The sequence below is a fragment of the Chiloscyllium punctatum genome, chromosome 52 (genome assembly GCF_047496795.1).
Source record: "Chiloscyllium punctatum isolate Juve2018m chromosome 52, sChiPun1.3, whole genome shotgun sequence".
NCBI classification, from domain to species: Eukaryota; Metazoa; Chordata; class Chondrichthyes; order Orectolobiformes; family Hemiscylliidae; genus Chiloscyllium; species Chiloscyllium punctatum.
Window position 1 is genome coordinate 18,818,200 of NC_092790.1, and position 55,528 is coordinate 18,873,727.

Sequence of the window (55,528 nt, forward strand, 5' to 3'; positions counted from 1 at the left end):
ACAGACGTCTCCCCGGCCGATAGTGAGTGTGTTACCTCCCAGGTGCCAGGATCAAGGATATTTTGGAGAGAGTGCAGGATATTCACAAAGGGGAGTACAGATTGGAACCAAGTACATGGGAAGGGAAAGGGATGAGATTCCGAAGGAAGAATAAGGAAGAGAGGCAAGAATTTAGAAAAGAGGTCCTCTCCGGTAATAATATCTAGATTACTCCCACTGCTACAAGCGAGTGAGGGAAGGAATAAAATGATACGGCAGAGGAATGCCCAACTCAGGAGCTGTTGCAGGGGAGAGGTGTTCCCATTTTTGGATCATTGGAATATCTTGTGGGGAAGAAATGACAGGTATAAAAAGGAAGCATTGCACCTGAATTGGAAGGGATCTAATACACTGGTTAGGACATTTCCTTGAGCTGCTGGGGAGGGGTTCAACTGGTAAGGTGTGGGGGTGGGGGGAGGTCAGTGGGAACCAGGGAGATAGTGAAAAAAAGAGATCAATCTGAGACTTGTAATCAGTAAGTCAAACACCCATGGCCGACAGGAACATAGCAGAGAATGTGATAGGATTGATTACTTAACTTGCATTTATTTCAATGCAAGAGGCCAAACAGGGAAGGACGATGAACTCAGGACATGGTGAGGAAAATGGGATTGGAATTGGGATAGCATAGCGATTACAGAGACATGGTTCGGGGATGACACAACTGGCAGCTTAATGTTCCAGGAATCAAATGTTACAGGAAGGATGGGGGGAGGGGTCAGCAAGAGAAAATGGGGAGTGACATGTTTGGTAAGAGATAAGGTCACACCTTTACTTAGGGATGATATTCCTGGGCTTATATCCATGGAAGTTATTTGGGTGGAACTGAGAAATAAGAAAGGGTTTGATCACCTTATTAGGATTGGACTGTAGATGCCCCAACAGTAAGCAGGAAATTGAGAGACAAATTTGTCAGGAGATCTTACATCTGCAGGAATAATGATGTGACTATGGTGAGGGATTGTAACATTCCAAACATTAGGGCTGCCATATTATTAATAGTTTAGACAGAGAGGAATTTCTTAAGTGTGTACAAGAACATTTTCTGATTCAGTATGTGAATGTACCTTCTAGACAAGGTGCAAAACTTGATCTACTCTTGAGATATAATGATGCTTCAGTGGGGAAGCACTTTGGGGCCAGCGACCATAATTTTAATAGTTTTAAAACTGTGATGGAAAAGCATAGTCGAGATCTAAAAGTTAAATTTCTAATTTGGAGGGAGGCCAATTTTGAGAGTATTATGCAAGAACTTTCAAAAGTTGACTGAGGGCAGATGTTCACAGGCAAAGGGATGGCTGGAAAATGGGAAGCCTTCAAAAATGAGAAAACAAGGATCCAGAGACAGTATGTTCCTGTTAGGGTGAAAGGCATGACTGGTAGGTGTAGGAAATGCTGGCTGAGAAAAGAAGTTGAGGTTTTGGTCCAAATAAGAAGGAAGCATATTTTAGTTAAGTACAGCAGAGGTTGAGCGAATCCTTCAAAGAGTATAAAGGCAGTAGGGATCTACTTAAGAAGGAAATCAAGAGGGCAAAAAATGGACATGACATAGCTTTGGCAAATAGTGTTAAGGAAAATTCAAATAGATTTTAGAAATACATGAAGGTCAAAAGGGTAACCAGGGAAAGAATAGGGCCCAGAAAAGATTAGCAAGGCAGCCTATATGTGGAACAACAGGAAATGTGGGAGATACCAAGCAAGTGCTTGCTGAGGAGAAGGAACTGGAAGAGAGAGAATGTGGGGAAACAGATGGTGACAGCTTGAAAAATGTCCATAATACAGAGGAGGTGCTGCTGGATGTTTTTAAACGGAAAAGGTGGATAAAGCACACCCGATCAGGTGTACCTAAGCTAGTGAAGTGATTGCTGAGGTATTTGTATCATCAATAGTCACAGGTGAAGTGCAAAAAGACTGGAGGTTGGCTAACATGGTGCCACTATTTAAGAAAGATGGTAAAGAAAAGCCAGGGAACTATTGAACAGTGAACGTCATAGAGATGTGCAGCATGGAAACAAACCTTTCGGTCCAACCCGTCTATGCTGACCAGATATCCCAACTAAATCTAGTCCCACTTGCCAGCGCCCGGCCCATATCCCTCCAAACCCTTCCTATTCATATACCTATCCAAATGCCTCTTAAATGTTGCAATTGTACCAGCCTCCACCACTTCCTCTGGTTGCTCATTCCATACATGTACCACCCTTGCGTGCAAAAGTTGCCCCGTAGGTCCCTAGGACCTTGCCATTAAGTGTATAAGTCCTGCTAAGATTTGCTTTCCCAAAACGCAGCACCTCGCATTTATCTGAATTAATTTGCCACTTCTCTGCCCATTGGCCCATCTGGTCAAGACCCAGTTGTAATCTGAGGTAACCCTCTTCGCTGTCCATTACACCTCCAATTTTGGTGTCATCTGCAAACTTACACTCACATCCGAATCATTTATGTAAATGACAAAAAGTAGAGGACCCAGCACCTTGTGGCACTCCACTGGTCACAGGCCTCCAGTCTGAAAAACAACCCTCCACTACCACCTTTGAGCCACATCGACAGTAGGCAAACAGTTGAAGAGATTCTGAGAGACTGGATTTACATATTTTTGAAAGGCCAGGATTGATTATGGGGAGTCAACGTAGCTTTCTACGTGGGAAGTCATGTATCTCTGACTCGACTGAGTTTTTTTGAATTGGTGAAGAAGAGGGAAAAGTGGTGGATGTGATCTATATGGCCTTCAAGTAAGGCATTTGACAGGGTTCCCCATTGGAAATTGGTTAGCAAGATTAGATCACATGGAGTACAGGGAGAACCAACCATTTGGATACAGAACTTGTTCGAAGGTAGGAGACAGAGAGTGGTGGTGGTGGGATGCTTTTCAGACTGGAGGCCTGTGACAAGTGATGTGCTGCAAGGATCAATGCTGGGTCCACTGCTTTTCATCATTTATATAAACCATTTTAGTTAAAAGATGACAGAACACCAGGTTATAGCCCAACAGGTTATTTGGACATACAAACGTTCGGAGTGCTGTCCCTCCGTCAGGTGTCTATGTTCTGAAAGCTTGTACTTCCAAAGAAACTGGTTGGACTATAACCCGGTGGTGTGTGATTTTTAACTTTGCACATCCCAGTCCAACACCCACACCTCCACATTATCATGAATCATTTGGTTGTGAAGCTGCACATATTGTTAGTAAGTTTGCACATTACACAAAAATTGGACGTGTAGTGTACAGCAAAGAAGGCTACTCAGAATACAGCAGGCTCTTGATCAGATGGGCCATTGGACCCAGGAGTGGCATATTGAGTTCAATTTAAATCAGTATGAGCTGCTGCAATTTGGAAAGGCAAATCAGGGCAGGACTTACACACTTAATAGTAAGGTCCTGTGGAGTGTTGCTGAACAAAGAGACCTTGGAATGCAGGTTCATTGTTCCTTGAAAGTGGAGTTATAGTTAGATAGGATAGCAAGGAAGGCATTTGATATTTTCTCTTTACTGTTCAGAGCTTTGAGTATGTGACTTCAGAGAATATGTTGTGGGTGTATAGAACATAATATTCCAAAAATGGCATAAACTATGTGCAATTCTGGTCTATCTCCTATAGAAAGGATGTTGTTAAACTTGAAACGGCTATTCAAGATAGTTTTTGGTCAAATGAAAAGGCCTACAACTTGGGAAGAAATTTAGCAAAAGACGTGAAGGCTGCAAACATCCAAATTCAGCAAATGACAGCAAAAAGGGATTTGATTAACAAAGAGCAAATGAAGAAAACCATAACTTTGTGGAAGCCATTAAAGAAAAAAATATGTTGAAGCACTAATAAATGTGTAAGGAGAGAAATGGGTTGGTAAAGAGGACCATGTGTTACTTACAACAGAAAAGAGGGGAGTTCAAAATGGGGAACAAAAACATTTTCAAAAATCACTAACATACTGTTGTTCTCTGTTCAGAGATGTTCACACAACTAACCACAGTAGTAATGTTGGAAGTTTAGTGAGAGGGAAAAACTGAACCAAATCAGTATTATCTGGGAAATGATGTTGGGAGAGTGGGTAGGATTGAAGGTTGTGAAACACCAGGTCTTATCATCTACCTCCCAGAGTATTTAATGTAGTGGACTGAGTAATAGTGGATGCAGTGGTGGTCATGTTCCAAGATTCCATAAACTCTGCAATAATTTACTCATATTGGGGGTTAGCTAGTGTAAGCAATCCAATGGAAAAGACATGTAGGCATAAAATTGGGAACTATAGACCAGTCAACCTGCAGGGAAATATCAAAATGAAAGCTTCAATTGTGAAGCATTTGACAAAACAATATTCAGGATTTGCTGGAGTCAGCATGAACATGAAGGGCTTGTTCCAGTGCACACTGTTCTGTCTTCTTAAGCTTGACAAACCGACTGGCTATCTTGAGGGTGTAAACAGTAGAGCTAATGAGAGTGTAACAGTTACTGAGGAGAAGAACTGCAACTAACTCCCTGGACACCGCAGCAAAGGCTGAAAGGAGGAGAAATTCTATCCTGCCACACTTTCTGGCTTGTGACTGTGTGTGAATGTGAATATTGTGTCAGTGAGACTGTAGGCAAACAGCGGACGGTAGGTCTGACGTAACTGTGTAACTGTGTTTTTGTCCGCTAACATTATGATATTTCCAAGTCTCTCTTATGTAACTCAAAAATATTCACAATTCAAATTATCTCCCTGCTCCCCTTCTAAACCCCAAAGGTAGATTTGAAGAAAATATATTTGTTAGTCTAAAAGTAGCGACAATGTCACCGTTCAGCTCAGAGAGCGCCATCAGTGCAGCAGCAAAATGCGTTAAACTCGACAACGGAGCCGTCAATTCGATTGAAAGCTTCTCAGCCGTAAAGCTTCCCCTGTCAGGGTGAGGAGCGATCGAGCCTGGGTCTCTGGTGATGCGGAATTTCAGAGGAATCGGAGAGTTTAGGCTGTTAGAGAAACACAGAGAGGCAGCAGGAGCAGGGAGCTGACGGCAGACTGTCCCTGCGCCGTCCGCTCGCTGCCTTGAGGTTGCTCAGTGCCGCCGCCAGCAGCTTCATTGCTGACCCAGTTCAGACTGACCCAGAGAGAGATTCAGCGCAGAGTTCTCAACATGAGCGACAGTGCAGCCGCCGAAACGGCTCCTCCAGCCTCCGCTCCCACCAAAGTCAAGACTCCCAAGAAGAAGGCGGCGGCTCCCAGGACAAAAACACCCGGTCCCGGATTGAGAGAAATGATTCTGAAGGTTGTCGGGGATATCAAGGATCGCAAAGGGGCGTCTCTGTCCGCTATAAAGAAGGGGCTGGAGAGAAGCGGGATCGATGTGGGAAAGCGAAAGACACAGATCAAGATGAGTATCAGGAGGTGCCTGGCGAACGGCTCCCTTGTTCTGGTCAAGGGTCAGGGCGTCTCCGGCTCCTTCAAACTCCCAAAGAATCCAGTCAAGGCAAAAGCGGGAAAGAAGGCGACCGCCAAGAAACCAGCCGTGAAGAAATCCCAGGCCAAGAAAGCGACAGTCAAGAAATCCCCAGCCAAGAAAGCGAGCGGCAAGAAGACGGCACCGCCAAAGAAAGCGGTGAGCAAAGCAGCGCCAAAGAAACGGACTCTCGTGAAGAAGCTGATAAAGACCAAGGCCCCCAAACCCCTCGGCAAACCGGCAAAAGGCAAGGCCAAGCCCAAAGCGAAAGTGACCAAGACAGCAGCAAAGAAATGAACAGTCGGTGTAACATATAACCATCTGAACCCAAAGGCTCTTGTCAGAGCCACCCACATCTCTCAGATAAAAGCTGAGCCCGGATCCAATGTTCCCCGTCCCGGCGCCGCGCGCAGACCTACCTCAGTCATTAATCGATCTGAATAAATCAAATAAACAGTCATGCCATGGTTTACGAGAGCGCAGACCTGTGAATGGGGAAGGCATCAAATAGGGAGGGGCGGGTTTATTGATCTCCATCTGGTTATTTCACTTCGCGACTTATAACCCTACGAATGTGACATATTGTAGTATTTGTATTTCACTGACCCGTTCAGGAATTTTGTTCAGTTTTGATTCTGGTTCAGTTTAGATTGATTCAAGTTCGGTTGGTGTGGGCTATTGTAAACCCCGCCTTTCCTCCTGCCTGTTACAGACAGATCAGGCAATGATCCCACCTCCTCTCTACGCTGACAGCTAACTAGGTTTTAAATAATTACTTAGGCTTCTTCAGGTTTATGCCCGAAACGTCGATTCTCCTGCTCCTTGGATGCTGCCTGACCTGCTGCGCTTTTCCAGCTCTGATCTGCAGTCCTCACTTTCTCCTGTGAGGTGAAGTGATAAATGTAGGGGAATGGGTCTGGGTGGGTTGAGCTTCGGCGGGTCGGTGTGGACTTGTTGGGCCGAAAGGCCCGTTTCCACACTGTAAGTAATCTAATCTAATCTAAAAAAAAGTTAATGATTTGGCGCCATTTTTTCCCAGAAATAATCATATAGTTACGGCTGGTGGGAACACTAAGGGAGACAATGAGGAGAGATGAGATTTCATCCGGAATTAATACTCCCCTGCCTAATTTGGGTTTAAAATAGCCCAGACCAACTGAACAACCGAACTTGAATCAATCTAAACAACCCCTCCAATTTAAACAGCTTAAAAGCAAATGCAGTGTACACCGATAAAAGGACAGAATCTCACTTTATCTGTTTTTTTTTATTACCCTCAGATTGTAACTAGGCCGAACACAACGTGAAATTGCTGCCTGAACTGTCTGTAACAGGCAGATGGAAGGAACGCGCCATGAAAGCATACGCAGCGTCCCAGAATCAAAACTGAACAAAATTCCTGAACGGGTCAATGAAATACAAATACTACAATATGTCACATTCGTGACTCGGTAGGGTTATAAGTCGCGAAGTGAAATAACCAGATGGAGATCAATAAACCCGCCCCTCCCTATTTGATGCCTTCCCCATTCACAGGTCTGCGCTCTCGTAAACCACGCCTGAGTGTGTATTTGATTTATTCAGATCAATTAATATCTAAGGTAGGTCTGCGCGCGGCGCCGGGACGGGGAACATTGGATCCGGGCTCAGCTCTTTCCTGAGAGATGTGGGTGGCTCTGATAAGAGCCTTTGGGTTCAGATGGTTATATGTTACACCGACTGGTTCATTTCTTTGCTGCTGTCTTGGTCACTTTCGCTTTGGGCTTGGCCTTGCCTTTAGCCGGTTTGCTGAGGGGTTTGGGGGCTTTAGGGCCCTTGGCCTTTTTCACCTTCTTCACGGGAGTCCGTTTCTTTGGCGCTGCTTTGCTCACCGCTTTCTTTGGCGGTGCCGTCTTCTTGCCGCTCGCTTTCTTGGCCGGGGATTTCTTGGCTATCACTTTCTTGGCCTGGGATTTCTTGACTGTCGCTTTCTTGGCTGGGGATTTCTTCGCTTTCTTGGCCGGTGATTTCTTCACGGCCGGTTTCTTGGAGGCCGCTGATGTTCCCGCCTTCTTTCCCGCTTTTGCCTTGACTGGATTCTTTGGGAGTTTGAAGGAGCCGGAGACGCCCTGACCCTTGACCAGAACAAGGGAGCCGTTCGCCAGGCACCTCCTGATACTCATCTTGATCTGTGCATTTCGCTTTCCCACATCGATCCCGCTTCTCTCCAGCGCCTTCTTTATAGCGGACAGAGACGTTCCTTTGCGATCCTTGATATCCCCGACAACCTTCAGAATCAGCTCTCCCAACCCGGGACCGGGTGTTTTTTTCTTGGGAGCCGCCGCCTTCTTCTTGGAAGTCTTGACTTTGGTGGGAGCGGAGGCTGGAGGAGCCGTTTCGGCGGCTGCACTGTCGCTCATGTTGAGAACTCTGCGCTGAATCTCTCTCTGAGTCAGTCTGAACTGGGTCAGCAATGAAGCTGCTGGCGGCGGCACTGAGCAACTTCAAGGCAGCGAGCGGACGGCGCAGGGACAACCTGCCGTCAGCTCCCTGCTCCTGCTGCCTCACTGTGTTTCTCTAACGGCCTAAACTCTTCGATTCCTCTAAAATTCCGCATCTCCAGAGAGCCAGGGTCGATCGCTCCTCACCCTGACACTGGAAGCTTTGCGGCTGAAAAGTTTTCACTCGAATTGATGGCTCCGTTGTCGAGTTTAACGCATTTTGCTGCTGCACTGATGGCGCTCTCTGAGCTGAACGGTGACATTGTCGCTACTTTTAGACCGAAATCTTGAAATTAACAAATATATTGCCTTCAAATCTACCTTTGGGGTTTAGAAGGGGAGCAGGAAAATAATTTGAATTGTAAATATTTTTGAGTTACATAAGAGAGACTTGGAAATATCATAATGTTAGCGGACACACAAACACAGTTACGTCAGACCTACCGTCCGCTGTTTGACTACAGTCTCACTGACACAATATTCACATTCACACACAGTCACACGCCAGAAAGTGTGGAAGGATAGAATGTCTCCTCCTTTCAGCCTTTGCTGCGGTGTCCAGGGAGTTAGTTACAGTTCTTCTCCTCAGTAACTGTTACACTCTCATCAACTCTACTGTTTACACCCTCAAGGATGGCCAGTGGGTTTGACAAGCTTAGAAGACAGAACAGTGTGCACTGGAACAGGCCCTTCATGTTCATGCTGACTCCAGCAAATCCTGAATACTATTGTATCAAATGCTTCGCAATTGAAGCTTTCATTTTGATATTTCCCTGCAGGCTGACTGGTCTATAGTTCCCACTTTTATGCCTACCTGCCTTTTCCATTGGATTGCTTACACTAGCTAACCCCCAATATGAGTAAATTATTGCAGAGTTTATGGAATCTTGGAACATGACCACCACTGCATCCACTATTACTCAGTCCACTACATTAAATACTCTGGGAGGTAGATGATAAGACCTGGTGTTTCACAACCTTCAATCCTACCCACTCTCCCAACATCATTTCCCAAATAATACTGATTTGGTTCAGTTTTTCCCTCTCACTAAACTCCCAACATTACTACTGTGTTAGTTGTGTGAACATCTCTGAACAGAGAACAACAGTATGTTAGTGATTTTTGAAGATGTTTTTGTTCCCCATTTTGAACTCCCCTCTTTTCTGTTGTAAGTAACACATGGTCCTCTTTACCAACCCATTTCTCTCCTTACACATTTATTAGTGCTTCAACATATTTTTTTCTTTAATGGCTTCCACAAAGTTACGGTTTTCTTCATTTGCTCTTTGTTAATCAAAACCCTTTTTGCTGTCATTTGCTGAATTTGGATGTTTGCAGCCTTCACGTCTTTTGCTAAATTTCTTCCCAAGTTGTAGGCCTTTTCGTTTGACCAAAAACTATCTTGAATAGCCGTTTCAAGTTTCACAACATCCTTTCTATAGGAGATAGACCAGAATTGCAAATAATATTCCAAAAATGGCATAAACCATGTTCTGAACCATATTCTCTGTAGTCACATACTCAAAGCTCTGAACAGTAAAGAGAAAATATCAACTGCCTTCCTTGCTATCCTATCTAACTATAACTCCACTTTCAAGGAACAATGAACCTGCATTCCAAGGTCTCTTTGTTCAGCAACACTCCACAGGACCTTACTATTAAGTGTGTAAGTCCTGCCCTGATTTGCCTTTCCAAATTGCAGCAGCTCATACTGATTTAAATTGAACTCAATATGCCACTCCTGGTCCAATGGCCCATCTGATCAAGAGCCTGCTGTATTCTGAGTAGCCTTCTTTGCTGTACACAACACGTCCAATTTTTGTGTAATGTGCAAACTTACTAACAATACGTGCAACTTCACAACCAAATGATTCATGATAATGTGGAGGTGTGGGTGTTGGACTGGGATGTGCAAAGTTAAAAATCACACACCACCAGGATATAGTCCAACCAGTTTCTTTGGAAGTACAAGCTTTCAGAACATAGACATCTGACAGAGGGACAGCACTCCGAAAGTTTGTATGTCCAAATAACCTGTTGGGCTATAACCTGGTGTTCTGTCATCTTTTAACTAAAATGGTTTATATAAATGATGAAAAGCAGTGGACCCAGCATTGATCCTTGCAGCACATCACTTGTCACAGGCCTCCAGTCTGAAAAGCATCCCCCCACCACCACTCTCTGTCTCCTACCTTCGAACAAGTTCTGTATCCAAATGGTTGGTTCTCCCTGTACTCCATGTGATCTAATCTTGCTAACCAATTTCCAATGGGGAACCGTGTCAAATGCCTTACTTGAAGGCCATATAGATCACATCCACCACTTTTCCCTCATCAGTCCTCTTCTTCACCAATTCAAAAAAACTCAGTCGAGTCAGAGATACATGACTTCCCACGTAGAAAGCTACGTTGACTCCCCATAATCAATCCTGGCCTTTCAAAAATATGTAAATCCAGTCTCTCAGAATCTCTTCAACTGTTTGCCTACTGTCGATGTGGCTCAAAGCTAGAAGACAGAGGGTGGTGGTGGAAGGTTGTTTTTCAGACTGGAGGCCTGTGACCAGTGGATTGCCACAAGGTTCGGTGCAGGGCCCTCTATGTTTTGTCATTTACATAAATGATTCAGATGCGAGCATAAGAGGTACATTTAGTAATTTTGCAGATGACACCAAAATTGGAGGTGTAATGGACAGTGAAGAGGGTCACCTCAGATTAAAACAGGATCTTGACCAGATGGGCCAATGGGCTTAGGAGTGGCAGATGGAGTTTAATTCGCATAAATGCGAGGTGCTGCATTTTGGGAAAGCAAATCTTAGCAGGACTTATACAATTAATGGTAAGGTCCTAGGGAGTGTTGCTGAATAAAGAAACCTTGGAGTGCAGGTTCATAGCTTCTTGTAAGTGGAGTCACAGGTAGATAGGATAGTGAAGAAGGCATTTAGTATGCTTTCTTCTATTGTTCAGAGTATTGAAAACAGGATTTAGGAGGTCATGTTGCGCCTGTACAGGACATTGTTTCGGCCACTGTTGGAATATTGCATGCAATTCTGGTCTCCGTCCTATCAGAAAAATGTTGTGAAACTTGAAAGGGTTCAGGGTTGGCGGATTTGAGCTATAGGGAGAGGCTGAACAGGCTGGGGCTGTTTTCCCTGGAGCGTCGGAGGCTGAGTGGTGACTTTATAGAGGTTTACAAAATTATGAGGGACATGGATATGGTAAATAGGCAAAGTCCTTTCCCTGGGGTGGGGGCGTCCAGAACTTGAGGGCATAAGTTTCGGGAGAGAGGGAAAAGATATAAAAGAGACTTAAGGGGCAACTTTTTCACACAGAGGGGGGTATGGGTATGGAATGAGCTGCCAGAGGAAGTGGTGGAGGCTGGTACATTTGCAATGTTTAAAAGGCATTTGGATGGGTATATGAATAGGAAGGTTCTGGCAGGTGGGACTAGATTGGGTTGCGATATCTGGTCGGCATGGTTGGACTGAAGGGTCTGTTTCTATGCTATATATCTCTATGACTCCATACAACAAATGAGATTTGGTTAGTTTAGGTTATCTGGTCAGTGTGCACTAGTTGGATCAAAGGCTGTATGACTTTACAACCTGAAAGTTACAGGTTGTTAACTGGACTCTTATACATACACAGCAAAAACTTGACAGGTGGCATATGATAAATGCAATTACATAGCCAGAAACCAAAGACTGTCAGGTACAAATTAATAACTGCTCCGTGAGAAACACAGAGCAAAAGCTGACATGCATGTACTCATACAGCACAGAAAAGCCCTTCAGGCATCGTGTCTGCACCCACAATAGCTACCACTGAAGGTTTGCAAATTTCCTGCACTTGTCCCATATACTTAAATGGTATGACATTTCAAGTGCTCATGCAAATACTTTTTCCAGGTTAAGGTTTCTGGGCTCCATTGCCTTCCCAGGCAGTATCTTCCAGATTTCCACCACTTGCTGTGTGAAAGGGACTTTCCATCAATATATTTACCCCTTACCCTACACCATACTGAGAATCCTTATCCTTTACCATATCCTAACCCAATCACTACTTGTGATTGATCGCTCAAACAAGGGAAACAGCTTCTCTACATTCACCCTGTCCATTAGCCTCATAATCTTTCACACCACAATCATGTGCCACCACCTCAGTCATCTCTGCTCCAGAGAAAAAAAACAATCCAAGCTCATTTAGTCTCTCCTTTTTTTGGAAGTAATATTTGTTCTTTGACCCTGATCCCTGATACTGTGTCTGGGGTTAGCACTGCTGCTGTCACTGTCGGTTTATTGTGAATGATTTATTCTGGCAACCTGAAGCATCGCATGCGCGATGCTGCCCCTTCCCCAAAACTGACTGTTCCTGACGAGAGGAGCGCATGCGTGAGGCCCTCCCCCAGCGCTGCCATTGAGGAGCATTTATTGAGTGTGTGCAAAGAGTTTGTTTGAAACAGACCGCAATGGAGAGATCAGCGCCCAGGGAAGCGAGGGAACAGCAGGCTCCTTCCAGCAGCACATCGGGATGTGAGCCTGGGACACAGAGGGGGCTCCAGACCGGGATTGATTCGGGGTGAGTTCAGGGAGAACCGGGGGCTGTTTGTAAGAGGCCGAGCGGAGCAGGAGCTGGTCCCGGAACTTGGAGTGAGCGGGCTGGGGTGAAGAGAGAGGCCTTTCTCGGGCTGTTTGCGGGCCTGCTGAGGGAGGAAGCTGCTGTGGGACATTCTGGTGGTTTTTAATCCCCTAAACACTGATGGGAATTCTGTTTGGCTTCTGTTTTATGCTGTTTGTTGATATTGGGCGGTGAATAATGGAAGCGCAGACCACAATTTTGTGACAATCCTATAAAGGACACGTATTAGAGTGAACAGATTTGAAGTTTCGAGTAAAGCATTAGACATTGAGTCCCTTGTTCTTTCCTTCAACATTTCGTGTATTGGCAGCTTGCTATTAATGCATGGCAGCTGCTTCAGGAATTCCCGTTCATGGAGGTGAACAGATATTAGTTCTGGATCTCACCCAATTGTCACAAAGTTGCAAATAAAAGAACCGGAGACCAGGAGCACCTCACGGAAAGAGTGGAATCGAAACTTGGTTCTGTTTGAATTGCTAGGTTTGAAAATACCCTTTTGATTATTAACTGACTGCCACACTGATCAGTTTAATCTTGCCTAACTTGGCTTATGTTGATTTACAGCTGAAAAATCTTCTGTCTTCTGCCAAGCAAATATTTGAATGACGAAAACAATGTCATATTTCATCAGTGCAAAGTCAAGTGTGACCAGCTGCTTCTAACAAACAGGTATGTCAAAGCAGAGAACATCCTTTCCACAGGCACAGAGCAGATCAGATCAGACTTAGTTTGAGCTCAATTTCCAGAGATATATCCAAACAAACAAACAGTCAGACTCAACTGCGGAAAGACCAGTTTCTTTTTTTCCTCTACATTCTTCATCGACATCTTCCCGGTTTCAATTAATATGATTCACAGGCCATGAACATCCACAGCATGTTTGTAGCTGACTGATTGTTTAAAGTAGGCAAATGGTGTACTAAATCAAGTTTACATTTTAAAAGGGCATTTTAAATGTCACAAACCGGATAAACAATGACATCATGTGACAAGTAGTGAATCATTACTGAGAACACTCACACATATACAATGGTACAAATTCAGATTGAACCACCATATCAACACACAAGATACAGAGACTAACAGTGATGTACATACATTTACACTGTAGGAAACAGAAATGAATATATACAAAATGTTTACACAAAAACAAGCAACTAAATCCCATTCAGGCAGCATTCCATTTCAATAAGGGTGTCATGGCAGCAGAGGAGCTGCCAACCCCACCTTGATCTCAACATCATTCTCAACATATTCACCTTGCAGGGATAGAAATTAAATTTTCACTCTGCCCAGTATTAATTTATTTCCAAATTCCAAATTCACTTGAATCTTCTGCAAAGAATCCCAAATATCCCACCCTATGAAATATTACAAAAAAGCAAGAAAATAGTGTCATATTGTCAATTTAACAATATAATCAAACAATTACCCTTTAATTCAACAAAGGAATTTAGCCAAATTTTGTAATTTGAAAATTCTCATTCTTTTTGCAGCAAGAGTTCAACCATGTTCAATAAATTTGCCTGAATGGTTTAAATCTTTTCCACTGTATGACAAAAATACAAGTCTTTCACTTTCCTCATCGCCACCATAGAACATCAGGAGAGAACTGATAATGGCTTGCACCGTCACACCACAGAGCAGGATTATGTAATATTCACAATAGAATAATGAAGTGAACTAACCAATTCTCCTTCCTGTAGCAGGAACATTGTGGTCAGTCGGCTACAATACTATTTATTTGTTAATTTCCCTTTCCTTGAGACACTTCCAAAGGAATGTAACACCTATCTATTTCTCAGCATTATTCACAAAAGTATGTAGCTATGCTGATGAAAAACTGATGACATCCTGAAGAACAGCTCATGGTATCATTCCTCCCAGTTCGACTCTGCACTATAGGAGTTAGAAAATCCTTTAATTTTCTATTATACAATCCATGACACAAAACAAATGCACTGAGCAGAATTTGACAGGTACAGATTGATGAGTGCGCTCACACATTCACATAGCTGAAATTGACAGGCATAGATTAATATCTGAATTCAGAGTCACAAAGAAGCTGGTCTGTATAGTTTGGTGACTACCTATATATTCACAGAGCAGTCAGATTGGTAACTATATTCTGAAAATTGCAGAAAAGTGCATGTATAGATTGCTAACTGCATGCTGTAACACATATAGCAGAAATCGACAAGGAGAAATTGAGAACGATATTTACATATCAGAACTGGCAGGTACAAATTAGTAAGTACTTTCACATATTCACAACACAGAAGCTGATAGGGTTACATTGATAAATGCACTCACACATTCACATGGTAGACACTGACAGTTACAAATTAATAACTGCACACGCAAATACACAGAGCTGAAACTGACAGGAACAAATTAGTAAATACACCCTGACATTCACATTGTAGTGACTGACAGAGAAAGCTTGATAACAAATGTATCCTATCCACGAAGCAGAAACTGACAGGAACAGATTAACAATAACACTCATTTTCATATTGCATAAACTGACAAGTAATTTTTGATAACGAATCTCCCAGTTTCACACGGGTAACTGACAAGTATAGATCAAGAACAGTACTCATTTGACAAACAAAAACTGACAACTACACTCTCACATTCAACTCATATTTACATGGCAGAAACAGTTACAGCTTGATGTCTACTCTCTCCCATTCACATTGCAATAACTGACTGGGACAGATTGATGATGACACTCACACATTCATATGACAGAAACTAACAGAGGTTCAGCTCCAAACGAAAATAACATATAGATGTAGGAGACGCTGACAGGCGTTTTTGAGAAGGGATAGCATTACAGCTGTACTGAGGGAAAATACATCTAGGGAAGTTATTTGGGTGGAACTGAGAAATAAGACAGGAATAAGAAAGGTGATTAAGAAAGCTGTAATGCTATCCCTTCTCAAAAACGCCACTCCCCCTCCTCTCTCACCTTCCTTTCTATCCTTCCTGTAGTATTTCTATCCTGGAACATTAAGCTGTCCGTCCTGCCCATCCCTTAGCCATGTTTCTGCAATTGCTATCATATCCCACTCCCATCTTCCTAACCATACCCTAAGTTCATCTGCCTTCCCTGTTAGGCCCCTTGCATTGAAACAAATGCAGTTTAATTCATTAGTCCTATCTTGTCCCTGCCTGCCCTGACTGTTTGACTTGCTTCTGTTCTCAACTGTACCAGTATCAGATTGATCTCTTTCCTCACTATTTCCCTGGGTCCCACCCCCCGCGCGCCCCCCACCCCCCGCCCCGCCCCCCCCAACCACAATACTAGTTTAAACTGTCCTGAGTAGCTCTTGCAAAATTCCCTGCCAGTATATTTAGTCCCCTTCCAATTTAGGTGCAATCCGTCCTTCTTGTACAGGTCACTTCTACCTCAAAAGAGATTCCAATGATCCAAAAATGTGAATCCTTTGCCTATACACCAGCTCCTCAGCTATGCATTCATCTGCTCTATCCTCCTACTACTGTCTTTACCATCTCGTAGCTTTGGGAGTAATCCAGATATTACTACTCTCAAGTACCTCCTTTTTAAATTCCTGCCTAACTCTCTGTAATCTCCCTTCAGAATCTCAACCTTTTCCCTTCCTGTGTCATTGGTTCCAATGTGGACAATGAACTACTGCTGGCCTCTCACTCCCTTGAAAACATTCTGCATCCTCTGAGACATCCTTGGTCCTGGCACCAGGGAAGCAACACACCATTCTGATTTTTCACTGCTGCCCACACAAAAATCTGTCTGTACCTCAGACCAGAGAGTGCCCTAACACAATTGATCTCTTGGAACCTGACATACCCCGCATTGCATTAGAGCCAGTCTCAATACCAGAAACTTGGCTGTTTGTGCTACGTTCCCCTGTGAATCAATCACTCCCTACATTTTCCAAAACAGCATACTTGTTTGCAATGGGGATAGCCACAGAAGACTCCTGCACTAGCTATTAGTTTCTGCTACATGAATGAATGAGGGTAGTTATCAACCTGTTCTTGTCAGTTTGTTCTGTGAACGTGTCAGTGTAATTATCAGTCTGCATCTGTCAATTTCTGCTGGGTCAATGAGAGAGTGTAGTTACCAATATGTACCTGTGAGATTCTGATCGGTTATTTTTGAGTATCATTATCAAACTGTACATGACAGTGTGATTTTCCCTCTGTCAACCTGAAAGTGTAGTAATAAATCTTTACCTGTTTGGGTATGCGATGGGAAAGTTCTTGTCAGTTTCTGCTGTGAGTGTAGTTATCCATCTGTGCCTGTCAGTTTCTGCTATCTGAATGTATGAGTGTAAGTATCAATCTGTGGGTCTCAGTTTCTGCTACAACAATAAGCAAGTTTAGTTTTTGATCTGTACCTGTCAGTTTCAGATATGTGAGTGTATGAATGCTGTCATTAATATATCCCTGAATGTTTCTGCTTGTAAAAATACAAACGTATTCATTAAATCATACGTGTCCTTTTCTCCAATGTGAATATGAAAATGTAGTTATCAATCTGTAATTGTCAGTTTTTGTTCTGTGAACATACATGTGTTGTAATCAATCTGTACCAATCAGTTTCTGTGGTGTGAATATTCTTGTATAATGTGGCACATTATACGGCACAGTGGCTCAGTGGTTGACTCTGTTGCCTCACAGCACCAGGGATCTGGATTCGATTTCAGCCTTGGGCGACTGTCTGCATGGAGTATGCACATTCTCCCAGTGTCTGTGTGGGTTTCGTCTGGGTGCCCCGGTTTCCTCCAACAGTCCAAAGAAGAGGTTAGATGAATTGGCCATGCTAAATTGCCCATAGTGTTCAGCGATATGTGGGTTAGGTGCATTAGTCAGGGGTAAATGTAGAGTGATAAAGGAGTGGTTCTGGTTGAGATAATCTTCAGAAGATTGGTGTGGATTTGACAGGCTGAATGGTCCTGTTTCAAAACTGTATGATTTCTAATTCTAACGAAAAGATTTTACCTGAAAGTCTCTGCTAGATGAAACTCTCCCCATCAGTTTCTGAGCTGATTTATCAATTTACAAAGAATGGCAAATTCAGATGAATGCATTTATCAATCTGAATCTGCCATTCTTTGTAATATGAATGTGTGAGAAGAGTTATTGTTCTATGCCTGGAGACATAGAAGTGGAGGCAAGGAAACGTTGGGAAATAAATATTGCTATCTTGAAAAAAGTCCACATGCCAAAAGAGGAGGTGCAAGAGATGTTTAAAAAAAAGTAAATGTGTCTCAAATTCTGGGACCTAATCAATTATATTCCATGATGTTGGAGGGAGCTGTATTGATAATTTGAATAAATGGCATTGTTTTATTACTTTTTGGGGAATATCTCATAGGGAAGGTTAATCTGTTCCTGTCAGTTATTGCAATCTGAATGTGTGACTGTGGTTAACAAATCTGTCAGTTTCTGTGTGAATATATGGGTGCAGTTATCTATTTCAGTTTCTGCAATGTGAATGAGAGTATAATTATCGGTCTCCACCTGTCAGCGTCTCCTACATCTATATGTTATTTTCGTTTGGAGCTGAACCTCTGTTAGTTTCTGTCATATGAATGTGTGAGTGTCATCATCAATCTGTCCCAGTCAGTTATTGCAATGTGAATGGGAGAGAGTAGACATCAAGCTGTAACTGTTTCTGCCATGTAAATATGAGTTGAATGTGAGAGTGTAGTTGTCAGTTTTTGTTTGTCAAATGAGTACTGTTCTTGATCTATACTTGTCAGTTACCCGTGTGAAACTGGGAGATTCGTTATCAAAAATTACTTGTCAGTTTATGCAATATGAAAATGAGTGTTATTGTTAATCTGTTCCTGTCAGTTTCTGCTTCGTGGATAGGATACATTTGTTATCAAGCTTTCTCTGTCAGTCACTACAATGTGAATGTCAGGGTGTATTTACTAATTTGTTCCTGTCAGTTTCAGCTCTGTGTATTTGCGTGTGCAGTTATTAATTTGTAACTGTCAGTGTCTACCATGTGAATGTGTGAGTGCATTTATCAATGTAACCCTATCAGCTTCTGTGTTGTGAATATGTGAAAGTACTTACTAATTTGTACCTGCCAGTTCTGATATGTAAATATCGTTCTCAATTTCTCCTTGTCGATTTCTGCTATATGTGTTACAGCATGCAGTTAGCAATCTATACATGCACTTTTCTGCAATTTTCAGAATATAGTTACCAATCTGACTGCTCTGTGAATATATAGGTAGTCACCAAACTATACAGACCAGCTTCTTTGTGACTCTGAATTCAGATATTAATCTATGCCTGTCAATTTCAGCTATGTGAATGTGTGAGCGCACTCATCAATCTGTACCTGTCAAATTCTGCTCAGTGCATTTGTTTTGTGTCATGGATTGTATAATAGAAAATTAAAGGATTTTCTAACTCCTATAGTGCAGAGTCGAACTGGGAGGAATGATACCATGAGCTGTTCTTCAGGATGTCATCAGTTTTTCATCAGCATAGCTACATACTTTTGTGAATAATGCTGAGAAATAGATAGGTGTTACATTCCTTTGGAAGTGTCTCAAGGAAAGGGAAATTAACAAATAAATAGTATTGTAGCCGACTGACCACAATGTTCCTGCTACAGGAAGGAGAATTGGTTAGTTCACTTCATTATTCTATTGTGAATATTACATAATCCTGCTCTGTGGTGTGACGGTGCAAGCCATTATCAGTTCTCTCCTGATGTTCTATGGTGGCGATGAGGAAAGTGAAAGACTTGTATTTTTGTCATACAGTGGAAAAGATTTAAACCATTCAGGCAAATTTATTGAACATGGTTGAACTCTTGCTGCAAAAAGAATGAGAATTTTCAAATTACAAAATTTGGCTAAATTCCTTTGTTGAATTAAAGGGTAATTGTTTGATTATATTGTTAAATTGACAATATGACACTATTTTCTTGCTTTTTTGTAATATTTCATAGGGTGGGATATTTGGGATTCTTTGCAGAAGATTCAAGTGAATTTGGAATTTGGAAATAAATTAATACTGGGCAGAGTGAAAATTTAATTTCTATCCCTGCAAGGTGAATATGTTGAGAATGATGTTGAGATCAAGGTGGGGTTGGCAGCTCCTCTGCTGCCATGACACCCTTATTGAAATGGAATGCTGCCTGAATGGGATTTAGTTGCTTGTTTTTGTGTAAACATTTTGTATATATTCATTTCTGTTTCCTACAGTGTAAATGTATGTACATCACTGTTAGTCTCTGTATCTTGTGTGTTGATATGGTGGTTCAATCTGAATTTGTACCATTGTATATGTGTGAGTGTTCTCAGTAATGATTCACTACTTGTCACATGATGTCATTGTTTATCCGGTTTGTGACATTTAAAATGCCCTTTTAAAATGTAAACTTGATTTAGTACACCATTTGCCTACTTTAAACAATCAGTCAGCTACAAACATGCTGTGGATGTTCATGGCCTGTGAATCATATTAATTGAAACCGGGAAGATGTCGATGAAGAATGTAGAGGAAAAAAAGAAACTGGTCTTTCCGCAGTTGAGTCTGACTGTTTGTTTGTTTGGATATATCTCTGGAAATTGAGCTCAAACTAAGTCTGATCCGATCTGCTCTGTGCCTGTGGAAAGGATGTTCTCTGCTTTGACATACCTGTTTGTTAGAAGCAGCTGGTCACACTTGACTTTGCACTGATGAAATATGACATTGTTTTCGTCATTCAAATATTTGCTTGGCAGAAGACAGAAGATTTTTCAGCTGTAAATCAACATAAGCCAAGTTAGGCAAGATTAAACTGATCAGTGTGGCAGTCAGTTAATAATCAAAAGGGTATTTTCAAACCTAGCAATTCAAACAGAACCAAGTTTCGATTCCACTCTTTCCGTGAGGTGCTCCTGGTCTCCGGTTCTTTTATTTGCAACTTTGTGACAATTGGGTGAGATCCAGAACTAATATCTGTTCACCTCCATGAACGGGAATTCCTGAAGCAGCTGCCATGCATTAATAGCAAGCTGCCAATACACGAAATGTTGAAGGAAAGAACAAGGGACTCAATGTCTAATGCTTTACTCGAAACTTCAAATCTGTTCACTCTAATACGTGTCCTTTATAGGATTGTCACAAAATTGTGGTCTGCGCTTCCATTATTCACCGCCCAATATCAACAAACAGCATAAAACAGAAGCCAAACAGAATTCCCATCAGTGTTTAGGGGATTAAAAACCACCAGAATGTCCCACAGCAGCTTCCTCCCTCAGCAGGCCCGCAAACAGCCCGAGAAAGGCCTCTCTCTTCACCCCAGCCCGCTCACTCCAAGTTCCGGGACCAGCTCCTGCTCCGCTCGGCCTCTTACAAACAGCCCCCGGTTCTCCCTGAACTCACCCCGAATCAATCCCGGTCTGGAGCCCCCTCTGTGTCCCAGGCTCACATCCCGATGTGCTGCTGGAAGGAGCCTGCTGTTCCCTCGCTTCCCTGGGCGCTGATCTCTCCATTGCGGTCTGTTTCAAACAAACTCTTTGCACACACTCAATAAATGCTCCTCAATGGCAGCGCTGGGGGAGGGCCTCACGCATGCGCTCCTCTCGTCAGGAACAGTCAGTTTTGGGGAAGGGGCAGCATCGCGCATGCGCTGCTTCAGGTTGCCAGAATAAATCATTCACAATAAACCGACAGTGACAGCAGCAGTGCTAACCCCAGACACAGTATCAGGGATCAGGGTCAAAGAACAAATATTACTTCCAAAAAAAGGAGAGACTAAATGAGCTTGGATTGTTTTTTTTCTCTGGAGCAGAGATGACTGAGGTGGTGGCACATGATTGTGGTGTGAAAGATTATGAGGCTAATGGACAGGGTGAATGTAGAGAAGCTGTTTCCCTTGTTTGAGCGATCAATCACAAGTAGTGATTGGGTTAGGATATGGTAAAGGATAAGGATTCTCAGTATGGTGTAGGGTAAGGGGTAAATATATTGATGGAAAGTCCCTTTCACACAGCAAGTGGTGGAAATCTGGAAGATACTGCCTGGGAAGGCAATGGAGCCCAGAAACCTTAACCTGGAAAAAGTATTTGCATGAGCACTTGAAATGTCATACCATTTAAGTATATGGGACAAGTGCAGGAAATTTGCAAACCTTCAGTGGTAGCTATTGTGGGTGCAGACACGATGCCTGAAGGGCTTTTCTGTGCTGTATGAGTACATGCATGTCAGCTTTTGCTCTGTGTTTCTCACGGAGCAGTTATTAATTTGTACCTGACAGTCTTTGGTTTCTGGCTATGTAATTGCATTTATCATATGCCACCTGTCAAGTTTTTGCTGTGTATGTATAAGAGTCCAGTTAACAACCTGTAACTTTCAGGTTGTAAAGTCATACAGCCTTTGATCCAACTAGTGCACACTGACCAGATAACCTAAACTAACCAAATCTCATTTGTTGTATGGAGTCATAGAGATATATAGCATAGAAACAGACCCTTCAGTCCAACCATGCCGACCAGATATCGCAACCCAATCTAGTCCCACCTGCCAGAACCTTCCTATTCATATACCCATCCAAATGCCTTTTAAACATTGCAAATGTACCAGCCTCCACCACTTCCTCTGGCAGCTCATTCCATACCCATACCCCCCTCTGTGTGAAAAAGTTGCCCCTTAAGTCTCTTTTATATCTTTTCCCTCTCTCCCGAAACTTATGCCCTCAAGTTCTGGACGCCCCCACCCCAGGGAAAGGACTTTGCCTATTTACCATATCCATGTCCCTCATAATTTTGTAAACCTCTATAAAGTCACCACTCAGCCTCCGACGCTCCAGGGAAAACAGCCCCAGCCTGTTCAGCCTCTCCCTATAGCTCAAATCCGCCAACCCTGAACCCTTTCAAGTTTCACAACATTTTTCTGATAGGACGGAGACCAGAATTGCATGCAATATTCCAACAGTGGCCGAAACAATGTCCTGTACAGGCGCAACATGACCTCCTAAATCCTGTTTTCAATACTCTGAACAATAGAAGAAAGCATACTAAATGCCTTCTTCACTATCCTATCTACCTGTGACTCCACTTACAAGAAGCTATGAACCTGCACTCCAAGGTTTCTTTATTCAGCAACACTCCCTAGGACCTTACCATTAATTGTATAAGTCCTGCTAAGATTTGCTTTCCCAAAATGCAGCACCTCGCATTTATGCGAATTAAACTCCATCTGCCACTCCTAAGCCCATTGGCCCATCTGGTCAAGATCCTGTTTTAATCTGAGGTGACCCTCTTCACTGTCCATTACACCTCCAATTTTGGTGTCATCTGCAAAATTACTAAATGTACCTCTTATGCTCGCATCTGAATCATTTATGTAAATGACAAAACATAGAGGGCCCTGCACCGAACCTTGTGGCAATCCACTGGTCACAGGCCTCCAGTCTGAAAAACAACCTTCCACCACCACCCTCTGTCTTCTAGCTTTGAGCCACATCGACAGTAGGCAAACAGTTGAAGAGATTCTGAGAGACTGGATTTACATATTTTTGAAAGGCCAGGATTGATTATGGGGAGTCAACGTAGCTTTCTACGTGGGAAGTCATGTATCTCTGACTCGACTGAGTTTTTTTGAATTGGTGAAGAAGAGGACTGATGAGGGAAAAGTGGTGGATGTGATCTATATGGCCTTCAAGTAAGGCATTTGACACGGTTCCCCATTGGAAATTGGTTAGCAAGATTAGATCACATGGAGTACAGGGAGAACCAACCATTTGGATACAGAACTTGTTCGAAGGTAGGAGACAGAGAGTGGTGGTGGTGGGATGCTTTTCAGACTGGAGGCCTGTGACAAGTGATGTGCTGCAAGGATCAATGCTGGGTCCACTGCTTTTCATCATTTATATAAACCATTTTAGTTAAAAGATGACAGAACACCAGGTTATAGCCCAACAGGTTATTTGGACATACAAACTTTCGGAGTGCTGTCCCTCTGTCAGATGTCTATGTTCTGAAAGCTTGTACTTCAAAAGAAACTGGTTGGACTATATCCTGGTGGTGTGTGATTTTTAACTTTGCACATCCCAGTCCAACACCCACACCTCCACATTATCATGAATCATTTGGTTGTGAAGTTGCACGTATTGTTAGTAAGTTTGCACATTACACAAAAATTGGACGTGTTGTGTACAGCAAAGAAGGCTACTCAGAATACAGCAGGCTCTTGATCAGATGGGCCATTGGACCAGGAGTGGCATATTGAGTTCAATTTAAATCAGTATGAGCTGCTGCAATTTGGAAAGGCAAATCAGGGCAGGACTTACACACTTAATAGTAAGGTCCTGTGGAGTGTTGCTGAACAAAGAGACCTTGGAATGCAGGTTCATTGTTCCTTGAAAGTGGAGTTATAGTTAGATAGGATAGCAAGGAAGGCAGTTGATATTTTCTCTTTACTGTTCAGAGCTTTGAGTATGTGACTACAGAGAATATGGTTCAGAACATGGTTTATGCCATTTTTGGAATATTATTTGCAATTCTGGTCTATCTCCTATAGAAAGGATGTTGTGAAACTTGAAACGGCTATTCAAGATAGTTTTTGGTCAAACGAAAAGGCCTACAACTTGGGAAGAAATTTAGCAAAAGACGTGAAGGCTGCAAACATCCAAATTCAGCAAATGACAGCAAAAAGGGTTTTGATTAACAAAGAGCAAATGAAGAAAACCGTAACTTTGTGGAAGCCATTAAAGAAAAAAATATGTTGAAGCACTAATAAATGTGTAAGGAGAGAAATGGGTTGGTAAAGAGGACCATGTGTTACTTACAACAGAAAAGAGGGGAGTTCAAAATGGGGAACAAAAACATCTTCAAAAATCACTAACATACTGTTGTTCTCTGTTCAGAGATGTTCACACAACTAACACAGTAGTAATGTTGGGAGTTTAGTGAGAGGGAAAAACTGAACCAAATCAGTATTATTTGGGAAATGATGTTGGGAGAGTGGGTAGGATTGAAGGTTGTGAAACACCAGGTCTTATCATCTACCTCCCAGAGTATTTAATGTAGTGGACTGAGTAATAGTGGATGCAGTGGTGGTCATGTTCCAAGATTCCATAAACTCTGCAATAATTTACTCATATTGGGGGTTAGCTAGTGTAAGCAATCCAATGGAAAAGGCAGGTAGGCATAAAAGTGGGAACTATAGACCAGTCAGCCTGCAGGGAAATATCAAAATGAAAGCTTCAATTGCGAAGCATTTGATACAATAGTATTCAGGATTTGCTGGAGTCAGCATGAACATGAAGGGCCTGTTCCAGTGCACACTGTTCTGTCTTCTAAGCTTGTCAAACCCACTGGCCATCCTTGAGGGTGTAAACAGTAGAGTTGATGAGAGTGTAACAGTTACTGAGGAGAAGAACTGTAACTAACTCCCTGGACACCGCAGCAAAGGCTGAAAGGAGGAGACATTCTATCCTTCCACACTTTCTGGCGTGTGACTGTGTGTGAATGTGAATATTGTGTCAGTGAGACTGTAGTCAAACAGCGGACGGTAGGTCTGACGTAACTGTGTTTGTGTGTCCGCTAACATTATGATATTTCCAAGTCTCTCTTATGTAACTCAAAAATATTTACAATTCAAATTATTTTCCTGCTCCCCTTCTAAACCCCAAAGGTAGATTTGAAGGCAATATATTTGTTAATTTCAAGATTTCGGTCTAAAAGTAGCGACAATGTCACCGTTCAGCTCAGAGAGCGCCATCAGTGCAGCAGCAAAATGCGTTAAACTCGACAACGGAGCCATCAATTCGAGTGAAAACTTTTCAGCCGCAAAGCTTCCAGTGTCAGGGTGAGGAGCGATCGACCCTGGCTCTCTGGAGATGCGGAATTTTAGAGGAATCGAAGAGTTTAGGCCGTTAGAGAAACACAGTGAGGCAGCAGGAGCAGGGAGCTGACGGCAGGTTGTCCCTGCGCCGTCCGCTCGCTGCCTTGAAGTTGCTCAGTGCCGCCGCCAGCAGCTTCATTGCTGACCCAGTTCAGACTGACTCAGAGAGAGATTCAGCGCAGAGTTCTCAACATGAGCGACAGTGCAGCCGCCGAAACGGCTCCTCCAGCCTCCGCTCCCACCAAAGTCAAGACTTCCAAGAAGAAGGCGGCGGCTCCCAAGAAAAAAACACCCGGTCCCGGGTTGGGAGAGCTGATTCTGAAGGTTGTCGGGGATATCAAGGATCGCAAAGGAACGTCTCTGTCCGCTATAAAGAAGGCGCTGGAGAGAAGCGGGATCGATGTGGGAAAGCGAAATGCACAGATCAAGATGAGTATCAGGAGGTGCCTGGCGAACGGCTCCCTTGTTCTGGTCAAGGGTCAGGGCGTCTCCGGCTCCTTCAAACTCCCAAAGAATCCAGTCAAGGCAAAAGCGGGAAAGAAGGCGGGAACATCAGCGGCCTCCAAGAAACCGGCCGTGAAGAAATCCCCAGCCAAGAAAGCGACAGTCAAGAAATCCCAGGCCAAGAAAGTGATAGCCAAGAAATCCCCGGCCAAGAAAGCGAGCGGCAAGAAGACGGCACCGCCAAAGAAAGCGGTGAGCAAAGCAGCGCCAAAGAAACGGACTCCCGTGAAGAAGGTGAAAAAGGCCAAGGGCCCTAAAGCCCCCAAACCCCTCAGCAAACCGGCTAAAGGCAAGGCCAAGCCCAAAGCGAAAGTGACCAAGACAGCAGCAAAGAAATGAACCAGTCGGTGTAACATATAACCATCTGAACCCAAAGGCTCTTATCAGAGCCACCCACATCTCTCAGGAAAGAGCTGAGCCCGGATCCAATGTTCCCCGTCCCGGCGCCGCGCGCAGACCTACCTTAGATATTAATTGATCTGAATAAATCAAATACACACTCAGGCGTGGTTTACGAGAGCGCAGACCTGTGAATGGGGAAGGCATCAAATAGGGAGGGGCGGGTTTATTGATCTCCATCTGGTTATTTCACTTCGCGACTTATAACCCTACCGAGTCACGAATGTGACATATTGTAGTATTTGTATTTCATTGACCCGTTCAGGAATTTTGTTCAGTTTTGATTCTGGGACGCTGCGTATGCTTTCATGGCGCGTTCCTTCCATCTGCCTGTTACAGACAGTTCAGGCAGCAATTTCACGTTGTGTTCGGCCTAGTTACAATCTGAGGGTAATAAAAAAAAACAGATAAAGTGAGATTCTGTCCTTTTATCGGTGTACACTGCATTTGCTTTTAAGCTGTTTAAATTGGAGGGGTTGTTTAGATTGATTCAAGTTCGGTTGTTCAGTTGGTCTGGGCTATTTTAAACCCAAATTAGGCAGGGGAGTATTAATTCCGGATGAAATCTCATCTCTCCTCATTGTCTCCCTTAGTGTTCCCACCAGCCGTAACTATATGATTATTTCTGGGAAAAAATGGCGCCAAATCATTAACTTTTTTTTAGATTAGATTAGATTACTTACAGTGTGGAAACGGGCCTTTCGGCCCAACAAGTCCACACCGACCCGCCGAAGCTCAACCCACCCAGACCCATTCCCCTACATTTATCACTTCACCTCACAGGAGAAAGTGAGGACTGCAGATCAGAGCTGGAAAAGCGCAGCAGGTCAGGCAGCATCCAAGGAGCAGGAGAATCGACGTTTCGGGCATAAACCTGAAGAAGCCTAAGTAATTATTTAAAACCTAGTTAGCTGTCAGCGTAGAGAGGAGGTGGGATCATTGCCTGATCTGTCTGTAACAGGCAGGAGGAAAGGCGGGGTTTACAATAGCCCACACCAACCGAACTTGAATCAATCTAAACTGAACCAGAATCAAAACTGAACAAAATTCCTGAACGGGTCAGTGAAATACAAATACTACAATATGTCACATTCGTAGGGTTATAAGTCGCGAAGTGAAATAACCAGATGGAGATCAATAAACCCGCCCCTCCCTATTTGATGCCTTCCCCATTCACAGGTCTGCGCTCTCGTAAACCATGGCATGACTGTTTATTTGATTTATTCAGATCGATTAATGACTGAGGTAGGTCTGCGCGCGGCGCCGGGACGGGGAACATTGGATCCGGGCTCAGCTTTTATCTGAGAGATGTGGGTGGCTCTGACAAGAGCCTTTGGGTTCAGATGGTTATATGTTACACCGACTGTTCATTTCTTTGCTGCTGTCTTGGTCACTTTCGCTTTGGGCTTGGCCTTGCCTTTTGCCGGTTTGCCGAGGGGTTTGGGGGCCTTGGTCTTTATCAGCTTCTTCACGAGAGTCCGTTTCTTTGGCGCTGCTTTGCTCACCGCTTTCTTTGGCGGTGCCGTCTTCTTGCCGCTCGCTTTCTTGGCTGGGGATTTCTTGACTGTCGCTTTCTTGGCCTGGGATTTCTTCACGGCTGGTTTCTTGGCGGTCGCCTTCTTTCCCGCTTTTGCCTTGACTGGATTCTTTGGGAGTTTGAAGGAGCCGGAGACGCCCTGACCCTTGACCAGAACAAGGGAGCCGTTCGCCAGGCACCTCCTGATACTCATCTTGATCTGTGTCTTTCGCTTTCCCACATCGATCCCGCTTCTCTCCAGCCCCTTCTTTATAGCGGACAGAGACGCCCCTTTGCGATCCTTGATATCCCCGACAACCTTCAGAATCATTTCTCTCAATCCGGGACCGGGTGTTTTTGTCCTGGGAGCCGCCGCCTTCTTCTTGGGAGTCTTGACTTTGGTGGGAGCGGAGGCTGGAGGAGCCGTTTCGGCGGCTGCACTGTCGCTCATGTTGAGAACTCTGCGCTGAATCTCTCTCTGGGTCAGTCTGAACTGGGTCAGCAATGAAGCTGCTGGCGGCGGCACTGAGCAACCTCAAGGCAGCGAGCGGACGGCGCAGGGACAGTCTGCCGTCAGCTCCCTGCTCCTGCTGCCTCTCTGTGTTTCTCTAACAGCCTAAACTCTCCGATTCCTCTGAAATTCCGCATCACCAGAGACCCAGGCTCGATCGCTCCTCACCCTGACAGGGGAAGCTTTACGGCTGAGAAGCTTTCAATCGAATTGACGGCTCCGTTGTCGAGTTTAACGCATTTTGCTGCTGCACTGATGGCGCTCTCTGAGCTGAACGGTGACATTGTCGCTACTTTTAGACTAACAAATATATTTTCTTCAAATCTACCTTTGGGGTTTAGAAGGGGAGCAGGGAGATAATTTGAATTGTGAATATTTTTGAGTTACATAAGAGAGACTTGGAAATATCATAATGTTAGCGGACAAAAACACAGTTACACAGTTACGTCAGACCTACCGTCCGCTGTTTGCCTACAGTCTCACTGACACAATATTCACATTCACACACAGTCACAAGCCAGAAAGTGTGGCAGGATAGAATTTCTCCTCCTTTCAGCCTTTGCTGCGGTGTCCAGGGAGTTAGTTGCAGTTCTTCTCCTCAGTAACTGTTACACTCTCATTAGCTCTACTGTTTACACCCTCAAGATAGCCAGTCGGTTTGTCAAGCTTAAGAAGACAGAACAGTGTGCACTGGAACAAGCCCTTCATGTTCATGCTGACTCCAGCAAATCCTGAATATTGTTTTGTCAAATGCTTCACAATTGAAGCTTTCATTTTGATATTTCCCTGCAGGTTGACTGGTCTATAGTTCCCAATTTTATGCCTACATGTCTTTTCCATTGGATTGCTTACACTAGCTAACCCCCAATATGAGTAAATTATTGCAGAGTTTATGGAATCTTGGAACATGACCACCACTGCATCCACTATTACTCAGTCCACTACATTAAATACTCTGGGAGGTAGATGATAAGACCTGGTGTTTCACAACCTTCAATCCTACCCACTCTCCCAACATCATTTCCCAGATAATACTGATTTGGTTCAGTTTTTCCCTCTCACTAAACTTCCAACATTACTACTGTGGTTAGTTGTGTGAACATCTCTGAACAGAGAACAACAGTATGTTAGTGATTTTTGAAAATGTTTTTGTTCCCCATTTTGAACTCCCCTCTTTTCTGTTGTAAGTAACACATGGTCCTCTTTACCAACCCATTTCTCTCCTTACACATTTATTAGTGCTTCAACATATTTTTTTCTTTAATGGCTTCCACAAAGTTATGGTTTTCTTCATTTGCTCTTTGTTAATCAAATCCCTTTTTGCTGTCATTTGCTGAATTTGGATGTTTGCAGCCTTCACGTCTTTTGCTAAATTTCTTCCCAAGTTGTAGGCCTTTTCATTTGACCAAAAACTATCTTGAATAGCCGTTTCAAGTTTAACAACATCCTTTCTATAGGAGATAGACCAGAATTGCACATAGTTTATGCCATTTTTGGAATATTATGTTCTATACACCCACAACATATTCTCTGAAGTCACATACTCAAAGCTCTGAACAGTAAAGAGAAAATATCAAATGCCTTCCTTGCTATCCTATCTAACTATAACTCCACTTTCAAGGAACAATGAACCTGCATTCCAAGGTCTCTTTGTTCAGCAACACTCCACAGGACCTTACTATTAAGTGTGTAAGTCCTGCCCTGATTTGCCTTTCCAAATTGCAGCAGCTCATACTGATTTAAATTGAACTCAATATGCCACTCCTGGGTCCAATGGCCCATCTGATCAAGAGCCTGCTGTATTCTGAGTAGCCTTCTTTGCTGTACACTACACGTCCAATTTTTGTGTAATGTGCAAACTTACTAACAATATGTGCAGCTTCACAACCAAATGATTCATGATAATGTGGAGGTGTGGGTGTTGGACTGGGATGTGCAAAGTTAAAAATCACACACCACCGGGTTATAGTCCAACCAGTTTCTTTGGAAGTACAAGCTTTCAGAACATAGACACCTGACGGAGGGACAGCACTCCGAACGTTTGTATGTCCAAATAACCTGTTGGGCTATAACCTGGTGTTCTGTCATCTTTTAACTAAAATGGTTTATATAAATGATGAAAAGCAGTGGACCCAGCATTGATCCTTGCAGCACATCACTTGTCACAGGCCTCCAGTCTGAAAAGCATCCCACCACCACCACTCTCTGTCTCCTACCTTCGAACAAGTTCTGTATCCAAATGGTTGGTTCTCCCTGTACTCCATGTGATCTAATCTTGCTAACCAATTTCCAATGGGGAACCCTGTCAAATGCCTTACTTGAAGGCCATATAGATCACATCCACCACTTTTCCCTCTTCTTCACCAATTCAAAAAAACTCAGTCGAGTCAGAGATACATGACTTCCCACGTAGAAAGCTACGTTGACTCCCCATAATCAATCCTGGCCTTTCAAAAATATGTAAATCCAGTCTCTCAGAATCTCTTCAACTGTTTGCCTACTGTCGATGTGGCTCAAAGGTGGTAGTGGAGGGTTGTTTTTCAGACTGGAGGCCTGTGACCAGTGGAGTGCCACAAGGTGCTGGGTCCTCTACTTTTTGTCATTTACATAAATGATTCGGATGTGAGTGTAAGTTTGCAGATGACACCAAAATTGGAGGTGTAATGGACAGCGAAGAGGGTTACCTCAGATTACAACTGGGTCTTGACCAGATGGGCCAATGGGCAGAGAAGTGGCAAATTAATTCAGATAAATGCGAGGTGCTGCGTTTTGGGAAAGCAAATCTTAGCAGGACTTATACACTTAATGGCAAGGTCCTAGGGACCTACGGGGCAACTTTTGCACGCAAGGGTGGTACATGTATGGAATGAGCAACCAGAGGAAGTGGTGGAGGCTGGTACAATTGCAACATTTAAGAGGCATTTGGATAGGTATATGAATAGGAAGGGTTTGGAGGGATATGGGCCGGGCGCTGGCAAGTGGGACTAGATTTAGTTGGGATATCTGGTCAGCATAGACGGGTTGGACCGAAAGGTTTGTTTCCATGCTGCACATCTCTATGACGTTCACTGTTCAATAGTTCCCTGGCTTTTCTTTACCATCTTTCTTAAATAGTGGCACCATGTTAGCCAACCTCCAGTCTTTTTGCACTTCACCTGTGACTATTGATGATACAAATACCTCAGCAATCACTTCACTAGCTTATCACCGTGTTTCACGGTACACCTGATCGGGTGTGCTTTATCCACCTTTTCCGTTTAAAAACATCCAGCAGCACCTCCTCTGTATTATGGACATTTTTCAAGCTGTCACCATCTGTTTCCCCACATTCTCTCTCTTCCAGTTCCTTCTCCTCAGCAAGCACTTGCTTGGTATCTCCCACATTTCCTGTTGTTCCACATATAGGCTGCCTTGCTAATCTTTTCTGGGCCCTATTCTTTCCCTGGTTACCCTTTTGACCTTCATGTATTTCTAAAATCTATTTGAATTTTCCTTAACACTATTTGCCAAAGCTATGTCATGTCCATTTTTTGCCCTCTTGATTTCCTTCTTAAGTAGATCCCTACTGCCTTTATACTCTTTGAAGGATTCGCTCAACCTCTGCTGTACTTAACTAAAATATGCTTCCTTCTTATTTGGACCAAAACCTCAACTTCTTTTCTCAGCCAGCATTTCCTACACCTACCAGTCATGCCTTTCACCCTAACAGGAACATACTGTCTCTGGATCCTTGTTTTCTCATTTTTGAAGGCTTCCCATTTTCCAGCCATCCCTTTGCCTGTGAACATCTGCCCTCAGTCAACTTTTGAAAGTTCTTGCATAATACTCTCAAAATTGGCCTCCCTCCAAATTAGAAATTTAACTTTTAGATCTCGACTATGCTTTTCCATCACAGTTTTAAAACTATTAAAATTATGGTCGCTGGCCCCAAAGTGCTTCCCCACTGAAGCATCATTATATCTCAAGAGTAGATCAAGTTTTGCACCTTGTCTAGAAGGTACATTCACATACTGAATCAGAAAATGTTCTTGTACACACTTAAGAAATTCCTCTCTGTCTAAACTATTAATAATATGGCAGCCCTAATGTTTGGAATGTTACAATCCCTCACCATAGTCACATCATTATTCCTGCAGATGTAAGATCTCCTGACAAATTTGTCTCTCAATTTCCTGCTTACTGTTGGGGCATCTACAGTCCAATCCTAATAAGGTGATCAAACCCTTTCTTATTTCTCAGTTCCACCCAAATAACTTCCATGGATATAAGCCCAGGAATATCATCCCTAAGTAAAGGTGTGACCTTATCTCTTACCAAACATGTCACTCCCCATTTTCTCTTGCTGACCCCTCCCCCCATCCTTCCTGTAACATTTGATTCCTGGAACATTAAGCTGCCAGTTGTGTCATCCCCGAACCATGTCTCTGTAATCGCTATGCTATCCCAATTCCAATCCCATTTTCCTCACCATGTCCTGAGTTCATCGTCCTTCCCTGTTTGGCCTCTTGCATTGAAATAAATGCAAGTTAAGTAATCAATCCTATCACATTCTCTGCTATGTTCCTGTCGGCCATGGGTGTTTGACTTACTGATTACAAGTCTCAGATTGATCTCTTTTTTTCACTATCTCCCTGGTTCCCACTGACCTCCCCCCACCCCCACACCTTACCAGTTGAACCCCTCCCCAGCAGCTCAAGGAAATGTCCTAACCAGTGTATTAGATCCCTTCCAATTCAGGTGCAATGCTTCCTTTTTATACCTGTCATTTCTTCCCCACAAGATATTCCAATGATCCAAAAATGGGAACACCTCTCCCCTGCAACAGCTCCTGAGTTGGGCATTCCTCTGCCGTATCATTTTATTCCTTCCCTCACTCGCTTGTAGCAGTGGGAGTAATCTAGATATTATTACCGGAGAGGACCTCTTTTCTAAATTCTTGCCTCTCTTCCTTATTCTTCCTTCGGAATCTCATCCCTTTCCCTTCCCATGTACTTGGTTCCAATCTGTACTCCCCTTTGTGAATATCCTGCACTCTCTCCAAAATATCCTTGATCCTGGCACCTGGGAGGTAACACACTCACTATCGGCCGGGGAGACGTCTGTCTAGGCCGCTGACAAAGAGATTTTAGTTTTGTAATTTGTAAAAGGAAGACCTTCCAAGTCGCAACTACTTCCATCTAAAAGGATAAAGGCAGCTGATGTCAGGGAATACCGCCTTGAAATCGGACAAGTTCCCTTCCCAAGACACTCACCATGCTGACTTGGAAATAAAACCACTTTCTTTCACTGTCACTGGATCAAGACCCTGGAACTCCCTGTTCATGACATTGTGGGCAGCACATGGACAACAGCTGTTCCTGAAGGTAGCTGACCACCCCCTTCTCAAAGGGATGGAGAATAAATGCTCGGCTCAGCCAGCGACATCCACGTTCCAGGAGTGAATAAACAAAAACAGCTGGGGTCTCTCGTTGTGGCATCCATCACAAGGTTTCTGTCTGCAGCATACCTGACACTAAAATCTGTCATCCACGACAAACTAAATCGAGTCCCAGGGGTGTTGTTGCACACCTGGTCTGACTTTTCCACAGGTCTCCTGACCCAGAAATAAGCACTGACACTGTGATGCAACACTCTCTCCATCAGTTATTTTCTGCCTTCGTAAGAATGTTCCACTTATTCCATCTGTATGTTACTTTGGGCAAAGAGTTAATATTTGTCGACAGGATTAAATACCACAGTTAACATTCGATCTGACCATATGTTATCGAATAGTGGAGCACAGGGCCGAGTGACCGCCAGTTTCCCCGCTCCCTGATCAGATTGTGAGAGATCCGGGAAGGAGCTCCATTGGAGTTTCATAAAGGGACAGTGTCCCAGTTTGAAAGTTCCCTGCCGTTTTCCCAAAACCCCAGCTCCTTTCGTCAAACTGGGTGAAAAGGGAATTAGGGAAACGACCAAATGCTCCTTGGATGCTGCCTGACCTGCTGCGCTTTTCCAGCAACACATTTTCAGAAATGACCAATTGATGTTTGTTTCTGGGAGGCATTTGGAGAGTAGCGCATGCGCGATGCTGCCCCGCCCCATTCTTGTTGTTCCTGACGAGGTGAGCGCATGCGTGAGGCCCTCCCCGAGCGCTTCCATCGAGGAGCATTTATTCAGTGAGTGCAAGAGGTTTGTTTGAAACAGACCGCAATGGAGAGATTAGCGCCCAGGGAAGGGAGGGAACAGCAGGCTCCTTCCAGCAGCACATCGGGATGGGAGTCTGGGACACAGAGGGGGCTCCGAGACTGGGATTGATTCGGGGTGAGTTCAGGGAGAACCGGGGCTGTTTGGAAGAGGCCGAGCGGAGCAGGAACTGGCCCCGGAACTTGGAGTGAGCGGGCTGGGGGGGGGGGGAAGAGAGAAGCCGTTCTCGGGCTGTGTGTGGGCCTGCTGAGGGAGGCAGAGCGGGAAGAAGCTGCTGTGGGACATTCTTGTGGTTTTTAATCCCCTAAACACTGATGGAAATTCATTGTTTGGCTTCTATTTCCAGCTGTTTGTTGCGAATAGACATTGAAGTAAAGGACAGCAGAAACAAATGTAATAATCCTGTGAAGGGTAAATATAGCAGGCACCGGGAAACGTCACAAAGTGTGTGAAATCGTGCCCGGTGTTCGCCTTTCAACAGTTGGGAGTTGGATATTGAGCTGTGTAATTATTACATTTGTGGAGCCGTGCATTTCTTGGTTAATTTATTTTTATCTTAGTAAAATGTTTTTGAATTTCGAAAATAGAAAAAGACTGGAAGGTGCTCAGGTCTCGAGTGGAACCAGGATCTGCTCTGTTCACCTTACCTTGTTCAAAAACATAGAATTATAATGATCATGTCCTGAATATTATTGCATTGATCATTTGATGTCTTCCTACTCAGCTGCTAGTGATGTACAGGAGCTCTCTCTTTTGTCTTTCTCCAGGCAAATATTTGATGGATCAACCAAGTGTGACCAGCTGCTTCTCAATCAGGAGGTATGTTACCACTGTCAGAGAGGAGAATATCCTTTCCACTGTCTGAGCTCAATTTCCAGAAGTACACATTCAATCCAAGAGTTAAACACAACTGACAATATATAAATCTATATTATTTCACCCTATTCTCAATGCATACCACCTCAGTGATGGGAAAATTCCATTATTCAAAGCCAATTATCATTCATAAGATTAGAGCAGGTTAGACTGTATGCTTATAATAAATATACATTTGAGCTGCATTAACTCCATGTGGGCATTTTAAAAGTTATAATCAATAATCAATCATGCTGTTACATTGTTATAACAAGTATGAAGTTGATATTGAGTGCAGATATAGAAGCAAAGTTGGACATTGAGTATCTGAGCAGGACAAATTTATTCTTTTGATAAATAGTTGTCCTGTGCAAAGACAATAATCAAACAATGTAAATTCCAAATGTACCTCTTGGTCAAGCCTTATCGACAGAGGATGCTTCAAGAGAGGATGCTTAAAGCCCATTCACACATGTGCTTACACATCTGTCTCTGTCTGTCTGTTTCTCAGCCTGGTATTGATGAAAATACACTTTATCCACACTCCCATTCTGGTTGAGGGCCTGAGTAATGCAGAAGCATTTCCACACTTTTTAATGTATGAAACACTGATTGATAAGACATTAAACCCACCTCATAAATTGCATCAGGTTATGACATGCAGGACTGGAAGCACAAAGAGACATACAATGTGGTGTGATATAGACCAGTACCACTCTTCAAAGTGATACAGATTGGCAGCACAACAGAAAACTCACTCACATTTAGCCAGTTAATGGTTAAAAGGGAGAAAAATGCAATTTAGGCCAACAAGTATTTCCAGATATGGACAGTCATAAATTGACTGACCAAATTATTAATCACTTCAGAAGATGTTACATTATCACAGTGCCGAGCAACAACTGACAAAGGCTACTGCGCACACAAAATGTAAAATTAAACCGGATATTTAATACAGTAAAATTCAAATTCTTTGCAAAGGTAAGTATTGAACCAACATTAATCCCTCAATCACACAGGTTTAGCAAACATTGAACTGGTTTATCCTACACGCTGCCTGAAAAAACACAACTGAACGTAGAAAGAGAATGGCATCCATATACTTGACTCGTCACTGCACATAGAGCAAAAGTGGTACTATAGGTATTCAAATTGCAGAACTAATCTCAAATTGGCATTTACACTGAGACACTGGCAGTGAGTGGATGAAGTTCAGAATGCCAAACAGTTATTACAAACTGGTATGAAGAACAGATAAAGAATAGAATGTCCCAGCACAGACACAACCGGCTGAATGTCCATACCAATTCTGTGATTGAGTCATAAGTCACAAAATGCGTACGCGTTTAAGGCCCAATCACAACACCCTAAGAACTGCTGTCACAGATATACATCAAGTCCTAAACTCTCGTATGGACACAACTGAAACTGACAGACATGGATTGATATCTGCTTTCTCATATTCACATTGCAGAAACTGAAAGGGAGAGAACAATAATCATGCACATACACATACGACAGGTACAGGTTGATAACTAGACTAACACATTCGCATAGCAAAACCTGACAGGTACAGTATGATAAATGAATATGCATATTTATGAACAAGAAGCTGGTAGATACAAATTAGTAATTGCACTCTCAGATGCACAGAGCAGAATCTGACGGGGACAGGTCAGTTAATAACTCACACATGCAGGTGGTAATAAATTTCAGAGAAAGATTGACAACTACACTCTCATATTCACAAAGCAGAAACTGACATGAATAGATTGATTATGCTCCCAATTTCAAATCACCTAAATTGACTTGTACACTTTGATAACAAAACTCGCACATTCACAGAGGAGAAACTGACAGAGATTGAAAACAAAACAGAAATTAGTGGAAAATTCACAGGTGTGGCAGCATTTCAGGTCAAGCGACCGGTCCTCCGAACTGACGGTGACAACGAAAATGCACACAATGTGGTCTCCTCTATGTTGGGGAAACTGAATGTAGATTTGGTGTCCACCTTGCAGAACACCTACATTCTATCCATAATGCTCCTCGGATGCTGCCTGACCTGCTGTGCCTTTCCAGCACCACTCTAATGTTGCTCAACTTTTAATGTTAATCTCTCTCTTTGCAGCTTTAATACTGTATTGCGGATTCTGTTGTATTACCCTGATGCATTTTGTATGTTATTATCTGCCTGTAAAGTGCACAAAACAATACTTTCCATTGTATCTCAGTGCATGTGACAATAATCAGATCAAATCAAATGGATAACTATACTCATATATTCATAAAGTAGAATCTGAGAGGTACAGGTTGATAACTACAGTCGCACAAACTGACAGGGGAAGATTAATAAATACACTCAAACACTGACACTACAGAGCCTGACAGGGAAAGATTGATAACTGATCTCTCACCGTCACAAAGCAGAAACTGATTGCGACAGATGAAATCTCAGCTCACACAGTCACATAGTAGAAACTTGGAAGGATTGACAATTACACAAACGTATTCACCAAGCAGAAACTGACAGCTACAGATTGATAACTATATTTATCTATTCACACAGCAGAGTCCAAAAGGCACAGATTGACAATTATACTTACTTTGACAAAGAAGAAATTGACGACAGTTAGAGAGTGATAACTATACTCCCACATTCGCGTCACTGAAACAGACAGCTAGTTTAATTAATACACCCACATTCACAGAGCAGAAGCTGATGGGTACTGATCAATAACTGTATTCACATATTAACAGGGAAGAAACTGAGAGAGACAGGACACTGTCAATTGACATAGTAGAAACAGATTGACAATGATACTCTGGGGTCAAATAGCAAAACCTGACAGACGCTGTTTGATAATTGCACTCACGGATTGATTTCGCTTAAACTAACAGGTAGAGATCAATATCTACATTCTGACAGAATAAACTGATGGGAACAAATTGATGACTGCATTTAATATTCGTACAGCAGAAACTGACAGGTCAAGACCAATATCAAAACTCACATTCTCATAGCTGAAACTGACAGGTTCAGGTTGACAACTGCACTCTCAGACACACAGCAGAAACTGTTCGGGACACACATATTCGCTGGGCAGAAACTGACAGGTATATATTGATAACTAAACTCGCATATCCACATCAGAGAAACACATAGGGACTGATTCTATTTATTGAAAATGAATGAAATCTATTTATCAACCAGTCCCTGGCAGCTTCCTCTATGTGGACACACAAGTTCAGTTATCAATCTGCACCTGTCAGTTCATGTTCTGTGAATGTATGAGTGTAGTTATCAATCTGTCCCTATTTGTCTTTGTGATGAGAAAATGTAAATATATTTACCAGAGAGTGACAGGGACAGATTCATAACTGCATTCACTCACCTGTATGCACAGATTATACTGAAAGTAATTATCAAACTGTAATTATCACTCAGATATTCACAGAGCAGCATTTAACAGGTACATCTTGATAATTGTTCTCACATATTCACTGGGGAGGAACTGACAGTTATGGATAGATGGGGAATTTGTCATATCCAGACACACACTGGCATCAGATTATCACATTTGTAGAGGTGTTGGTTAGTATCTGGTTCTCAGTGAATTGGTGCAGAATTTTTTTTAATATACAGTCACTAAAGAGCAGCTCAGGCCAAGAATAGAATCAGCCTGTTGGAATTGCTGTCTTGAAGGAAAAACAGCCTAATGATTATTAAATTATTTCATTGACTTACAGACTATGTCTCTTCTGTCTTCTTCCAGACAATTACTTGAAGGACCAGGACCGTGTAATATGTCCTCAGTACAAAGCCAAGTGTGATCATTTTCTTCTAACAAGCAACAGGTATGTTACTGCAGTCAGACTGAAGAACATCCTTTCCACCATAACAGAGCAGATTGACTTAGACACATGTTGGCTCAATTTCCAGAGAGAAATTTTCAAATCAAGAGTCAACTACCTCGGAGGAATTAATTTTCTTTTCTCTCTGTCTTTATGTACATCACCCCATTTGCCAATAATTGTTATAATTCACAGCCATAGAGTTATAGAGATGTACAGCACAGAAACAGACCATTCGGTCTGACTCATTCATGCCAACCAGATATTCGAAAATAATCACGTCCTATTTGGCAGCACTCAGTGCCGTTTGCCAGCACTTGGCCCATCTCCCTCTAAACCGTTCCTATTCATGTACGCTTCCAGATGCCTTTAAATGTTGGAATTGTTCCAGCCTCCACCACTTCCTCTGGCAGCTCATTCCATACACACACCACCACCCACATAAAAAAGTTTCCCATTACGGGCAAGATTTAAAAGTGACCTCTGACCTGAAACCTATGCCCTCCAGTTCTGGGCTCCCCACCCCAGGGAAAATACCTTATTTATTTAGCCTATGTCCTCTTGATTTTATAAACCTCAGCCTCTGATGCTTCAGGGAAAACAGCCCTAGCCTGTTCAGCCTCTCCTTCTAACTTAAATCCTCCAACGCTGGCAACATCCTTATTAATCTTTTCTGAACCCTTTCAAGTTTCACAGCATCCTTCTGAGAGGAAGGAGACCAGGACTGTATGCAATATTCCAACAGTGGCCTAACCAATGTGCTGTACAGCCGCAACTTGTACTCAGAACTCTGACCAGTAATGGAAATCATACCAAATGTTTTCTTCAATATCCTACCTACCTGCGACTCTACTTTCAAGGAACTATGCACCTGCACTCCAAAGTCTCTTTGTTCAGCAACACTCCCTAGGAGCTTCACATTAAATTCATAAGTCCTGCTAAAATTTGCTTTCCCAAAATACAACACAGCTCATTTATCTACCATTCCTCAGCCCATTGGCCCATCTGATCAAGATCCTGTTGTAATCTGAGGTAACCTTTTTCGCTGTCCACTACTCTCCAATTTAGTGTCATCTGCAAATTGACTTACTATACGTCCTATGCTTACATCCAAAGCATTTATATAAACAACGAAGAGTAGTGGATCCAGCACCGATCCTTGTAGCACTCCACTGGTCACAGGCCTCCAGTGTTAAAAACAACCCTCCTTTACCACCCTCTGTCTTCTATCTTTGAGCCAGTTCTTTATCCAAATGGTGAGTTTTCCCTGTATTCCATGTGATCTAACCTTACTAACCAGTCTCCCATGGGGAAATCCTCTTCGTTACTTATTCAAAAATCTCAAATTAGTTTGAGTGTCATGGTTTCCCATGCACAAAGCCATGTTCACTGTCCAGAATCAGTCCTTGACTGTCGAAATATGTGTAAGTTCTGTCCCTCGGGGTTCCCTCCAACATCTTGCCAACATTCACCAACCTAAAATTCCCTGGATTTTCCTTACCACCTTCCATAAATTCTAGCACCATGCTAGCCAACCTCTAGTCTTCTGGCACCTCACCTGTGACTATCAATGATAAAAATAATCTCGCCAATCACTTCCGTAACTTCCCACAGAACTCTGATCAGGCCCTGGGGATTTTTCCACCTTGTTGCATTTCAATATATATACAGTACTTCTTCATCTGTAATATGGACATTTTACGAGATGTCACCATTATTTCCCCACATTGTATATCTTCCATGCCCTTCTCCACAGTAAACACTGATGCAAAATACTCATTTAGTATCTTCTCCCATCTTCTGCAGCTCAGAGTTCTACATGAATGTATGCAGTTTTTGAGCAAAGTGCAATGTAACTCTGCAAGTAGAAATTCAACACCCAAAATATGTGTGCATGTGGGTGTGTGGTGAGTGTAGAGTGTCTTAAGTCTGTGAGGGAGTGCATGGGTGAGTGTGGGACCAGTTCCACCACAGAACACACCAGATGGCCTCCTTCTTTAGAGACCCCAATTTCCCTTCCCACTTGGTTAAAGATGCCCTCCAAAGCATCTCGTCCACATCCTGCACCTCCGCCCTCAGACCCCACCCCTCCAACCGTAACAAGGACAGAACCCCCCCCACCCACCCACCCACCCACCCACCACCAGGGATATATTTCCCTCCCCACCCCTTTCCGCCTTCCACAAAGACTCTTCCCTCCGTGACTACCTGGTCAGGTCCACGCCACCCTACAAACCCACCCTTCCATCCTGGCACCTTCCCCTGCCACAGCAGGAATTGCAAAACCTACGCCCACACCTCCCTCACCTCCATTCAAGGTCCTAAAGGAGCCTTCCACATCCACCAATATCATTTATTGTATCTGTTGCTCCCGATGCAGTCTCCTCTACATTGGGGACACTGGATGCCTCCGAGCAGAGTGCTTTAGGGAACATATTAGGGAACAAAACTATTCATTTAGCACTTCTCCTATCTCCTCTGACTGCACACATAGCTTCCCACTCCTGTCCTTGATTGGCCTGGAAGTTATTCTAGTCATTCTTTTATTCCTGATATAGCTATAGAAAGCTTTAGGGTTTTCCTTGATGCTATCTGCCAAAGGCTTCTCTTGTCCCCTCCTGGCTCTTCTTAGTTCTCTCTCTTTAGTCTTTCCTGGCTAGCTTGTTACTCTCAAGCACCTTAGCTGCACCTTCACGCCTCATCGTAACATAAGCCGTCACCTTCCTCTTGACAAGAGATCAACTTCCTTCGTAAACTACGGCTCCTTTGTTCATCCGCTTCCTCCCTGCCTGACAGATACACACTTATCAAGGACACGCAGTAGCTGTTCCTTGAATAAGCTCCACATTTCAATTGTGCCATCCCCTGTGGTTTCATTTCCCATCCTATGCGTCATAAATCTTGCCTAATCGCACCATAATTGCCTTTTCCCCCAGTTATAAATCCTGCCTTGCAGTATGTACCTATCCCTTTCCTTCGCTAAAGTAAACATAACCGAATTGTGGTCACTCACCAAACTGCTCACTTACCTCCAACACCTGGCTGGGTTCATTACCCAGTACCAAATCCATTGTTGCCTTGCCCCCTGGTTGGCCTGTCTCCATACTGTGTCAGCAAACCCTTCTGTACACATTGAATACTTCAGATGGGTCAATTTTTGTCCAAAGTATAGTATTTCCAGTAAATATTTTGAAAAGTTAAAGTCTCCCATAACAACTGTCCTGTTACTTTTATCCAGCATCGTCTTTACAATCCTTTCCTCTAAATCTGTGGAACTATTCTGAGGCCTATGGAAAACTCCCAATAGGGTGACCCCTCCTTTCCTGTTTCTACCCTCAGCCCATACTACCTCATTAGACAAGTCCTCATACATCCTTTCTGCCACTGTAACACTGTCCTTGACTAACAATGCCACAACTCCCCCTTTTTTGCCATATTCTCTGTTCATTCTGAAACATCTAAATCCCAGAACCTACGACAACCATTCCTGTCCCTGCTCGATCATGTGTTTGAAATGACCACAACATCAAAGTCCCAGGTACCAACCCATGCTGCAAGTCCACCCACCTTATTCCCGATGCTCCTGGCATTGAAGTAGACACACTTCAAACCACCTTCATACTTGCTGGCGCACTGCTGCGACATTGAAACCATATTTCTAACCTCACTACGCTCAATCACTGGACATGGGAACTACAATTTAGGTTCCTATTCCCCCTACTGAATTCATTCAAACCCTACTGAAGAACATTGGCAAACATCCCCTGGGATATTGGTACCCCTCTGCTTCAGGTGTAGACCACATTGTTTGTAGAAGTCCCACCTACCCCAGAGTAAGCCCCAATTATCTAGGTATCCAAAACTCTCCCTCCCACTCAATCCCTTTAGTCACATATTCAACTCCTCTCTCTCCATATTCTTCGCCTCGCTAGCACATGGCACGGGCAACAAACCAGAAATAGCAACTGTTTGTTCTAGCTCGAAGCTTTCACCCTAACTCCCTCACATTCTGCCTGAAATCCGTATCCCTTTTCCTTCCTATGTTGTTAGTGCCTATGTGGACCACGACTTGGGTAGCTTACCCCCCACTCCATGGGTCCCAAAAACACGATCTGAGACATCAGGAACCCTGGCACCTGGGAGGCAACACACCAACTTTCCTCCACTGCATGAGAGAAAATCAGAGTCCTTATGCCTTCCTCCTCCCCTCCGTAGAGTTACACAAGTGTCCCAATGATGGTGAGTACCATCACAGTACAGTGAAGGTTAATTGACACCTACCTTTACTTCAACAGTCTTCAAATAATTATATCACTGTGCACTGAAAAAAAATACCAATTATGACCTCGATCAGGTGGATCAATGGGCCACGAAGTGACAGATGTAGTTTCATTTAGATACATGGGAGGACTTTGATTTTAGTAAGACAAACCAGGGCAACAATTATACACTTAATGGTGGGACCTTTGTGAATGTTGTTGAACAAAGAGACCACATCGTGCAAGTGCATATTTCCTTGAAAGTAGAGTCTCAGATAGACAGGGTGGTGAAGAAGGCCTCTGGCATGCTTGCCTTCATTGGTCAGAACATTGAATGTAGGATGTCATCTGGTGGCTGTGCAGGACCCCAGCAAGGCCACTTTCAGGAGATTGTGTACAATTCTCATCATCCTTCTACAGGAAGGATGTTGTTAAAGTTGAGATGGTGTAGAAAAGGTTTACAAGGATGTTATAGAGATATAGAGTCATACAACAGAGAAACAGGCCCTTTAGCCCACTAAGTCCAACATACACCAAACTGCATTCATCCCATTTACCTGCACTTGGCCCATAGCTGACTATACCCTGGCTTCTAAAGGGCATATCCAAATGCTGCTGAAATGCTGTGGGAGTATTCCACCACACACACAAGCATCATATTACAAACTTTACCCACCATCTAGGTCAAAATATTTTTCTCAGATATCCTCTTAAATGCTTTCCCTGCACCTTCAACTTTTATTCTCTGGTCTTAGACATAGCTGCCAAGGGGAGAAAGATGCACACAATCTACTCTGTCTGCATCTTTCACAATTTAGTATATCTCAGTCAGATCCTCCCTCAACCTCCTCTGCTCCAAGGAAACCAAACCTAGCTCATACAGTCTCCCCTTTGATGGAGACTTTCCAACCCACTGCATCCTCTCCAGCCAATCTCATCCTTCTAACTGTGTGGCAGTCAGAACTGCACTCAGTATTTGATCTGTTTTATGAAGTTGGAATAAGACTTCTTTGCTCTTATATTCAACAGCTCTGGTACTGAAGGAAAGCATTTTGTATGCCTTCTGTCTGCAATCTATAGACTTGTACACCAAGGTCCTTTTGTTCCTCAGTACTCCCTCAGGACCAACCCTTCATTGTGTAATTCTTTCCCTTAGACCTTCCAAAATGCACATTTATCAGGATTAAATTCCATTTGTCATTGCTCTGCCCAATGTATTCACACTGTAGCCTGAAACCATCCCCCTCACTGTCAACAACACGGTGTCACAGAACAAAGAACAATACAGGGCAGAAACAGGTCCTTTGCACTCCAAGGCTGCACTGCAACATTTAACACTTCCCCACAAAAAAACCCATCTACAGGCTTACTAATTATACATTCTACATTCACATCCAATTGTTAATATGTACTTAACAAACACCAAGGGTCCCAGCACTGATCCCTGTGGTACACTACTGGTCACAGGCTTCCAGTCACAAATGCAACCCTCCACCATTATAGTTTGCATCCTGTCTGCATCTCATTTCAGCTCCAGTTTGCTTGAGACTCCAAGAGCTGACTTTGGACCAGTCTTTTATATGGGACTTTGTCAAAGGCTGTAGGGGTGGCCTGTACCTGGCCAGAATAGAGTGGTCCATGTCTGTTAACACAAACTGGCTAATAAACTGGAAGATAGAATTAAACATTAACATGAAATGGTACACATTTAAATAGATACCCAGAGATTATTGGACGCAGAATAAGAAACTCTCATACTGGTCTTGTTATAAACATATGAACAATGAATTCAAAGTATACAATCAGACCAGAGACTGACCAATCCAGAAAATAACATACAATAATAAACTGTACCATAGAATGAAAGTTGTGGAAATTATCCAAACTGTTTTACAGTGTCAGAGACTGGCAACAGTGTAAAAAGTCTCACTTTCATTTACAGTACATAGAATTTCTCCAATGCAGATAGAGGTCACAGAAAAGAACCAGAATTGGCCTGCAACAACTTGCCAAAGCACATCACACCCAGATATAGGCCCTACCTGACCCCCATAACCACATCTTTACCATAGTTAACCCACCTAGGCTGCACATTGATGAATTTTTCCAGGGCAATTTACCATGCTTAATCCAGCTAAGCTGCACATGTTTGGACTGTGGAAGGAAACTGGAGCACCCAGCCAAAACTGTTATGAAGATGTGAGTGTACTGTACCTTTAAGAAAGTTATCAGCCAGTAGAACTACTGGACAGTACCAAGTGTTCTGGGGAAAAAAAGGTAACATTTGGTTGAACAACTCAAGTAGCTGTTTGGTTGCATTCGAATTGGTTTTTATCTTCAGCCAATCGGTTTAAATTATATCCTGAAGGTACCAAATTCCAAACCAGTTGATACTGAGTGTATTGACATTCTTAAAAACCAATGACACAATCCGATGCTCTGGAGGTATAAGACCTGGGAAAATTGAACAATTGGGAGGAGAATTGCCAAGCCCCCAGCATGTAAAAAGACTGCCTGAAAAATAGCTCTTTTGAAAGCACCTTTATCGATCAGTAACTAGTAAAGCACAATGCCCAAGAAGGACAAAAGACGACATGAATACAGCAAGGAACCGAAAGCTACTGGTTTTGAGATAAGTGTTGTTTTGTAAATCTTAATCAGGAGTTCTATTGGACTAGTATTATAGAAGATAGGTTAGAGGAAGGAGTTGTAAATCGTGTTAGTTATCACTCTGTTATACTTTAATAAATAAAGCTGTTAATCTTTACTTTAACTAATTCATGGCCGATCATATTTTCACAGATTACTGGATAGGATAAATCTTTTCTGTGTTGCTGGATTTAAATTAGCAAAGGGGTTTACCCTGTGCCATAACAAAACCAATGCAGACATGGGGAACATGTCTGTGTGCTAATTGCACAATGAGCCAAGGCTGGAATTGAAACTGGGTCCCTGGCACCAGTGTGCCACCTGACATGGATGGCAATAGATAAAATCTTATTCATGTTGAGCAACAGAGACTTGAAGTAAAAAGAGCTCCTGCAGTTTCTGGGAAGTGTCATCTTAAACAGAGCCAAATATTATAAGTACACTCACTTATTCACAGAGCACACACTGAGAGGTACAGATACTTTCAAATTCACTCATCCATTCTTTTAGTTGAAACTGTCAGGTCCAGATTGAAAACTGCACTCAAACACTCATACCTGTCAGTTTCTCCAATGTAAGATTTAAAACAAAGTTCTTATATTCGTCAAAAAAACTGACAGGTACATTTTGATAGCACACATTCTCGGAGCTGAGTACACACAGGCAGATAAAAATGTCACAGAATTCTCATTTTTCTTGTTGTCTTCTGCTTTGAGATATTTAAACTGACAAGTCTGAAAAGAAATTAATAACTGTAGTGTATATACCCTGCAATTGCATGACAAATGAGAGGCATAATTCACCTTTCATTTTATCTCTAACTTACTGTGTGCTCACAGATCATATACTGACAGATTCAATTACAGGTCTTTGTGACATTACAGGGATGGAGTAAAAAAAATTAATTTTATCTGAAAGTTAGAAATGTTGAAATATTTGTTCTCACATATTGAGACAGAAACGGAGTGAAAATAAGATTAGAAACAACAGACTGGCAGTTACAGAATGAAATACGGAGTTAGCTGCAAAACAATGAATTGTTAGGATACAATGCAACTATCCACTGGTGAGAAACTGACATGAACAGTGTAACATCAGCAGTAACATTGTTATTGCCAGTTTCTGCAATGTACAATATATTGACCATTACCAGATGCTGCAGTTATAAATACAAACTTTCTGTCAATGCACAGACGCTGATATTCAAAGGATATGGGTGTGGAGGGGACGGAGTGACCATCGCTCAGGGCGGGGTGCTACCTCATATCCAGACGTTCTGCCGCTGCTGGATCTGCTAAAAAGTGAAGATAGTGTTCTTGAATTTCACAACCCAAAGGCTCTTTTCAGAGCCACTCACAGCATCTGTGAAAGGAGCTAGTCCGTCATCTCTGTCGGATTTATTTTACTTTTAATGTGGAGAAGCTTGAACTTTGTACCTTAGATCAGTCAATCACTATCACCTTGTGGTTTGGACATGCTGACGTTGGACTGGGGTGTACAAAGTTAAAAATCGCGCAACACCAATTTATAGCCCAACAGATTTATTTGTATGCACTAGTGTTCGGAGCTTTCATCACGTAGAACAGATCGTAAGACAGAATTTTTCGCAAAAGTTTATAGTGTGATTTATCTGAAACCATCTATTCAAAAAAAACCTGCATTGTTTCTTAATCTCTAATCTTTATGTTGATCTCTAATGTTGATTTCAGTTTTTGCAAGTAAATCGCAGAACATCTAAATGTTACATTCTCAAGTGAACTTGCACAACTGATAATGCTTTTGAGGTGCAAGCTGCCCTGTGTGAGACTGTGCTACAATGGTCAGACTGATTATAATCTAAAGAAAATGGATTTACAGATTCTTACGTGGATTCATACAGCTTTTGAGCACAGGCACCCACTCTCATCCGCTCACACATACTATCCCTTACTCATGCGTGCACCTTCTCACAGGCGTATGTGTATATCCCTTTACACTTGCGCGTACACACACTCATACCGCGCCCCGCCCGGGCAAAGCACACACGGTGAATTTGTACTTGCAAAATGACAATTGACCCCGATCGTGTTTGACTTTGGTTTCACATTCCCTTTAATTGCATTAGGAAGAGCTGAATTGACCTAGTACAGTAAGCATACAGTCGATATAACAAATACTACTGAGCGGCCCTATCCCTCTGCGCTTTGTTCACTAGTGTGTTCATAGAGACAGAGAACATATTAAATACCCGTGAGTGATTTTTTTTTCAGCTGTAAAGGAGGAAAGGGGGCAAAGGTGAGATTGTATGAACTACACTTCTGTAATCGATAGACAAATCAACGCATTCTCATCTGTAAAACTTCTACAGGTCAGTGGGATTTTCAAATTTGAAAATGAGCCGTTGATCTTTTGGCGCCAATTCTCTCATCCCCTACTAGTTAAATCCTAGAATCTATTATAACAAAATCTGCGATCACTAGAGATCTCAGTAATTGGAACTTGACTGCCGCTGTCTGTGACTTTGTTTAATTGACTCCCCATTTTATGCTGTGCACTTCCTAAAATACGATACCAATGTCTGCAAGTAACAAGTTGATTTCTTGGCGCCAAATCTTTCCCTTCCCCGAAGGGCAAGCCATATGAATACCAAGAGGGAGGGAGATTCGCGGAAATTTATAATCCACTACCACAAGGTTATGTTAAAATTATATTCACAACCTGTCATAATAAATTCTACGAACATAGGAGGTCTCATTAGTTATAACTTCACCGCCTATGTCAATATTGCTTATAACTCATTGCCTATTTATATCAATAGTAATGCAACCCATCGTTTCCTGCTCTCTCTGGATGGTTTAGTGGCTCTGAAAAGAGCCGTTGTGTTTCTCTCTCTCGGGGTGAATGTGCCGGGCCGGCCAGGCTCCGTTTAGGCGCGCTCCCCGCGGATCCGGCGGGCCAGCTGGATGTCTTTGGGCATGATGGTGACCCGCTTGGCGTGGATGGCGCACAGGTTGGTGTCCTCAAACAGTCCCACCAGGTAAGCCTCGCTGGCCTCCTGCAGGGCCATCACCGCCGAGCTCTGGAAGCGCAGGTCGGTCTTGAAGTCCTGAGCGATCTCTCGCACCAGCCGCTGGAAGGGCAGTTTGCGGATCAGCAGCTCGGTGGATTTCTGGTAGCGGCGGATCTCCCGCAGAGCCACCGTGCCGGGCCTGTAGCGATGAGGCTTCTTCACTCCGCCCGTGGCCGGAGCGCTCTTGCGGGCCGCTTTGGTCGCCAACTGCTTGCGGGGAGCTTTCCCTCCGGTGGATTTGCGCGCTGTCTGCTTGGTTCGGGCCATTCCCTTCACACAGCTTACTGATGCTCTCAATGCTGAGGCTGCTGCGGGACTGCCTATTTAAGGGAATGGAGAGCCCGCCCTAGAGCTGGGATTGGATACAACCCTATCCTTCAACACAGAGAAACAGCTTCGGAAGGTACAGAAAGGGCAGGAAAAGAATTGTTGGAATCTGATTGGGTAACGTGAAATGACAGTTGGCCGATTTCAAAATGCCCGCCGAATTCACCCTCTCAAACCCTGAAATAAAATAACATATGAAGATATATTACGCCAATCGTCCGCAACGATACTTTAATCGATACCGATTAAAGCCTAGTTCGCTATTAGCGCAGACAGGAGGCGGGATCTGTCTGTAACAGGCAGGAGGAAAGGCTGGGTTTAAAACAGCCCAGACAAACTGAACAGCCGAACGTCTACCGGCCGCGAATCAATCTAAAGAACTCCGCCGATTTAAACATCTTGAAATTGTACCACGATAAAATTACGGAAGCTCACCGAATCAATATTTTATTTCAACCAGATCATAATCAGCCGAAACACAACTTAATGGCTGCCTGAAAAGTCTGTAACAGGCACATGGAAGCCTTTGCCCGAAACGTCGATTTCGCTGCTCGTTGGATGCTGCCTGAACTGCTGTGCTCTTCCAGCACCACTAATCCAGTATTTGCTTTCCAGCATCTGCAGTCATTGTTTTCACCACATGGAAAGAGCAGGCTATGAAAAAATCCTGCTGTGTCCCAGCATCAAAACTCATTAAAGTATCGTTTCTGAAAAGGTCATGTCTGGGAAAAATGACACGTTATAGAACCGTTACACTATCCCCTCCCAATATGCTACCTTCTCCGTCCTCAGGTCTCCGCTCTCTATCGGAGGGTTTGGGTGGCTCTGAAAAGAGCCTTTGGGTTCGCTGGAAAAGGGTCGCTTTATGCTCAGCCGCCGAATCCATAGAGAGTGCGGCCCTGGCGTTTCAGAGCGTACACCACATCCATGGCGGTGACCGTCTTGCGCTTGGCGTGCTCAGTGTAGGTGACCGCATCCCTGATCACATTCTCCAGGAAAACCTTCAGCACCCCGCGGGTCTCCTCGTAGATCAAGCCCGAGATGCGCTTGACCCCGCCACGGCGAGCCAGGCGCCGGATGGCTGGTTTGGTGATGCCCTGGATGTTATCACGGAGCACTTTGCGATGCCGCTTCGCTCCGCCTTTTCCCAGGCCTTTGCCTCCTTTACCTCTTCCAGACATCACGTTTCTTCACTCCAATCGCTGCTGAATGAGAGCCGAGCTGCCTCCCCTTACCTTTTTTATACAACCCGGCCGGACCTGGCTGAGAAAGAGCTGACAGAGAGTGAGGGGCGGGTCCGGAGAGGAAACTGAGTGACAGACAGAGCAGGGAAATGGCTTTGATCATCCAGCTCCGCCTCCAGCTCACCCCCGCCCCAACTGTATCTGGGACTGAACCTTTTCTCCCCAAGGTAAAAACAATGACTGCAGATGCTGAAAACCAAATACTGGATTAGTGGTGCTGGAAGAGCACAGCAGTTCAGGCAGCATCCAACGAGCAGCGAAATCGACGTTTCGGGCAAAAGTCCTTCATGAGCGCATGCGTGAGGCCCTCCCCCAGCGCTGCCATTGAGGAGCATTTACTCAGTGAGTGCAAGAGGTTTGTTTGAAACAGACCGTAATGGAGAGATCAGCGCCCAGGGAAGGGAGGGAACAGCAGGCTCCTTCCAGCAGCACATCGGGATGGGAGCCTGGGACACAGAGACCGGGATTGATTCAGGGTGAGTTCAGGGAGAACCGGGGGCTGTTTGTAAGAGGCCGAGCGGAGCAGGAACTGGTCCCGGAACTTGGAGTGAGCGGGCTGGGGGGGAAGAGAGAGGCCTTTCTCGGGCTGTGTGTGGGCCTGCTGAGGGGGACAGAGCGGGAAGCTGCTGCTGTGGGACATTCTTGTTGCTTTTAATCCTCTGAACCCTGTTGAAATTTCATTCTGTTTCCCATTGTTTGTTGAAAGTGTGCAATCAATAGTGGAATCGCAGACCGACTGAAGGAATGGGATACCTCTCACAAAGGACAAACATATGGGTCTTGGTAAAAACATTAGATATCGCGCCGTTTTTCCTCTCTTCAACAGGTAGTATATTGGGAGTTGAATATTGAACCGTGTTAGCATCCCTGTGGTGAGTAGTCCCATTCACGGAGCTGTGCAGTTGTTGCTCAGTTTCTATGTCTCATTCAATTGGTATCGAATCATATGAAAAACAAACACAATCTCCAGACAAGGTGCAGCACGGCGCAACTTCTGTCCTGCTGATGAGCACAAGGAATCATTGAGTCATAGAGATGTACAGCATGGAAACAGACCTTGCGGTCCATTTCGTCCATGCTGATCAGGTATCCTAACCAAATCTAGTCCCACGTCCATCTAAACCCTTCCTAATCATACGCATATCCAGATGCCTTTTAAATGTTGTAATTGTACCAGCCTCCACCATTTGTCCATGCCCCTTGTGATTTTATGAACCTCTATAAAAGGTCCCTCTCCAGGGAAAACAGATCCAATCTATTCAGCCTCTGGTGCTCGTTGTTGTGGCTCTGTTCGCCTAGCTGGGAATTTGTGTTGCAAACGTTTCGTCCCCAGTCTAGGTGACATCCTCAGTGCTTGGGAGCCTCCTGTGAAGCGCTTCTGTGACGTTTCAATAGTGTAACACTACTATTATAGGGCAAGCCAAACAGAGAACAGCCAGGGAATTCCGAGAGGCATGGCACTCATCCACAGACTCTATCAACAAACACATCGACCTGGACCCAATATACCGGCCACTGCAGCGGACAGCTGGAACTGACAACCGGAAGCGGTAGAGACAAACCACTATAAATGCCGGAGGAAACATCACAGAAGCGCTTCACAGGAGGCTCCTAAGCACTGAGGATGTCACCTCGACAGGGGACGAAACGTTTGCAACACAAATTCCCAGCTCAGCGAACAGAACCACAACAACTGTTCAGCCTCTCCCTATAGCTCAAATCCTCCAACCTGGATGAAGCACATTTACATGGAGTTTATCTGTGACTGAGAAGGACAGAATTAATCCTTTACTGAATAGTTCTCAGACACAGAGATGACAATTAAATGTGAATTCCAAACAATCTCTGCAAAAGTTTGAGTTTTTCTCACTCCTAAATGACCTCCTAGTGGTAGCTCATACGCTATTCGACACCCCTTCATAACCCACTGGCAGTACAACTCGATAAACTTCTGCATATCAGTCTGAATATGTGATGGTCTCCATTTCCTAATTAAGATATTATTTCTGTAGATGCAGGAATAGATTCACATTCTTCTTCTGTGTATGCCTTTTGATACAATTGCTTTAAATTTGCTTAAGATTTAAGCTAAACATGCCTGCTTTATCATCTGTGTATTCCCGGTTTGTCTCAACCATCTGACCCAAGAGGGTCTCTGCTAATTTCACTTCAACTTTCTTATCTGTACTCTTTGATCTCTTCTGTTTCAACTGGTGACTGTGACTTTGTCACCACACAGTCAGGAATAATCCCAGGATATATGTCCAGCAATAATTCAGTTGCCTGAGTTTCCATTGGCTTTTCAACAACAGTAGCCAGCACTCCTACCGGTGAATCAACAATATCATTATCAAGGATAAATTATATTCCCGGAGCTGAGAGTTTGTCGATTACTCCGACCACAATTTCTCCATTCTAACCTCACTTCTCACAATTCAGCATTTCTTGTCTCAAAATGAATTCCCGTTACTAGAACCTTTTTCTGGCAATAGTCCTTCAGAGGTTCATATCTCCTCATCTTTTAGCATCACAGATTTAGAGGATCTTTGTATCTCTTAATGTTGTAACCACTTTACCTGCTCCTCCTGGCCTATGCGAGTAAACTTTATCTTCAGAGGTAGATGGTTTAAGAAGATCTGGTACCTCCAACCAGCTTGTACATTCTGGTGCAGGTTTCGAACCTCCATTGTGCTTTCTGTTACCTCTCCAATAAAATTATCTCTCCAATAAAACAGGCTTATCCTGTTTCCTACATCTAGCATCCTAGTGTTTTTCCTAACCACCAACACTGATTTATGTAGCCTACTGTATTGCAGCAAAAACACCAGAGCTTGTTAACTTCTCTTTCCCCTTCAAGGGTTTCCTTTTTACCCTGTGGTCAGTTATCCTTGTGATCTTTACCGAGATCAATTCCTTTCTATGTAAGGATTTTTCTTGTCCTCAATTTCTATCCCTCATGGATTGAAATAGGTTTTGGAAGCCAAAGTTTTACTTATGGACCAACTCATAACCATCAGCCATTTCAGCTGCCAATCTTGCCGTTATAGCTCTGTGCTCTTCCACATGAGTTTTCACTAATTCAGGAAGTGCCAATTTCCAAAGTTCAAACTCCCTCTCTTTCTTCCTTTCCCTTCTCTCATTTTCTCTCTCTCCTCAGTCTCTCTTCTGTATTTAATCATAATTCAAAAGATTTTGTTTCTGTCGACCTTTCCTTCTGTTTTGCCTCTAAATCAAGTTGCTGAATTTTCCATTGAATGTTAGCCATCTCTAAAGATTCCGATGATGTTTCCAACAAATTTAAATGCTGAGCAACTGCTGTAATTATCTCTCCTTTCCTCAAGGAAGGACACATTTCCAGCAGCTTACCCTTAATCACCTTTTGTAAAAGCCCCAAAATCGCTTCTTTCACCCCCACAGAAAACCCTTGTTGACTGAAAGATTTATTGCTCTCCCAAACACTGTTTAAACCAACTGAATTCAAAACCCGGAACAAAAGACACTAACACCTACCACTCGCTGCCTTAGAGTCCAGCAACCCTAATCCCAAATCAGAACTATAGAACAAATCCTGCAAAGAGCCCCTATGCCAGATCCCCTCAAAACATTTCAAGTAGCCTGCACTCTAACTTTGCTAGTTATTTTAAGCAGGTGTAATGCGGATATTCCAGATGTGATGTAGATGGTCAAACCATGTTGTTTTAAACAAAACAGAATTGATTTACAATGAAACACAAACTCCTATGTCTTATAAGAGAACAGAATGCTAAATAAGTTAACCTATCCGAAAGCCCAACAGATTATACAAACTTAACGATATTATTCCCAATACTTGCAACAATCCCCACAAATACCCTTTGGCACAAAAAGATAAAACCAACACAGGGTCTTACAGGAGAGATGTCAGAGAGATTGAGTACAAGTATGGACCTGCTTCTTTGGGTTCAGCAGCTTTTTCAATTGCCTGACTGCTTTCAGTCAACAGCCAGACAGCCAAAAACCAAATCAAACCAGAGAAACGCTGAGCTGGGAAACTGGGCCACTCCCCTTTCATTGTTCAAGTGTTCTTTTTAAACATTTGGAAGCCTTTTGCATGAGGCATAATTTGTTAGCTATAATCAAAATAAAACCCAACAAGTCAGACTTTTCGGAGCCTGTGTCTTTTACAAGATTGTTAAAGGAGCATCATCATCACAGCAAACTGGTTCAAAAAGTAAAAGCTGTGGGATACATGGTAATGTGTTGAATTGGATGCAAAATTGGCTTAGTAACAGAAAACAAATGGGTAATGGTTGATTGCTGCTCTTGTGAATGGAAAGTTGTTTCAAGTGGTGGTCTGCATGGCTCAGTGCTGGGACCTCTGCTGTTTGTTTTATACATTAATGATTTGGACTTGAATGTGGTGGACGAATTTGTGAAATTTACAGGTGACACAAAAATTGGCCGTGCAGTGGATAGTGTGGAGGATAGCTGTAAGCTCCAAATCTATCATAGATGGTGTGGTGGCTTGGGCAGAAAAGTGGCAGATGGAGTTCAGCTCTGATAAGTGTGAGGGAATGCATTTTGGGAAGTCAAGCAGTCAAACAGTAAATGGGAATATAGTGAGAGACCTTGGTGTGCAAGTACACAGGCCCCGAAGATATATGGGGTTGTAAAGAAGGCACGTGGAATGCTCTTCTTCATGAGAAGAGGAATGGAGTACAAAAGTAGGGATATAATAATGAAACTGTATAAGGAACTGGTGGCTACAACTGGAGT

General features: G+C 43.3%; 4 protein-coding genes and 1 long non-coding RNA gene across 5 annotated transcripts; 2 read left to right on the forward strand and 3 right to left on the reverse strand.

Annotated features, from left to right (window-relative positions):
* Positions 1-7,012: 7,012 nt before the first annotated feature.
* On the reverse strand, positions 7,013-7,892 carry LOC140470816 (histone H1-like). The gene has a single exon (XM_072566803.1). The coding sequence runs from the start codon at positions 7,849-7,851 to the stop codon at positions 7,177-7,179; it is 675 nt and encodes a 224-aa protein (XP_072422904.1). The 5' UTR covers positions 7,852-7,892; the 3' UTR covers positions 7,013-7,176.
* Positions 7,893-25,571: 17,679 nt separating this feature from the next.
* Positions 25,572-26,365, forward strand: LOC140470817 (histone H1-like). Its single transcript, XM_072566804.1, has one exon. The coding sequence runs from the start codon at positions 25,612-25,614 to the stop codon at positions 26,260-26,262; it is 651 nt and encodes a 216-aa protein (XP_072422905.1). The 5' UTR covers positions 25,572-25,611; the 3' UTR covers positions 26,263-26,365.
* Positions 26,366-34,526: 8,161 nt separating this feature from the next.
* Positions 34,527-47,784, forward strand: LOC140470848 (uncharacterized). The gene is made up of 4 exons (XR_011956752.1): positions 34,527-34,652; positions 35,303-35,354; positions 39,167-39,248; positions 47,347-47,784. It is a non-coding gene; the product is annotated as an uncharacterized lncRNA (long non-coding RNA).
* A 448-nt stretch (positions 47,785-48,232) lies between these two features.
* On the reverse strand, positions 48,233-49,484 carry LOC140470829 (histone H3). The gene has a single exon (XM_072566811.1). The coding sequence runs from the start codon at positions 49,467-49,469 to the stop codon at positions 49,059-49,061; it is 411 nt and encodes a 136-aa protein (XP_072422912.1). The 5' UTR covers positions 49,470-49,484; the 3' UTR covers positions 48,233-49,058.
* Positions 49,485-49,595: 111 nt separating this feature from the next.
* LOC140470837 (histone H4) lies at positions 49,596-50,879 on the reverse strand. The gene is made up of 2 exons (XM_072566817.1): positions 49,965-50,879; positions 49,596-49,706 (listed from the first exon to the last, which is right to left on the reverse strand). Exon 1 carries the CDS (start codon positions 50,708-50,710, stop codon positions 50,399-50,401), a length of 312 nt encoding a protein of 103 aa, XP_072422918.1. The 5' UTR covers positions 50,711-50,879; the 3' UTR covers positions 49,596-49,706; positions 49,965-50,398.
* Between the last annotated feature and the right edge of the window lie 4,649 nt (positions 50,880-55,528).

Excerpts from the sequence above, each read along its gene's own strand:
- LOC140470816 (XM_072566803.1), bottom strand. The coding sequence starts at position 7,851 with ATGAGCGACAGTGCAGCCGCCGAAACGGCTCCTCCAGCCTCCGCTCCC.
- LOC140470817 (XM_072566804.1), top strand. The coding sequence starts at position 25,612 with ATGAGCGACAGTGCAGCCGCCGAAACGGCTCCTCCAGCCTCCGCTCCC.
- LOC140470829 (XM_072566811.1), bottom strand. The coding sequence starts at position 49,469 with ATGGCCCGAACCAAGCAGACAGCGCGCAAATCCACCGGAGGGAAAGCT.
- LOC140470837 (XM_072566817.1), bottom strand. The coding sequence starts at position 50,710 with ATGTCTGGAAGAGGTAAAGGAGGCAAAGGCCTGGGAAAAGGCGGAGCG.